Raw genomic sequence first — 62,515 nt, forward strand, 5'->3', positions numbered from 1 at the left:
CACCGTGTTGTTACTGCCACCCTGGCTGCCTGGTCCTTATTTTTAGAGAGTGAGATTTTTACAAATTGCAAAAACCAATCTGTCCTGTCACAGACGCCTAAAATGAACCTGGATCGCCATGGTAACAGCAGAGGCAGGCAGGGAGTAGGGGAGGAACACATAGTTTGTCACGGCTACAAAAAAGCAGGCGAAAAGCAAGTCAGATCCATCCCTTAGGATTCACTCCAGAATGCTCTTCGGTAAATGCCCTTGAGAATGCAAATTCTGTCTCTTCTCAACCCCCATGTCCTCCTCTATAGAGCCATATTTATAGAGCACCTAATCTGTGCATCCCAGGAAGGTAACATCTCCATTTTGCAGAAGGGTAAATTGAGGCATAAAGAGGCTAGGAACCTTTGTAAAGTCTAATAAATGTCAAAGCTGGGATTGAAACCCAGGTCCATCTAGTACCAAGGCTCATGTTCTCTCATCTCTTATCCTGTAGTAGTTAGCATTTGCAAGTGCTCATTCAGAAATTATTCATGGAAATTCTTATGTCACCACTAATAAAATAAATACAATGCACAATACAATAAAGGCAAAGGTAAACATAAAAAATAGAGTGTAAGCATTTAGAGGTCCAGAGTGTTTTAAGAACTCATATTTAATTCTCTCTCAAATTTCCACCAAATAAGAACTTAATATTAGAATATAGTTATAGGGAAGATCTCTTTTCATTATGGGAACCTGAGAAGAGACATATAAACAGGTGATGGGCCCAAAAAACAATATTCTAGGACATTAGTCTATCTGTCAATCTAGACATCATAAGGATAAATAAAAATCATACTGTTCAGCTCAAGTTTTCTCACATAACTCCTCAAATAAGCAGTACAATGTCAGTCAGTCGCATTTTTTTTTCCGTGCCTGTAATAAATCCTTTAATTTAAAATGCTTGGGTGTGGTAGAGAAATGCATATTTATCATCTCATACTGGTTTCTAAGGAAGGTGTTTTTGTTTGTTGTTATTATTTGAGGATCTTGTTTGCTTAGGCATTTTTTGTTTTGTTGAACATAAAATTGTTATCTTCAGTATAGTTGTCTTGAGTATCAGAGAAACAAAACATGTCTTTTTTTTCCTTACCAGTCAACACAGTACACAGTATACTTCACCTCTGGTTGCCAAAATGTAGAGAGATGGGGGGTGGGGGGTTGTCCCCACGCACCAAGCAACCCTTCAGCAGACACCAACTAGTGTCCTATAATTTAATTCAATTCTAACACTATCTACCTGGAGTAGAGTCGGATCCCACAAATTAAGGGCTCATTCCCACAAGACTGCACCCAACTTCAAGTGCCAGTCACAAATCTAGTTACCCACAATTTCTGCCCAATTTGGCTACAAATTCGGGACTCCAAGTTGCACCCCCTCCTCGTGCTCAATTAATTTTCTAGGATGGCTCACAGAACCCAGGGAAACACTTACTTACATTTATAGGTTTATTATATGGGATATCACGAAGGATACAGATGAACAGCCAGATGGAAGAGATGCATAGGACAGAATATATGGGAAGGGGAGCGGAGCATCCAAACCCTCTCTGGGCATGGCATCCTCTAGGCACCTCCACCTGCTTAGCTCCGAACCCAATAGTTTAGAGATTTTTATGGAAGCTTCATGACATAGGCGTGATCAATCATTAACTCAATCTCTAGCCCCTCTCTCCTTCCTGGAGGGTGAAGGAGTAGGGCTAAAAGTTCGAAGTGTCTAATCATGGCTTGGTTCTTCTGGTGACCAACCTCAACATCCAGGAGACCACCAAGAGTCACCTTACTAGAACAAAAGATGTTTCTATCACCCAGGAAATTCCAATGAACTTGGGAGCTCTATGTCAGACACTATTGTTACTCTGGAACTTAGAAAGGTTATCCAACATGAACTACCACTGTGGATACCAGGATATCCACCACGAACTACCACTGTGGATGATGTGTTTTTTTGTTGTTGTTTTGTTTTGTTTTGTTTTGTTTGAGACAGGGTCTGGCTCTGTAGCCCAGGCTGGAGTACATTGGCATAATCACAGCTCACCGCAGCCTCTACCTCCTGGGCTCAAGCAATGCTCCCGCCTCAGCCTCCCTAGTAGCTAGGACCACAGGTGTGCACTACCATGCCCACCTAATTTTTGTATTTTTTGTTTTTTAGAGACGGCATTTCACCTTGTTGCTCAGGCTGGTCTCGAACTCCTGGGCTCAAGCGATCTGCCCGCCTCAGCCTTCCAAAGTGCTGGGATTACAGGAGTAAGCCACCACGCCAGGCCTAATGAATTCTAACTATGTTTTATTCTTTGCATCATTTATTCAAGATTCAAAGTCCTGAAAAAGATCCATGCTTTACATTGTACACAAAAATTAACTAAAAATGAATAATAGCTCTAAATATAAATGCTAAAACTAGAAAACTTGCAGAAGAAAGAAACAGGAAAAAAATCATTGCAACCTTAGGTTACCAAAGGTTTGTCAGATACAACAACAAACTCATGATCGATAAGAAAAAGAAATTGAAATATTGAAATCCTTCAAAATGAACAACTTCTGCTCCTTGAAAAACATCATCAAGAAGATGAAAAGACAAGGCATAAATTGGGAGAAAATAGTTGCAAATCACATTCTGTGTTGAATCCAGAATATGTGAAGAACACTCAAAACTATATAATAAAACACAAACAACCCAGTACAAAAATGGGCAAAATAAATGGAAAAAGCACTTTATGTAGATTGTATGATGCCTCTCCATCTACAGGGATGTCCACATCTGAACTCTGGAACTTGTGAAGATGTTACCATACATGACAAAAGGGGCTTTGTAAATGTAACTAAGTTAAGGATCTTGAGGCAGGTATTATCCAGGTGGGCCTAATGTAGTCATGAGCGTTCTTATCAAAGAGAGGAAAGAGGGTCAAAGTCAGGAAAAGGCAATGTGATGATGGAAACAGAGAGAGATTGGAAGATAATATGCTGCTGACTCAGTTCATGAGCCAAGGAATGGAGATGGCCTCTGAAGAATAGAAAAAGGCAAAGAAATTGATTTTCCCCTCAAGCCTTCAGAATGAACACAGCCCTGCCAACACTTTGTTTTAGGACTTCCGACCTCCAAACCGTGTGATAATACATTTATGTTTTTTTAAGCCACTGACTTTGTGGTCATTTATTACAGCAGCAATGGGAAACTAGTAAATACTTCACCAAAGAAGATATATATGTGACAAAATAAGCACATGCAAAGATGTTCAACATCATTAGTCATTAGGGAAATGCAAATTAAAATCATGAGATGCTATTTTACATCTAAAATTTTGCATAGCTAAAATTTAAAAACTGATAATGCCAAGTACTGGTAAGGATGTGGTACAACTGGAAAACTCATATGTTGCTGGTTAAAATATGAAATGGCACAGCCAGTTTAGGAAATAATTTGGTAATTTCTTATCAAGTTAAACATATACTTATCACATTACCCAAGAATTCCACTTCTATGTATTTATCCAAATTAAATGATAAGTAAAGTTAACCTAAAATGCTATGAATAGACATGAATGTTTATAGTGTCTTTATTTATAATTGTCCAAAGCTAGAAACAATTCAAATATAATTCAACTGGTAAATGAATAAACAATGATACATCAGGGGGAGGAGCCAAGATGGCCGAATAGGAACAGCTCCGGTCTACAGCTCCCAGCGTGAGCGACGCAGAAGACCGGTGATTTCTGCATTTCCATCTGAGGTACCGTGTTCATCTCACTAGGGAGTGCCAGACAGTGGGCGCAGGTCAGTGGGTGAGTGCACCGTGCGCCAGCCGAAGCAGGGGCGAGGCATTGCCTCACTCGGGAAGCGCAAGGGGTCAGGGAGTTCCCTTTCCAGGGGTGGCAGACGGCACCTGGAAAATCGGACCACTCCCACCCGAATACTGTGCTTTTCCGATGGGCTTAGGAAACAGTGCCCCAGGAGATTATAGCCCGCACCTGGCTCAGAGGGTCCTATGCCCACGGAGTCTCACTGATTGCTAGCACAGCAGTCTGAGATCAAACAGCAAGTCGGCAGCGAGGCTGGGGGAGGGGCGCCCGCCATTGCCCAGGCTCGCTTAGGTAAACAAAGCAGCCTGGAAGCTTGAACTGGGTGGAGCCCACCACAGCTCAAGGAGGCCTGCCTGCCTCTGTAGGCTCCACCTCTGGGGGCAGGGCACAGGCAAACAAAAAGACAGCGGTAACCTCTGCAGACTTAAATGTCCCTGTCTGACAGCTTTGAGGAGAGCAGTGGTTCTCCCAGCACGCAGCTGGAGATCTGAGAACGGGCAGACTGCCTCCTCAAGTGGGTCCCTGACCCCTGACCCCCGAGCAGCCTAACTGGGAGGCACCCCCCAGCAGGGGCAGACTGACACCTCACACGGCCGGCCAGGTACTCCAACAGACCTGCAGCTGAAGGTCCTGTCTGTTAGAAGGAAAACTAACAGAAAGGACATCCACACCAAAAACCCATCTGTACATCACCATCATCAAAGACCAAAAGTAGATAAAACCACAAAGATGGGGAAAAAACAGAGCAGAAAAACTGGAAACTCTAAAAACCAGAGTACCTCTCCTCCTCCAAAGGAACGCAGTTCCTCACCAGCAACGGAACAAAGCTGGACGGAGAATGACTTTGACGAGCTGAGAGAAGAAGGCTTCAGACGATCAAATTACTCTGAGCTACGGGAGGATATTCAAACCAAAGGCAAAGAAGTTGAAAACTTTGAAAAAAATTTAGAAGAATGTATAACTAGAATAACCAATACAGAGAAGTGCTTAAAGGAGCTGATGGAGCTGAAAACCAAGGCTGGAGAACTACGTGAAGAATGCAGAAGCCTCAGGAGCTGATGCAATCAAATGGAAGAAAGGGTATCAGCCCTGGAAGATGAAATGAATGAAATGAAGCGAGAAGGGAAGTTTAGAGAAAAAAGAATAAAAAGAAACGAGCAAAGCCTCCAAGAAATGTGGGACTATGTGAAAAGACCAAATCTACGTCTGATTGGTGTACCTGAAAGTGATGGGGAGAATGGAACCAAGTTGGAAAACACTCTGCAGGATATTATCCAGGAGAACTTCCCCAATCTAGCAAGGCAGGCCAACATTCAGATTCAGGAAATACAGAGAACGCCACAAAGATACTCCTCGAGAAGAGCAACTCCAAGACACATAATTGTCAGATTCACCAAAGTTGAAATGAAGGAAAAAATGTTAAGGGCAGCCAGAGAGAAAGGTCGGGTTACCATCAAAGGGAAGCCCATCAGACTAACAGCGGATCTCTCAGCAGAAACCCTACAAGCCAGAAGAGAGTGGGGGCCAATATTCAACATTCTTAAAGAAAAGAATTTTCAACCCAGAATTTCATATCCAGCCAAACTAAGCTTCATAAGTGAAGGAGAAATAAAATACTTTTCAGACAAACAAATGCTGAGAGATTTTGTCACCACCAGGCCTGACCTAAAAGAGCTCCTGAAGGAAGCGCTAAACATGGAAAGGCACAACCGGTACCAGCCACTGCAAAATCATGCCAAAATGTAAAGACCATTGAGACTAGGAAGAGACTGCATCAACTAACGAGCAAAATAACCAGCTAACATCATAATGACAGGATCAAATTCACACATAACAATATTAACTTTAAATGTAAATGGACTAAATGCTCCAATTGAAAGACACAGACTGGCAAATTGGATAAAGACTCAAGACCCATCAGTGTGCTGTATTCAGGAAACCCATCTCACGTGCAGAGACACACATAGGCTCAAAATAAAAGGATGGAGGAAGATCTACCAAGCAAATGGAAAACAAGAAAAGGCAGGGGTTGCAATCCTAGTCTCTGATAAAACAGACTTTAAACCAACAAAGATCAAAAGAGACAAAGAAGGCCATTACATAATGGTAAAGGGATTAATTCAACAAGAAGAGCTAACTATCCTAAATATATATGCACCCAATACAGGAGCACCCAGATTCATAAAGCAAGTCCTGAGTGACCTACAAAGAGACTTAGACTCCCACACATTAATAATGGGAGACTTTAACAACCCACTGTCAACATTAGACAGATCAACGAGACAGAAAGTCAACAAGGATACCCAGGAATTGAACTCAGCTCTGCACCAAGCGGACCTAATAGACATCTACAGAACTCTCCACCCCAAATCAACAGAATATACATTTTTTTCAGCACCACACCACACCTATTCCAAAATTGACCACATACTTGGAAGTAAAGCTCTCCTCAATAAATGTAAAAGAACAGAAATTATAACAAACTATCTCTCAGATCACAGTGCAATCAAGCTAGAACTCAGGATTAAGAATCTCACTCAAAACCACTCAACTACGTGGAAACTGAACAACCTGCTCCTGAATGACTACTGGGTACATAAGGAAATGAAGGCAGAAATAAAGATGTTCTTTGAAACCAACGAGAACCAAGACACAACATACCAGAATCTCTGGGATGCATTCAAAGCAGTGTGTAGAGGGAAATTTATAGCACTAAATGCCCACAAGAGAAAGCAGGAAAGATCCAAAATTGACACCCTAACATCACAATTAAAAGAACTAGAAAAGCAAGAGCAAACACATTCAAAAGCTAGCAGAAGGCAAGAAATAACTAAAATCAGAGCAGAACTGAAGGAAATAGAGACACAAAAAACCCTTCAAAAAATTAATGAATCCAGGAGCTGGTTTTCTGAAAGGATCAACAAAATTGATAGACTGCTAGCAAGATTAATAAAGGAAAAAAGAGAGAAGAATCAAATAGATGCAATAAAAAATGATAAAGGGGATATCACCACCGATCCCACAGAAATACAAACTACCATCAGAGAATACTACAAACACCTCTACGCAAATAAACTAGAAAATCTAGAAGAAATGGATAAATTCCTCAACACATACACCCTCCCAAGACTAAACCAGGAAGAAGTTGAATCTCTGAATAGACCAATAACAGGAGCTGAAATTGTAGCAATAATCAATAGCTTACCAACCAAAAAAAGTCTAGGACCAGATGGGTTCACAGCCGAATTCTACCAGAGGTACAAGGAGGAACTGGTACCATTCCTTCTGAAATTTTCCAATCAATAGAAAAAGAAGGAATCCTCCCTAACTCATTTTATGAGGCCAGCATCATCCTGATACCAAAGCCTGGCAGAGACACAACCAAAAAAGAGAATTTTAGACCAATATCCTTGATGAACATCGATGCAAAAATCCTCAATAAAATACCGGCAAACCGAATCCAGCAGCACATCCAAAAGCTTATCCACCATGATCAAGTGGGCTTCATCCCTGGGATGCAAGGCTGGTTCAATATACGCAAATCAATAAATGTAATCCAGCATATAAACGGAACCAAAGACAAAAACTACATGATTATCTCAATAGATGCAGAAAAGGCCTTTGACAAAATTCAACAACCCTTCATGCTAAAAACTCTCAATAAATTAGGTATTCATGGGACGTATCTCAAATAATAAGACCTATCTATGACAAACCCACAGCCAATATCATACTGAATGGGCAAAAACTGGAAGCATTCCCTTTGAAAACTGGCACAAGACAGGGATGCCCTCTCTCACCACTTCTCTTCAACATAGTGTTGGAAGTTCTGGCCAGGGCAATTAGGCAGGAGAAGGAAATAAAGGGTATTCAATTAGGAAAAGAGGAAGTCAAATTGTCCGTGTTTGCAGATGACATGATTGTATATCTAGAAAACCCCATTGTCTCAGCCCAAAATCTCCTTAAGCTGATAAGCAACTTCAGCAAAGTCTCAGGATACAAAATCAATGTACAAAAATCACAAGCATTCTTATACATCAATAACAGACAAACAGAGAGCCAAATCATGAGTGAACTCCCATTCACAATTGCTTCAAAGAGAATAAAATACCTAGGAATCCAACTTACAAGGGATGTGAAGGACCTCTTCAGGGAGAACTACAAACCACTGTTCAAGGAAATAAAAGAGGATACAAACAAATGGAAGAACATTCCATGCTCATGGGTAGGAAGAATCAATATCATGAAAATGGCCATCCTTCCCAAGGTAATTTACAGATTCAATGCCATCCCCATCAAGCTACCAATGACTTTCTTCACAGAATTGGAAAAAACTACTTTAAAGTTCATATGGAACCCAAAAAGAGCCCACATCGCCAAGTCAATCCTAAGCCAAAAGAACAAAGCTGGAGGCATCACACTACCTGACTTCAAACTATACTACAAGGCTACAGTAACCAAAACAGCATGGTACTGGTACCAAAACAGAGATATAGATCAATGGAACAGAACAAAGCCATCAGAAATAATGCCACATATCTACAAGTATCTGATCTTTGACAAACTTGACAAAAACAAGAAATGGGGAAAGGATTCCCTATTTAATAAATGGTGCTGGGAAAACTGGCTAACCATATGTAGAAGGCTGAAACTGGATCCCTTCCTTACACCTTATACAAAAATCAATTCAAGATGGATTAAAGACTTAAATGTTAGACCTAAAACCATAAAAACCCTAGAAGAAAACCTAGGCATTACCATTCAGGACATAGGCATGGGCAAGGACTTCATGTCTAAAACACCAAAAGCAATGGTCACAAAAGCCAAAATTGACAAATGGGATCTAATTAAACTAAAGAGCTTCTGCACAGCAAAAGAAACTACCATCAGAGTGAACAGGCAACCTACAAAATGGGAGAAAATTGTCGCAACCTACTCATCTGACAAAGGGTAATATCCAGAATCTACAATGAACTCCAACAAATTTACAAGAAAAAAACAAACAAACCCATCAAAAAGTGGGCGAAGGACATAAACAGACACGTCTCAAAAGAAGACGTTTATGCAGCCAAAAAACACATGAAAAAATGCTCACCATCACTGGCCATCAGAGAAATGCAAATCAAAACCACAGTGAGATACCATCTCACACCAGTTAGAATGGCAATCATTAAAAAGTCAGGAAACAACAGGTGCTGGAGAGGATGTGGAGAAATAGGAACACTTTTACACTGTTGGTGGGACTGTAAACTAGTTCAACCCTTGTGGAAGTCAGTGTGGCGATTCCTCAGGGATCTAGAACTAGAAATTCCATTCGACCCAGCCATCCCATTACTGGGTATATACCCAAAGGACTATAAATCATGCTGCTATAAAGACACATGCACTCATATGTTTATTGCAGCATTATTCACAATAGCAAAGACTTGGAACCAACCCAATGTCCAACAATGATAGACTGGATTAAGAAAATGTGGCACATATACACCATGGAATACTATGCAGCCATAAAAAATGATGAGTTCATGTCCTTTGTAGGGACATGGATGAAATTGGAAATCATCATTCTCAGTAAACTATCGCAAGAACAAAAAACCAAACACCGCATATTCTCACTCATAGGTGGGAATTGAACAATGAGAACACATGGACACAGGAAGGGGAACATCACACTTCGGGGACTGTTGCGGGGTGAGGGGAGGGGGGAGGGATAGCATTGGGAGGTATACCTAATGCTAGATGACGAGTTAGTGGGTGCAGCACACCAGCATGGCACATGTATACATATGTAAATTACCTGCACATTGCGCACATGTACCATAAAACCTAAAGTATAATAATAATAATAAAAAAAAAAACAATGATACATCCACACTATGGAATACTATCCAGCAATAAAAAAGATACACACTAACATGGGTGACTCTCAATTGCATTATGCAAAGTGAAAAAGTCAGCCTCAAAGGCTCGTACAGTATGATTCCACTTATATGACATTCTGGGTGAGAAAAAATATAGACAGTAAAAATACCAATTGTTATTTGGGCCTGAGAATGGGGGAAACAGTTGGCTACAAGACACGAGGGTATTTGGGGAGATGATAGAGATGCTCTATGTCTCAATTGTGGTGGTAGTTATATAACTGCATGTGTTTGTTAAAACTCACAGAATTGAGCATCTCACAGCAGTATATTTTACTGCTTATAAATTATACCTTATTTTTTAGTGGATAAAAGTGAGATTAAAGCCAACTCCAAATATGTGTAGATCTAAATGTGAAAGGGGGAAAACAAAAGTTTTAATGAATAAACATGGGGAAAGATATTTAAGAACTTAGGTTAAGCAAAAAGAAATATAAAAAATTAAGAAATAGAATTATATTAACATTAGGAACTTCTGTTTATCAAAAGACATCATTGAGAGAATGAAAATACAAGTTACAGACTGGGAACAGGTAGTGGGAATATATTTAGCCAACAAAGGAATCATATCCAGAATATACAAAGAATTCTTACAAATGAATAAGAAAAAATAGACTTTTTTTAATTTGCAAAAGACACAAACAGGTACTTTTTACAAAAGAGAATATTTTAAAGGCCTGTTAAATTTATGAAGGAAAAACTCGATCCCATTAGTCACTATGGAAATGTAATTTAAAACCTAGACATAAATTAAAACCACAATGAGATACCATTACTCACTCACCAAAAATGGCTAACATTTCAAAGATTAGCAATCACAAATGTTGACAAGAATGTAGAGGAACTGGAAATTCTTGTACACTGATGGGGGGATGTAAATTAGCAAAACAATTTTGGAAAGCTATTTGGCGATATTCGCTAGAGCTGAACATTTGCAAATGCATCCATATGTTCACCCAAAAAAAAATGGTATAGAGTTCATCACTGTAGTGCTAGCTAAAAGGCAGAAACTGCCTACTTTCCCTCAACAGTAAATAAATATACCAAATAAATGATGGTAGTTTTATTCAATGGAAAGTCTATATAACATATGCACAGATAGCTGCCAAACATAGTAACAGGAATGAATCTAACAAATACACTTATCAAAAAAAGCCAGACAAAAGAATTCACACAAATTCCATTCACACAAAGTTCAATAGCAGGTAAAACTAATTCATGGTGTTAGACATCAGGTTGGTGGTTATCTTTGGGAAGGAATATGTGAGTAATGATTAGAGGAGTTTGGGGGACATTATTTTATTTATTGATGTTAGTGACAGTTACATAGTGAGAATTCATCAGCCTATACCCTTACAATTTTTGCACTCTTTGGATGTATTGTATATTTCTATATAAAAGCTAAAAATAATTATAAGGGAATCCTTAAGGACATAGAAATATTGAGAAATACTAAGTTTTAAAACACTGCCTTAAGGCCAGGCACAGTGTCTCACGCCTGTAATCCCAGCACTTTGGGAGGCCGAGGCAGGTGGATCACCTGAGCTCAGGAGTTCGAGACCAGCCTGGCCAACATGGTGAAACCCCATCTCTACTAAAAATACACACAAAAAAAAAATTAGCTGGGCATGGTGGCATGCTCCTGTAATCCCAGCTGCTTGGGAAGCTGAGGCAGGAGAATCACTTGAACTTGGGAGGCGAAGGTTGCAGCGAGCAGAAATCATGCCACTACACTCCAGCCTGGGCAACAGAGTGAGATGCTGTCTCAAAAAAATAAAAATAATAAAAAATAAAACACCTCCTTAAAACAATATATAGAGGATGATCTTATGTTTGTTATTTTGGATGGCTCATTATTTCCCCTTGTTTTCATGGGGAAATAACAGTCCCCTTACAATCTTACCTCCAAATATACACATACTTCTTTGGTCTGGGTGCCTGCCCTTGTCACATTCCATGTATTTAGGGGGTTTCCTAATACGGTGCTCCATGCCTGCTAATACGCACCTTTGCTGGGATTTTAGATCTGGAGTGTAACCATTCAGGAATAAAAGTTGTTTAAAGATAAAACAACCTGAGGAAGGGTCCTAGGGAAATTGCTCATGATTTTGGTTGCTGAAAGCTTGAAAGCTGAGGGCCACCAAGGTTCCTGTGTACTCTGTGGCCTGAGCATTCTGCTTGATTTGCACAAGGCTCTGTAGTACTCTTCTAATAAATAATTTTCATTGTGTGTGTCTGTATGTGTGTGTGTTTTTTTTTTTGTTTTGTTTTGTTTTTGGCAGAGTTTTGCTCCTGTTGCCCAGGCTGGAGTGCAGTAGCTCGATCTCAGCTCACCATAACCTCCGCCTCCCAGGTTCAAGCGATTCTCCTGCCTCAGCCTCCTGGGTAGCTGGGATTACAGGTACTCAACACCATGCCCGGCTAATTTTTTGCATTTTTAGTAGAGACGGGGTTTCGCCATATTGGGCAGGCTGGTCTCGAACTGCTGACCTCAGGTGATCCGCCCTCCTCGGCCTCCCGAAGAGCTGGGATTTCAGGCGAGAGCCACCACGCCCAGTCTTTTCGTCGTTTAGGTAAGTCGGAGTCAATTTTCCTTACTGGCAACCAAATAACAATAATGAAGTTAGGGCATGGCAGTAGGCTGTAGAATCAGATAATATACACTAAGATTTTAAAAGTAACAGTTGTTTTTCTTTTCATTTTCTTTGTCTATATTTCCTACAACAAATAATGAATATTATTTTTATAATATGAAAGGATAATAAAACTATTTTTACAAGCAGAATTAGAGACAGAGATGGCATCAGGCACCTAGAATGAGGTAGTTACTTACCCCAGCTGAGCTCTTAGTGTATATCTGACTTTACTAGAATTTTTATAAATATCTCCTCACACTCTATAGATTGTCTTTTCTCTCCTTTATGGTGTCTTTGATGAACAAGCATTCTTAATTGTAGTACAATCCATTCTAATAATTTTCTGTACTTTTTCATTTTTTTTTTTTTTGGTTGTTTTTTGTTTTTTTGAGAGGCAGCTCTGATATATTGCTTACTGATGGATGTGGTCAGATGAGAACAACATAATCATCCTCATTGGTGGGAGTGCGGGTCCCTGTCTGGCTTTTTTCTTTGCTTTTATCATGTGATACATATACAGAGTAGTACGTAAAATGTGTAAACACTTTAAAGAAAAATGATGAAATGAATATGTGTGTAACGACTCGTTAAGAAATAGAATAGTTTTAGCGTCCTAGAAACCCCATGTGCCTCTCTCCTTCATACATTCCTCCCTCACTCACTCGCAGTGATGACAGCTACCTTGATTGCAAGATAATCATTTATTGATTTCCTTTATCATTTATGTGCACATATAAACAGACAAATATCTCTAACTGGTATCATAATTTACTTGTTTTTAAAATATATGGGATCCTATTATTTTTATCCTTGAAGATCTTGTTTCTTTAGTTTAGTATTGACAGATGCATTCGTATTATAACATATAGCTCTAGTTGGATCGTTTTCAATAATGCACGGTATTCTATTGCCCATAATGTATTCATTCTACTGCTGGTGGATGGTTGATTCTTTCCCCAGCTCTGTAATGTTTGGAAATGGATTGCTGCTACCTGGTCTCATTGAATTTTAAATTATTTTTTATAGCTACCTTAGCATATTTTGTAGTCTCATGACCTAACTCATCTTTGTGGCTTCATCTTGTATCTCTTTGAACATTTCATCCATATTTTATAGCTGGTGCTCTAATAACTGAAGTCATTAATGGTCTAAGTGTGTTGCTTATTGTTTGTGTGTAATCTTATTCTTTTTTCTTCTATATGGTTCTGGTAATCTTTGATCATGAACTGATATTTTGCTGAAATTCATCAGTTGAAAAATGTTTGAGCTTAAATCAAGAATTCTTCCTCCAGAGATGATTTTTATTCACTTGGTCAAAGAGTTGGGGGTGTTACAAACTTGCAACCATTTTTTTTTTTTTTTTTTTTGATACGGAGTTTCGCTCTTGTTGCCCAGGCTGGAGTGCAATGGCGAGGCCTCGGCTCAGGGCAACCTCCGCCTCCCAGATTCAAGCGCTTCTCCTGCCTCAGCCTCCAGAGTAGCTGGGATTACAGGCTTGCGCCACCATACCTGGCCAATTTTTTTGTGTTTTTAGTAGAGACGGGGTTTCACCATGTTAGTCAGGCTGGTCTCGACCTCCCGACCTCAGGTGATCCGCCCACCTCGGCCTCCCAAAGTGCTGGGTTTATAGGTGTGAGCCACTGCGCCCAGCCTGCAACCGCTTTTAATCCATATTTGGAGCATCTGGGGTTTTCAACGTGTCCCTTCCCCCAACTTCCCTCATCTTACCACTGGCCATCAGCTGAGTTTCTGGATTGCAGGGCTGATCTCTTAATTTTGTTTGCTCCCTCTTTAACTCTACCTTCTCAGAGGCACTTAAGACTCACTGGGTGTCTGTTGTTGTTGTTATTGTTTTCCTTTGGAAAGTTTCCTATTTTCTGTGATACAAGCAATATTATAAAAATTAGGTTTTGTGTTGGTTCAAGTTGTTTGGTAAGAGAAGAGCTCTTTAAGACTATATGGTTCACCATCATGTCAAAAGCAGAAGTCCCAAGATAATATTTTTTGTTAGGTTGGTAAGGCATTAATGGCCTTGTTTGAGAACAATAAATGGAAAGTATTCTACTAACTAAACCATACATTTTTATTAAGTAAGGTAGGCAAAAGCTTGATTGTTCTTAGTTGAGGCCAAGAGGTGAACTTGGATCAGAGAGGATTTATAGAAATTTGGGGATGAGAAAGAGGTGAAAAGAAATAACTGGGAAGAAGACCCAACTCGACTGGATGTGTTTGATTAAATTTCTGCTGTTCAGTGAGGAATGTGCACAAACTAATCTCAAATATATCCACTTGTGAAGAATAATGTTGTGTTGGCCGGGTGCGGCAGCTCACGCCTGTAATTGCACCACTTTGGAAGGCCAAGATGGTCAGATCACGAGGTCAGGAGTTCAAGACCAGCCTGACCAACATGGTGAAATCCCATCTCTACCGATAATACAAAAATTAGCTTGGCGTGGTGACACGCGTCTGTAATCCCAGCTACTCAGGAGGCTGAGGTGGGAGAATCGCTTGAACCCTGGTGGCGAAGGTTGCAGTGAGCCGAGATGGTGCCACTGTATTCCAGCCTGGGCGATAGAGTGAGACTCCATCTCAAAAAAAAAAAAAAAGAAGAAGAAGAATGTTGTGAATTGGACATACATTGCAAGAAGTGAGGCTTTAAGGTAAGTGAAAGTAAGAGCTGGGATTTCCCTGCATTAGGTTGGTACCTGAAGAATGAAATTTATCTGACCTTATTATTTTGGTCTCTTGCATAGACATCTTCATTATGTTAAGATTTACTGTGAGTCTCTTAGTTTTTATACCATACTAATATAAAAATCCATTTGAAGAACACTCTGTCTTTTGTAAAACCACATTTCAAGATAATAGGCGTTAAGTTACTCTATGTATCTTATACAAGAACCCACACATGTACAAGATTTCTCCTTAAATTCAGTGCCAGCAAAAACCTCGCCTCTTTAGCAAAATATGTTTTCTTCTTTTTGTCAGACTAAATAACCCATATGTTTCCTGTCCCAAGTTTTCTCCTTAACTCCCAGGAACCTTAGAGCCAAATTCAAGGCTCAATTGTGGTAATCAACAAATCTCAGATGCCTGGTTTTATCTCTGTCTTCAATCCTGGTAAAAGTAGCTTTATTATCCTTTCATTTGATAGTATAAAAAAATACATATTCATTATTCATTGTAGAAAATATAGACAAGAACAATTTTAGAAAACAACTGCTACTGTTAAAATCTTAGTATATATTTTCTGATTATACTGCACCCCCCGACCCCAACTGTATACTGTAATTATTTGATTGCCAGAAAGGAAAATTGACTCTGACTTACCTCAACAATAAAAAGTATTTATTAGAAAGATACTGAGCTGGATAGAATAGCGTGTGCCTGTAGTCCCAGCTACTTGGGAGGCTGGAGGATCACTTGAGCTGGGGAGTTCGAGTCCAGTCTGTGCAACATAGTGAGACCCCATCTCCAAAAAAAAGAAAAAATAAAAAAAGGATATTGGAAAGCTGCCATTATTCAAATAGAATGCCCAGACCTCAGAATGCACAAGAACCTTGACAGCCCACAGCTCCCAGCTCCCCTCATGAAAATCACAGACAATCTCCTTATGACCCTGTCACTGGCTGACTCATCTCCATACTATTTTTTTCCCTGAGTGACAGCCAGCACAAAGCACTGTGTTCAGCATTTCCACTAAGACTGCATGAAATAGGGCAAGACCAGACAGCCAGTACAAATGAGTAAGAGACTGGTTCTGCCACTATAAAAGTGGGTTAATAAAAGGGGGTATTGCAAACTCCCTCTCTGAGCTGGGAAACATCTTGGGCTTGTCATATGCCTATTTTTTCTTCCTCTTTTCTAGTCATGACCAGGGTTAATGAATTTGTATTGCTTCAAGAAAGGACCCAGGGACTCATTGTCTTGGTGGATTTCCTGAGTGGGCCTCAGTTGCTGAGGTCTGTAGCTGTCTGTTGCTTCCATTGTTCTTCCTGCCCTCATCCCACCAAAGATGGCTGGGTCTTCAGAGGAAGGAGAAGAAGAAGGAGTTCACAATGAGCAGAGGTCATGATACCCCTAAGTTTATTACACATAATTACAGCAAGATACAGGTTGATTATGCTTATTTGAAAGATTAATAGTAGATGGTGTGCATCTGTTCTATACTCTCAACAAGTGACACATAACAGGAAATATGTATGGTATGTATCTAATGCAACATATCTCAACACTTATGGGAACAGTAGTTGGTGGAACACAAGTGCCCTCAGTGATATTAACATTAGTTTTGAGGAAAGAGTTTTGGCAGTTGAAAAACATTTAGAAAACATTGCACTGTTTTCTGTATTGTTTACTGTATCAAACTAAAAGCTCTAGAAAGTTCTAGTTGTGTGTGTGTGTACACATACATATGTATACACACATATATGTTAATATTTTTAAATTTTGGATTTCCCACAGTTACTTGACCACAGATCATTTCTCGTGGAACACCTAATAATTCTTGTGAGATCAATGTTCTGTTTAAACAGTTTATGAAACATTGGTTTAATATGTTAGAGATACTTAATATTACAAAATTTGTTCAAAATTTGACTGTGTTCCAATAAAAAATTATTTAGTGGACACTGAAATTTGAACCATGTAGTTTTCCCACGTCATCAGTATAGTTATTGTTTTGACTTTTTACCAACAATTTAAAAATATGAGGCTGGCTGCGGTGGCTCAACCAGGTGTGGCGGCTGACACCTGTAATCCCAGCACTTTGGGAGCCTGAGGCAGGTGGATTGCTTGAGCTCAGGAGTTTGAGACCAGCCTGGGCAACGTAGCAAAAATGTTGTCTCTACTAAAAATACAAAAAAATGAGCCAGACGTGGTGGCACGCTTGTGGTCCCAGCTACTTGTGGGGCTGAGGCTCGAAGCAAGAATGGCTTGAACCTGGGAGGTGGAGGTTGCAGTGAGCTGAGATCGCACCACTGCACTCCAGCCTGGGTGACAGAGTGAGACTCCATCTCAAAAAATAAATAAATAAATAAACAAATACATAAGTAAATAAAAATATGAAACCATTCGTATTTCATGGACCACACAAACATAGGCAGCCTTATTTGGCCCAACGGCTATAGTTTGCTGACCTCTGTTTTAAATATTTGTAGAGCAATGATCGCACGCACACACACACACATACAAAATATTATTTATTCAAACCAAAATATGTCTATTCTTTTGGGCTTTCTTGTTAGGAATATTTCAGATTTGACCTGGCATTTCTGAGGGAGAACAATCTTAATGGATGCTTTTGTGCCTGTAGTACCCAGGCTCCAACTTGGCCCCCAACAATCCCTGCCTCCTGGTCATCAGTGTAGTTCCTTGGGTAGTCAGTCCTCTCCCACAGTGCAACAGCATACAGTAGAAACTATAACATGTTACTTCCGAGTTGAGGTTATAAAGACTGCAGCTTCTGTCTTGAGTGCATGTTCCTCCTCTCTTTCCATCTCTGCCATGTCATGTGGTGAGGCCCATATGACAAAAAACTGAAGCCTACAGCCAACAGACACAGAGAAACTGAGACCTGCCATCACCTATGTGAGTGAATTTGGCAGCAGATGCACCAGCCCCAGTGGAGCCATCAGAAACTGCTGCCCCAGCTAACAGCTTAAATGCAACCTCATGAAAGACCTTGAGCCAAAACCACCCAACTGAATGCCCCTGGACTCTTGAACACCCAGAAAGTGTAGGATAATAGATGTTTGTTGTTTTAAGCTGCAAAGTTATGGGGTCACTTTTTATGCATCCACTGATAAGTAATAACGCTGCCTACGTTAGAACAAGACCTGTTGGATTCGTAACACTAACTCCTGGCATATTGCTGCTCTCAAGAGCCTTCTGCTCCACCTCATAACCCAGTCCCATGTCTGGACACCCAGTCTGTGAACACTGCTTTACCAGACGGTCCCTGAAACTGACACTTAACTGCCATCTTTGGAATGTCTATGTGTAACCCACGGAACTAGTAAAGGAAGAGGGGGGAATTTCCTGCACATTATTTTCCATAAAACACTGGTCAGATTTTCTGAACCCTATAACATAATAGCATCTTTTCCCCTCAAAAAAAAATGTAAGTTTATTCACTGTTTCCTAGTCTACTTATGGAACTCCCCATACTTTCCTTATTCCCACTTTTTAGGATGTTCTCAAACAGTATATTGCACTTTAAGTGACAATTTGATCTTTGGGAATTGTGCTTTGTTTTTCAATCAGTCATCTGATTTTCCTCTAGAGCACACATTCTATTCCACTGTTTGTTAGTTCTTACTTGTCAGTATTGTAAGTCTTGTGATTATTCAAGAATGATATTTTGTAAAACATAATGCAGGACAAGCAAGAAAATAACGGTCACTCTGCCAAGCCAATCACATGATCCCAACAGCAGCTGGGAGCCAGACCAGTCATCATTAGTAGGAAATCTCATTATATTTTGTAATTTAAGGGCATTGGGATTTCTTAATGTCAACAAATACCTCCTATACATTTAGGCAAGTGATGGGGATTGTGCATGCTACTTCAGTGTGGGGGATTCCCAGCACCTGAGTATGTGGCCACGCACGTGGGTGTTGGGAGGAGAGGTTGGAGGTGGGAAGTGGAAATATCTGGATACCCTAACTTCCCTTATTCAGCTTGTTTCTTAGTTAATCACAGAACTCTAGTTGTAGAAAAAACTTCAAGAGATTGTTAAAAAAAAAAAACAAAAAACTCCCATCTGGTCTTTGAACTCCATAACTATGTCTTCTATAAGATGAGACAGGATTACAGTTATTTGACTAATACAATAAGGTTTATCAGTGATGGTGGGCTTGGCAGGCACTGTGCTTGGAGTTCAGGCACTGGAGTTGGACCATCTCAGCTCAAATCCCACCTCTGTCATTTATTATTGTTTTTATTTTTTCTTTTGGCTTCCCAGAACCTTCACTGGTCCCTTCCTCGGGAAATAGTACCCCCTTTTATAGAGCAATGATTCTCCCTTCCCACTCATTTGGCTCTAAAGTTTCTAGTTCTGGTTATTCCTGAGGTCCAGCTGATCCTTTCTGTCTCTTGTGTATTGCTTCATCACCTCTTCCTTTTGTCACATAATACACCCAGGTAATCATCCCCTAAGCTGGTTAGAACTGAATTTTTATACTTACAACCACTTGCAAAAGAATCCTGACTAATTCAGCTGTGCTAGGTTTTGTGACGTATATAAAAGAAGAGGAAATTATAGTCTGATTGAAACATAAGGCATATGAAAAAGAAAAAAACAGAAAATCATATAAGATAGTATATAAATATAATTGTTATGGTAATCAATTACTAATTATTTGGTGGTATATTAATTGGTTTGCAACATAATTGCATTTAGAAAGCAATATTGCATCTGTGGAAAAATATTAAAATTGCCATAACACCTGCATATTTAAAACATCTGTTAGTTAATACCATCTGCTAAGCATTAAACCCCTCACCAATTAGATACAACCTACTGTGCCACAGCCTGACATTCTGCCACTGTTCTCTGGAAATCTGAGCTATATGCTGTTGTTAAACATCTGAAAGTTTAAGTGTAATTAAAATAACCTCAGTAATCAAAACGTCAGCATCTTAACAATGTTTGAAATATTTGAACAATTAGAAAAATGGGGGGAGGGGCACATGGTAAGCAACCTGAATGATTGTCACTTGCGTTTAACAGAGTAAAAAAAAAAAAAAAAAAAAGAAAGAAGGAAAGAAAGCGTTATGGAAAATTGTTTTTCTTGGAAGAGAAAAAGATGTAATGGATTGGATCCATCACAGGAGACTCGGAAAATGGCCCTTGTTTGGTTTGATCTGCACTAAACAAAAAATATTTGCAGCCTTAAGAATAGAAGACAACTTTGGCCGGGCACCGTGGCTCACACCTGTAATCCCAGCACTTTGGGAGGCCGAGGCGGGCAGATCACGAGGTCAGGAGATCGAGACCATCCTGGCTAACACGGTGAAACCCCGTCTGTACTAAAAATATAAAAAATTAGCTGGGCGTGGTGGCGGGCGCCTGTAATCCCAGCTACTTGGGAGGCTGAGGCAGGAGAATGGCGTGAACCCGGGAGGCGGAGCTTGCAGTGAGCCGAGATCGCGCCACTGCACTCCAGCCTGGGCGACAGAGTGAGACTCCATCTCAAAAAAAAAAAAAAGGAATAGAAGATAACTTTAATGTGTTATTTTGCTCAATAACCATATTCACACAATATCATTAGTTTTTCAGAGAACACTCTGAAGAAAATGGCAATGACCAGTGGCTTAGATCCAATGCATGGAAACCTTGTTTGCAAAGACTGAAAAATGACAGCTTTGTGAGTTAGCTCAGTGTGAAGATGGGAAATGATGGTGTTTGGAAAGCAGAGAGCAAAAATAAAATTGAGCTCAATATCTCAGACTATGGCTGGAAAATACAGAACTCTGAAAAGACAGTTTGTTCATTGATATACTCATATGTCATGGACCTCGCTGTATTATTTGAAAACCAAAGAAGACTTTGCTATTTTTTGGTTTAACAATTTATGTAACATTTTGTGTTCCTAAAAGTAGCTGTATCATTTTTACCTTTGAAAGAAATCTATACAGGGAAAATATGCCCTAAAAATTAGGTATGTTATAAATATTATATAAATTTTGTACTGGATTTTTTGCTAATTCTATTTTTATCACAAATTTGGATTATCCATGCCGCCTTGTCTTCTCCCAGCCCTCCATGACCCCCAACATTTTGATTAATTGAAAGTTGCCCATACCATGATTGCTGTAGGACTTCAAAGGAAGTGAGTGTTGGTGAGGGCTGGACAAGTTGGTTATAGCTTCAAGGAGAAGGAAGAACTTGACCTGGGCCTTGGTGAAGGAGAAGAATGACAATCTTGAATAATTAATGTATCTGTACATTCATTGAACCAATATAAGCACCCCTATACAATGGGGTCAGTTCTAAGTACTGGGAATATAGTTATAAACAGAATATAATCTCTGCCCTAAAGGTATTTATACACTGGGGTTGCAGAGGACAGTGGGGGTACAATATACAAGTAGGCAAGTTTCTTTGGTAATTACAATGAGTGACAAGTGCTCTGAAGAAAAATAAAGTGAGTGAGGACCTGGAGTATGATGCAGGCGGGGAAATATTCACAACAGACTGTAAGGGGAAAGAGTGGGAGTGGGACGGACATCAGGATGCCATGTGCAGTGTTCTGCATGGGGGTGATAGTAGCCTGTACCGCAGTGGTTAACAGTAGGAATGGTGAGAAGTGCCTGGAAACAGCTTGCTTGTGAAGAACTGATAGGACTTCCTGATAGATTTGATGCAAAGGGTTAAAAAGACAGGGATCAAGAATAAACCAATATTTTTTTTACCTGAGCAACTGAGTAAACTATGATGCCTCTTACTGAGATAAGAAACCTTTGGCGGGGTGTGGTGGCTCATACCTGTAATCCCAGCACTTTGGGAGGCCGAGGCAGGTGGATCTCTTGAGGTCAGGAGTTCAAGACTAGCCTGGCCGACATAGTGAAACCGCATCTCTACTAAAAATGCAAAAATTAGCCAGCATGGTGGCAGGCGCCCGTAATCCCAGCTACTCAGGAGGCTGAGGCAGGCAGATCACTTGAACCTGAGAGGTAGAGATTGCAGTGAGCCAAGATCACGTCACTGCACTCCAGCCTGGGTGACAGAATGAGTGAGACACTGTCTCCAGAAAAAAAAAAAAAAAAAAAAAAAAAAAAAAAGCAACCCTCGGGGAGAATGAATTTGAGGTTAAAAAAAAAATTGAGAATTCACTTTTAGCCATGTTATGCTTGGGACACCTGTTAACCTATTAGACACGCATGTAGAGATATTCTGTCAGGAGTTGGTTATGTGAATCTGGAACTTAGACAAATGTTTGAACCTGGAGACATAAAATTAGAAGTATCAGTGTGGTGGAAATAATACAGATATTTCCACCTAATGTAAGGAGGTTTGTGTTCTTTTTCAATGGAACTCTAGCCAGCCTCACAAAAGGAGTCAAGAACAGGAAAAGTAGAAAACTATCTTCATGGAATCTAGTTTTAATTGAGTATTTACTTTCATTTGTGGAGAAAAAGTGAGTGGAGCTGTCCTGGTTGTTCAGGAAAGATAACATTTATGTCGGGAAACAGCAAAAGTATTATTTGGAACATAAATTGCTATGCTAAATTGGCCCAGAACAAAATACAAAACTGACATTACGATCGCCATCACCTGACCAAGGTGTATGTGACTGTATAAGCAGGTAACCAAATCCCCTAAGAGCCTAGCAGACAAATGAGGCCTATTGCTCATTGCCATGGCTACAAAATCCTTTGGGTCTAAGGGAGGACCTAGGTTCTTCAGAATTGGTCCAGGAGGATGGCTTTGTCTTTATGTCTGTTAAATCTAGCCAGAAAGAAAGCCCTGATATAAATGTAAAGTGTACCTGGCTGGACACGGTGGCCCACACCTGCAATCCCAACACTTTGGGAGGCTGAGGCAGGTGGATCACTTGAGGTCAGGAGTTCAAGACCAGCCTGACCAATATAGTGAAACCCTGTCTCTGCTTTAAAAAATACAAAAAAATTAGCTGAGCATGGTGACACATACCTATAATCCCAGCTACTCAGAAGGCTGAGGCATAAGAATTGCTTCAACCTGGGAGGTAGAGGTTGCAGTGAGCTGTGATTGCACCACTGCTCTCCAACCTGGGTGACAGAGCTAGACTCCATCTCAAAAATAAAAGTAAAATAAAATAAAATAAAATGTAAAATGTACCAGTTAAGATCTCTAATGCTAAGACATTCTGAGGTAGGCAAAGGGAAGGAGTCAAGCACATCATAAATCATTGACACTAATTTAAAAATAAAAATAAGAAATAACTCCTGCAGATGTTAAACTGTACCTGAATACAAACATGAATAAAAAGGAAAATACATTGGTAAATGTGCTGGTATTATATTGTGTATATGTGTTTGTGCGTGTGTATAACCCAAGCCCAGGACACATTTTGACACATGACATAATTGTGTGTATACATATGTATGTGTATAACCCAGTCCCAGCACTCTTAACTACTTTTTTTAATATACGTGCACACAACTATGTACTGTGTCATAATGCTAACTGTTTTTGAACTCTATAATATGGATTCAGCGGAGACTGGAACAGCGAATATGGAACGGTTGTTAGCACAATGTCTTAGTCTGTTCAGGCTGGATAATTAATAAATACCTTAGCCTGGATAATTTATAAACAACACAAGTTTATTGCTTACAATTCTGGAGGCTTGGAAGTCTAAGGTCAAGGCACCAGCAAATTTGGTATCTGGTAAGGGCTCACTGTCTGCTTTATAGATGGCAACTTCCCGCTGCATCCATACATGGTAGAAGGGGGCAAACGAGCTCCCTGAAGCCTCTTTTACAAGGGTACTACTAATCCCATTCACGTGGGCAGAAGAGCCCTTATGACCTAATCACCTCCAAAAGAACCCACTTCTTAATACTATTGCTTTGTGGATTTGGTTTCAACATAGCCATTTTGGGGGAACACAAGCAGTTGGGAGGCTGAGGCAGGAGGATTGTTTGAACCATAGCTTGTGATTCCTCTGAATGACAACTAAGTCCATCATTCACTTGGGCTCAGTTTCACAATTTTCAAAAGAATAATAAGCATTGTCCATTAGACAGACAATGTTTAAGATCACCAATCTGAGGTAATAATCAAAGAATCTACAATAAGACTGAAAGCACTAGATACCTTAAAAATATATAGCAAGAAATGAATTAATGCAGGAAGAAAAAGCCAAATACCGCATGTTCTCGTTTTTAGTGGGTGCTAACCATTGGGTACCCATGGACGTAAAACAGTTTTTCGACCCTTACCCGTCTCCCTCCCTCCCTGGCTAGTAGTCTTCATTCCATTGGTAACAATAGACACTGAGGACTTCCAGCTGGGGAGGGAGGAAGAGGAGCAAGGGTTGAAAAACTAACTGTGGGGTACTATGCTCAGTGCTTGGGTGATGGGATCATTTCTACTCCAAACCTCAGCATCATGCAATACACTCCAGTAACAAACCTGAATCTAAACTAAAAGTTGCTATATATTCAGCAAGTATATTTTTAAATAAAAATAGTTACAATGTATTGAGTGTCTATATGGGCCTGATATTCTTGCATGTTTTACACAATTTCATTTGGTTCTATGAGCATCATCTATGTCACCATCATCACTTTACAAATGAAAAAACTGGGGCTCCAAGAGACTAAAGCAGCTTTGCTCAAGGTCACTCAGCTTGTAATCCACAGATCTGGCAACACAAACACAGATCCATCAGACTCCATATTCATATTCTGTGCACATATGTATCAGTGATGATAAATTTTCCAATTACTTTTACATTTATTAATTTCATTTTAAGACATTACATTGTATGGTCCTGAAAATGCTATTCCTAATGGATATTGCCCAGCATTAGTAACACCTCGTATTTGAAAAGTAATTTTTTTTTTCAAACAATTTCCATTTCCTCATTCAATTCTCACAATGTTGGGAAGGAGGTATTTTAACCCTCATTTTACAAAGGATGAAAATTGAAACATAAAGATGTTAAGTTATTTGCATAAAGAAACTAAAAAGCGGCAGAGTTAGGTTTTTTATTTTATTTTATTTATTTATGAGATGGCAGTCTTACTATGTTGCCCATACTGGCCTCAAACTCGTCGGCTTAACTGATCTTCCCACATTAGCCTCCCAAGTAGTGGGGACTACAAGAGTGCACTACCTAGCCAGGGTAGAACCAGAGTTTTTTGTTTTTGTTTTTGTGTGGGGTTTTTTTTTTTTTTTCAGATGGAGTCTCACTTTGTTGCCCAGGCTAGAGTGCAGTGGTGTGATCTCGGCTCACTACAAGCTCTGCTTCCCCAGCTCAAGCGATTCTCATGCCTCAGCCTCCCAAGTAGCTGGGACTACAGGTGCGCGCCACCACGCCTGGCTAACTTTTTGTATTTTTAGTAGAGACAGGTTTTGCCATTTTGGCGAGGCTGGTCTTGAACTCCTGGCCTCAAATGATCTGCCCGCCTTGGTCTCCCAAAGTGCTGGAATTCCAGGCATGAGCCACCATGCTAGCCTTAGAACCAGGTTTTAAAATGGAGTCATCATCCTCTAGGTCCAATGCTCTGTTTGATACACAGGTGGAAGTTGGCTTGAGATTGTGGGGTTGCTAAACGAAAGGTTGAGGAAAAAAGGCAAAATTTCCAAAAAGGCTTTTAAATGACCCCAAAAAGATACTCACCCTCTTTCCACTACTCATACACCACAATAACCAACATTAAGTTTACTGTGTAACTCTCTCATTCTTTTAAAAGAGCTAATACAAACATACACATTTATATTCTTTTTAAATTTTCATTGTTCTAAAACACTAGAGATGCTACTTGCAATTAGATTTCTTTTCATCATTCCAGGTAAATCACAAGGATCTAATTAATTTTAAAGATACGAAAGAATTTACATATGGACATGATTAAGACCACAACCATAAGTCAATTCAACAACGATTTCTGGAGCACCTACTATGTGTCAGGCACTATTTTGGCATGCTGGGGAAACAGCAACAAACAAAACAGACAAAATGCTCGCCCTCAGTCTTTGTTTCCCAGCCATCCCACTTTTATCATTAACAGTTTTTGCCTATGTGTTTGCCAATGCAACCTATATTTCATTATTTTGATAGTTGTGTAACGTTCTATAGTATGGGTATATAAGAATTTATTCAGCCATTTATTTACTGGTTAACATTTCATTTAGGTTTTATTTTTATTTTTGCAACCAATGTTGCAATAAACACCCATATTACATATATATTATATGTATGGCTTATTATTTCGTTTATTTATTTATTTATTTATTTATTTATTATACTTTAGGTTTTAGGGTACATGTGCACAATGCGCAGGTTAGTTACATATGTATACATGTGCCATGCTGGTGCGCTGCACCCACAGCTTATTATTTCTTAAAAAAAAAAAAAAGCAGTCTAACTTGGGTAAACAAAAACTGCCAAGCAAACGCATCCCTACCCATTTGTTCTCACTAGCCCACTTCATTTCCCAGGTGTGCTCTCTGGCTCTGGTACTATCCACCTGGGTGGTGCTGAAGCATGCTCTCTCTGCTCCGGGAAGCCATTCCCAGTACAGTCCTCACCCCCTGAGTCTCCCCTCGCTTCCAAAAGTCAGCTGTCAACCGACCTCTGCCACGAAAACTGTCTAATCACGCTTAATATGCGATTCTAAACTCTGCGGTGTCGCATAGGGCGCCCTGCCAATAATCCTTTGACCCATCCCACCTCTTGGCCATTTTGTCACCAGAATGCCTTAGGCTCATGTCAGTTGCCTTTTACAGGGTTAATAGCTCACCCTTCAAAATCTGTGTAAATATATGTGATTCATTACATATATTTATGTATGTGTCATTTTTGAGACGAGCATACGTATAATGGAAATGTACACCCACAAGAAGATGTAGCTCCTTGAATATGGTTATTTTCTTTCTCTTGCATCCACTCCTAATCCAGCGTGGCTCCATCACGTGGAATTGCGCCTTTCCTCGGCCATTTCCCCTAAGCTTTGGAAAGACTCATATTTCCTGAAATTTAAATCACCGGCTAGCGGTTTCCTGTCCCCGCTTCCCGCCTCCCTTTCCCCCCCTCAGCCTCCTCCCGTCTGGCTGGCGCCGGATCCGCGAGCAGCAGTGTCCACCTCACTTAGTTGGCCGAGGCGGTATCCAGATTCCGGGAGTCTCGCTCCTTGGCATAGTGGTCGCTTAACTCCAGCGCCTTCCCCAGTGCCTCCCAAACCTCTCGTCCTCCTGCCTGGGGCTGTTCTAGGAGGAGCCTAAATGTCCGCTTCCCCAGCTGAGGGGGATTGTGGTGCGTAAACAGGATTAACTCCCTCGCCCCCAGCTGCGCGGATCTGCGCGGCGGCCTGCGGGCCAGAGCGAGCCTTCGGGTGCATGGAGGGCGCCGCAGTGGAGCGGGGGATGGGGAAGCGCGCGGCCTTGGAGCAGTCTCTTGGGCCCGCTTCCTCGCCGAGTGGGGAGGGGGGCCACAGCCTAAGGAGCTGCTCCTCAAAAGCCCGGGCGGACGGCGGCGACGGCGCGAGTTCCTAGCGGCAGCCTCAGCTCCACCACCTCCCTCACCCTCCCCGCGCTTCCTCTCCGCCCCTCGCGCTCCAGCCACTCGGCCGCAGCCCGCGCTGTCCTCCGCCCCCCGGAGCCGCCGCGCCAGACCCTCGCCCAGACATGGGGGACCTGCCGGGCCTCGTGCGCCTCTCCATCGCGCTGCGCATCCAGCCCAATGACGGCCCGGTCTTTTACAAGGTGGACGGGCAGCGCTTCGGCCAGAACCGCACCATCAAGCTGCTCACCGGCTCCTCCTACAAGGTTGAGGTGAAGATTAAGCCCAGCACGCTGCAGGTCGAGTGAGTGCGGGGCGCCTGGTGGCAGCAGGGTCCCCCATGGGTACAGGCGGAGGACTGAGGCCCCCAGGACAGCCCGAGCTTCTCAGGGGCCTCTGGCCTCGCGCCGCTCCCAGCGGGCTCGGGGGTTGGAGGAAGAGGTCACTCCCTGTCCGCCTTCGTCCCCTTCCTTCCCTTTGGCTTGTATTCCTCCATTCTCGCTTCCCTCCACCCATCGCAGTGACCTCAGTGGGTTCTTTAAAATTAGTGACAAGAAGCCAGGGTTTTTGCTTGTTTGTTTCTTATAAATTTCTCCTGCCTTCTGTCCAGCCTTGGGCGCAGAACCGCAGGCGGTCGCGGTGGAGCAGATAGGAGAGGTCCACAGGGTTCACCCACCGCAGTCCCAGCCCTCCTGCGCGCGGTCCAGGCGGCCCACTGGGTCTACCCGCAAGGCTGAAGGAGGCAGAAAGGAGGAATGAGGTGGAAAGGCAGGGGAGGGGTGGTTACTGGGGCTCCCTGAGGGATGCTCCCCACTCCCTTCGCCATTCCGTGGCTGGGACCCTGGGGTGGAGCAACAGACACTAGTAAGAGAGCGGCCGCCCCTTCTCTGGCCTAGTTTCACGGTTTTCCATGCCGTATGCTTTTCTTTTTCTCCTGAGTTGTCTGTTCAGGCTGCACATGGTGCCTGGGATTAGCAACATCCTCACAGAAAGAGGATGTTTTTTGGTTTATCCATGGCAGGGACGATTTCTTCCCAGCGACCGCTGGATGTTGCACCCAGTAGACCTCTGGCGGGAAAGTGTGTGGGAGCATGCAGTAGCCTACAGGGAAGAACTGCGGGTGGAGCCCTTTACCTCTCGCTTCTACCTAAGCTTCTACCTACCAAAGTCTAGTCTGCAGAGAGAAATTAAACCAGCATTTATTGTATCTACTACATGGTGGGCATTATTGCGGGGGTGGAAGGACTTTGAATTCATCAGATACTACTTATAGCTTACGTTTTAATTCAATAAACTGGTATTAGCCTTCCAAGGTGCAAGGACCTAGAATCAAATCTGGATGGTTTCTGGTACTCCTGGTTCATCTATTTGTCAGCATCCCCCACACCTCCATCCGCCGTTTATTCTCACATTTCCCAGTGTTCTGTGCACCTGGATATAATCCAGGCTTTTCCTTTCCCTTCTTTCCTGCCAACCTTATCCCCGGAGTTATGTGTTAATATATTCCTTTTTTTTTTTCCAGAGTATTCCTCTAGTGTTCAAACTAATCTAAAAGTTAATTTGTTAGGAATAAAACTATTTTTTCTGGTTACATTTTAATGCTGTCAAGGATTTCTCAACTCTAACCCTGTGGTTCTCAAACCTGAGTATACATCAGAATCACCTGGAGGGCTTGTTAAAACACAGATGCTGGAGCTCTCCCTAGAGTTTCCAGTTTAGTCTATGGTAGGGCCTAAGAATTTGTTTTCTAAGGTCTGTAGGTGATGCTGATACTGCTGGTCCAGGGACTTGGCTTTGGGAACCATTATCCTAACACAAAAGAATGATGCCAGTGAGAATTTCTGATGGTGTGGAAGGCTTGAGTTACTCCAAATCATAGGACCCCTGATTGTTGAAACAGGAGAAAAAAATATTAGAGGACGAGTTCAGTGTTCTCAATCCTACCCGCATATTAAGATCACCTAGATAACCTTAAAATAAATGTACCAGTGTCCAAACTACATCCCAGGCCAACTGAATCCTAATGTCTGGGGCTGGGGATAGGTAGGTTTTTAATTCATAAATAGGAGAAGCACTGCCTCCTGAACTTGCAGAACTTTCTCCCACACCACAATGCCCCCCTTAGCGAAACCCTGTAAGTTTCCTGCCTAGAGTTTTGGTCCAAAACAGGACAGGGTGCCTAGGCTAATTTCAACCATATGTGGTCAACTCAAGTCTATTGCAGGAATATTTCCATTGGCGGTGTGCTTGTCCCACTGGAACTGAAGTCTAAAGAGCCTGATGGGGACAGAGTTGTTTATACGGGTACATATGACACAGAAGGTGTGACCCCAACCAAGAGTGGAGAACGGCAACCCATCCAGATCACCATGCCGGTAAGGCCTGCTTGGGGGTATAGGAGTGTGGTGCCATGGAAAATGGAAACCACAGAAAAGAAAACAATCACTATCTCTCTCTACGAAAAGGTGTGTTGGGAGCCAATTACTGTGGAAATTGAGTTGTGGATTTCCTTCAAGTATCTGCTGGAGAGAGAACTACTTAATTAATGCTCTTTTGCATGACAGACTGACCCTGTAGATGCTGAAAAGACATCATAAGTAGAAGCAGATGGTTCTGGAAGAAACAGTACCTATATTGCCATTTTCCCAGTTTAGTCTACATCAGAACTGGTTTAGATAATTGGCCGTGAAAAGTTTCTGATTCCAAGTAGGCCACAATTTTCTGGTTAAGAGAAAGCTGACTTGAATGACACTTTGCTACTTAAAGCTAAATGGAGGAGCCAAAAAAAGTGTCATGGGAAATAATACACCTCTTATATATAATATCCTATAATACACCTATTATATATAATATACACCTATTATATATACACCTATATAATGTAAAATATATATACACCTATATTATATATAATATATGTATTATATATAATATACCTATTATATATAATATATGTATTATATATAATATACCTATTATATATAATATATGTATTATATATAATATACCTATTATATATAATATATGTATTATATATAATATACCTATTATATATAATATATGTATTATATATAATATACCTATTATATATAATATATGTATAATATATAATATACCTATTATATATAATATATGTATAATATATACCTATTATATATAATATATGTATAATATATACCTATTATATATAATATATGTATAATATATAATATACCTATTATATATAATATATGTATAATATATAATATACCTATTATATATAATATATGTATAATATATAATATACCTATTATATATAATATATGTATTATATATAATATACCTATTATATATAATATATGTATTATATATAATATACCTATTATATATAATATCTGGTAATCCTATCAGATATCATATATAATAAAATGATATACCCTGGTAATATGGCCCCAAGTAAGAAAAAACAAATTGGTAGAAAGGATAGAGTCAAGACATAGATTTAACTATATGTGCAAACATAATAAATAGGTGAGGAAGCAAGCTTGCTAAAGCACAGGAAAAGGAAGGTTCACCTAAACTGCTGCTTGCAAACTGGGCAGCCTTTTCCCTCTGCAAGAACAACCTTCAACTGTCTGCCCTCTAGCTTTATAGGAAGTATCACAAGGGTTCTCAAATGTTGGTATGCATGAGAATCTCCTTGGGAGTTTGTTTAAAATTCCAGTCCTAGGTTCCCTCTCCAGTGATCTTAGCTCAGTAGAGCTAGGGTGGGGACAGAGAAACTCTTAGCAAGCATACCAGATCCTGAAGAGGATGGTGTGGGAATGCACTTTGAGAAATGCCTGTCTAACCTTTGGAACCTTAAAGTGTTCCCAGTCCCTAATATACTTTTAAAAACCACAACAGTCACATAAGGAAATAATCTAGCAGCTCATCCCGTTGCATCCGGTGTTTGAATTATTTTTACAAAGTGCTCTGTTCTGTCAAAGAACCTTCAACACAGAAAAATACAAAAATGAGGGAAATGTATAATTCCTGCAAGAGAGAAGTATTGTTAACACGTCAATAAATGTTCTTAGAAAGTTGTTTCTATGTCTTTGAATATATATGTGTGAGCCTGGGCAACATAGTGGGACCCTATCTCTAAAAAAATTTTTTTAATTAACCAGGTGTGGTGATACCACACCTGTAGTGCCAGCAACTTGGGAGGCTGAGGCAGGAGGATCACTTGAATCCAGGAGGTTGAGGCTACAGTGAGCTATGATCACACCACTGCACCCCAGCCTGGGTGACAAGAGTAAGACCCTGTCACTAAATATATATATTTGAGTATCATTCCATATATATACTTTTTTTCTACTTGTATACATCTTTCGATGTCAAATATATGCCCATATATATGGAATGTCATTTTAAAGTCTGTATGGGTATTGCACTTTATGAATGTATCAAATTATCCTCAGCCACTTATTGCTGATTATTTTTGGTTTTCGGTATTATAAAGAAAACCACATTACAAATCACTGAGTACTGTAAAATTGTCTAATGTTTTCTTGATTCCTAGAAGAAATGTGCATGTTAAGGCATCTTATAAGACTGTCTTACCTCCAGAAAAGCTAGGCAATTTACACTCCTATCATCTGTATTTAAGTATCCATTTCTCTCTGCACTAGGTATAGTTTGTCATGTTTACATATTTTTAATCTGATTGAAACAGTTTAATTTTTACTTACTGTTAATTTGAAATCCTGACATGTTCATTTACTATTTGTATTTGCTTCATGGGTTATATGTTCATAGTTTTCACCCATTTTTCTGCTTAAGTGTATCTTATTGATTTTTTGAAAAATCTTTATAAATTTAAAATCATCATTTTTATCACATCTTGAGTGTTCATTTAATATTTGAATTTTTACTTTGTTTACAATATAAACTATAAATTTTGTAGTCAAACATCTTAGCCTTTTTCCTTTATTATTTTGCAGTTAAGATTCAGCTTAGAAAGTCTTCTTGACTCCCAGATTAATTAATTACATATAGACATATACACAGTGGCATTTGTGTATTTTCATCTGAACTCTTATTGTCTCATTTGTTAAATTTTAGATGAATTACAGATTTAGATACTATTTCAGATCATACTTTTATATTGGAAAGTATTTGCCCACAATGTCCTAATACAATTATTTAAATAATCTATGCTTCTCCAAAGGTCAGTTTCATAGACATTTCTTATATTGCAAAAATTTTATCTCCTCCTGTACTCCCTAATCTATTCCATTGATCTGTCTATTGTTACACCAATACTCTATTGTTTTAAATACACTGTTTTCATAATATGTATTCATATACTTTGTAACTGACCACCTTACTGAACTAGCTTGCTAAAATTTTTCAGCTAATCATCTTGGGTTTTTCATATAGATGGTCAGAATCTCAATATAACTGTCTTTTTTTTTCCTGGTCATATTGCATTGTCTAATGTTTCTAGAATAATGTTGACGGCTACTAGCAGTCAATTACAGCTAGTAGCAGTAGTTGGAGATAATTTATCTTATTTGATATATTTGATGAATTACGTGAAGTAATACACTTCCAAATACTGAACTGTATTTCTTACAATAAGCCCTACTTAAACATGTATTATTAATATATTGCTAAATTCTATAGACTCTTTTATTTAGAATTTTTAGATTTTTTAAATTTGCTTGCTTTATCAGCAAATATTTGAGGATTTCCTGTATATCAGGGACTCGGGGGAAGAGTGGTGAACAAAATAGATAACCCGGGTTTCATAGAACTTCTGATCTCAAGGGTGGAAACATACTTTATACATGATTATCAATAATAAGGCAAATAATTGCTAATATGAAATGTATAGCAAAAAAGTAATGCTGTTAGAGTATATACCAAGGGTCTTATCCTAATCCAAGATTTGCGGGATGGTTTTCTTGAGGAAAAAATGAAGGATGAATAAGAGCTGGGGAAAGAAAGAGCATTTGAGGAAAGAGTAGTTGCAAAAGTCAACAGCTGGAGACAGCATATGTGTTCTAATGGATGAGAAGCCCAACATGGCTGGCAGAGAGTGAGGCAAAGACAGTACAAGATAAAACCAGAGAGGTAAGTAGGGGTTAGATGATATAGAACCTTTTTGCCACTAGATTTATCCTAATGACTATAGGAATTCATTGAAATTTTTGAAATCAACTTTGAGATATGATTAACATAAAATGCACCAACTTTACAGTTACATAGGTTTTGACAAGTAGATTCTACTATATAATCACCACCCCAATAAAGATACAGAACACTTCTATTACCCTGAAAATTATTTGCAGTTAATTCCTCCCAACCTAACCTATCCTGAGCTTGCTGTCTCAATATGTTAGTTTTAACTAAGAATTTCATGTTGGCCGGGCACAGTGGCTCACGCCTGTAATCCCAGCACTTTGGGAGGCCGAGGCGGGCGGATCACGAGGTCAGGAGATCGAGGCCATCCTGGCTAATATGGTGAAACCCGTCTCTACTAAAAATACAAAAAAATTAGCAGGCCGTGGTGGCGGGCGCCTGTGGTCGCAGCTACTCGGGAGGCTGAGGCAGGAGAATGGCATGAACCCGGGAGGCGGAGCTTGCAGTGAGCCGAGATCGCGTCACTGCACTCCAGTCCGAGCGACAGCGCGAGACTCCGTCTCAAAAAAAAAAAAAAAAAAGAATTTCATGTAAATAGAACAGTGCTGTTTGACTTCTTTCACTTAGTGTAATGTTGAGATTCACCTATGTTGCACATATCAGTAGTTGATTCATTTTATTGCTGAGTAGTACATTATATTGTGTGGATGTACCATAATTTCTCCCTTTACCAATAAATGGACATCTGGGTTGTTTTCAGCTTTTGCTATTATGAGTAAAGCTGCTGTGAACATTTGAGTATAAGTCTCAGTGTGAACACATTTTCATTTCTCTTGAGTAAATACCTAAGAGGACAATTGCTAAATCACATGGTAAGTACGTGTTTATCTATGTAAGAAATATCCAGACTGTTGTAGCATTTTGTATATCCACCAGCAGTGTATGAGAATTCTAGTTGCTTTACATACTCAGTGCATGTCTTTTTAATTTGGAAATGCCAAAGGCATAGAAGACCCAAAACAATGTTGTTTGATCTATATTGTAGTCCTTAAAACAGGTAGCATAAATCTTCCAGCTTTGTTTATTCAAAGTTATTTTGTTTATTCTAGGTCCTTTGTGTTTTATATAGATTTTAGAATGAGCTTGTCAATTCCTCCAAAAATTGGGATATAGAGTTTCCATTAAATCTGTAGGTCAACTTAAAGATATTTGACATCTTAATATAGAGTTTTCTATACCATGAACATGAAATATCTCTTAGGTCATCTTTAATTTTCTCCACAATATATTACAGTATTTCCTCTACAGACTTTATACATATTTTGTTAAATTTATTATTTCATTTTTTGAATTCTATAAATGGAATCTTTGCTGGTATATGGAAATAAAATCGATTTTTTGTATACTGGTGTTGAATCCTGAGACTTAGCTAATCTCACTAATCCTAATAGCTGTTTTTGGAGGATCCCTAGCATTTTCTAAATATGCTATCATTTCATCTGTAAATAGTTTCCAATTTGTATTCCTTTTATTTATGGCCTAATTGCAATGGCTAGGACCTTAGCAGTATGCTGCTAAATAGAAATGGTGAGAGTAGACATTCTTGTCCTTCAGTCTGAGGGAGAAAGCATTCTGTTTTTCAATACAAAGTATAGTAGCTGTAAGGTTCTTTATTGTAAATCTTTTTATCAGGTTAAGGAAGTTCTACTCCTGGTTTACTGAGTATTTTTTATCATGAACATATTATGACATGTTTTGAAATAGTTTTTCTGTATCTTTTGAAATGATCATAAGGTGTTTTATTCTGTTTATGGTAGATTACATTGCTTTTTCAATGTTAAAATAACCTCGAATTCCCAGGTTAAATACCACTGGTCATGGTTTATTCTTGGTATGTATAAGTGGATTTGATTCATTAATATTTTGTTAAGGATTTTTGACATCTTTGTTCTGGGGGGATATTGGTCTACGGTTTTCTTATAATGTTTTTGTCTAGTTTTGTGTATCAGAGTAATGCTGGCTACATAAAATAATTTGGAAAGTGTTCATTCTTTTATTTTCTGGAAGAGTTTATATAGAAATGATATTTTTCTTAATGTCAGATAGAATTCACCAATGAAGGCATAGATTATACTTTATTTGAATATTTTTTATTACAAATTCAATTTCCTTAATAGATATTGGGCTATTCAGGTTTTATTTCCTGAGTTTTTGTAATTTATCTTTGAAGTCATTTATTTCAATTAAATTGTCAACTTTATTGCCATAAAGTTGTTTATAATCTCCGCCATTCTTCAATGTCTTAGGATCTCTAATAATATCTACTCTTTTACTCTTTGATCCTTTTTTTCTTTTTTTTTTTTTTCTGGAGATGGAGTCTCACTCTGTCTCCCAGGCTGGAGTGCAGTGGCACAATCTCGGCTTACTGCAATCTCTGCCTCCCAGATTCAAGCGATTCTCCTGTCTCAGCCTTCCAAGTAGCTGGCATTACAGGTGTGCACCACCACACCCGGCTAATTTTTTGTATTTTTAGTAGAGACGGGCTTTTGCCATGTTGGCCAGGCTGGTCTCAAACTCCTGACCTCACGTGATCCACCCGCCTTGCCCTCTCAAAGGACTCAGATTACAGGCATGAGCCGCCGCGCCCGACCTACTCTTTCACTCTTGATATTCAAAATTTTTATTTTTTTCCCCTCTGATTAGTCTAGCTAGAGATTTCAGTTTTATTGGCCTTTTCAATATCCTAGCTTTTTTTTTTTTCACATGCTTCACTCTGTTTTTCTACTTCATTGTTTTCTAATCCTATATTTATTCCCTTCCCTTGTTTGCTTTGAAATATTTTAATTTTAAGTATAATACATATACAGTAAAATGATCCCTTCATAGAGTTCTGCTTGTCAGTAGTTTGGTTATGATGCATCTTAACTGGTTTTTTTCCCCGTTGGGGATCATTGAATTTCTTGAATCTAGAGGTTAATGTTTTCACCAAAATTGGAGTATTATTAACCATTGTTTTGTTAAATACTTTTTAATACTTCATTCTCTCCTTTCTTTGTAGGACCCCATCTAAACATATGTTGAAAAGCTTGGTATTATCCCATAAGTCTTTGAGGACATGTTCAATTTTCTTTCTTTTTTTAATGGATCTTCAGATTAGATCATTTCTACTGATGTATCCTTAAGTTCACTGATTCTATTTCTAGTCTTGTGCTTATCTTCTAAATTCTATAATATTTTTTAGCTCTAGAATTTTCATTTGTCTTTTTTATAGTTTCAGTTTCTCAAGATTCCTTATGTTGGCTAATTGAGACCATGTTTTCCTTAATTTATCTGAGCACATTTGTAATTGCTGGTTTGAAGTATTTAATAAACCCAACACCTGGCTCTAGTTAGAGTAAATTATTATAGCCTGACTTTTTTTTCTTGAATATGGGTCACACTTTTATGTTTCATTACATGTCTGGTAATTTTTGGCTACAAACTTAACATTGTGGATAGTTTATTACCAACTCTAGTTTCTGCTTTATTCTTTTGGGTATTACTGGTTTTTTGTATTCTAGCTGGCAGTAAACATTCCTGCACTCAAACTTCAAGTTCTATCTTCCAGCAGTATGCAGTAGCTGATCTCTTTGCTCAATTTTTATAATTTCCAGTTGCTGCTTTTCTAGCCTGGTCTCCTTTTGTGCCCATGGAGCTTAGCAGTCAGCCAAGGAACTGGACAGCTTATACTGAGATTTTTGGATATACCCACCCTGAGATTCCCCTATTTCTACAGCTGGTCTGTCAATCCAAAACTGTTTTGTCTTATTTGAGATGGAGTTTCACTTTTGTCGCCCAGGCTGGAATGCAGTGGCGCGATCTCAGCTCACTGCAGCCTCCACCTCCCAGGTTCAAGCGATTATCCTGCCTCAGCCGCCAGAGTAGCTGGGACTGCAGGCATGTGCCACCACGCCTGGCTAATTTTTGTATTTTTATTAGAGACAGGGTTTCACCATGTTGGCCACACTGGTCTCAAACTCCTGACCTGAAGTGATCCACCTGCCTTGGCCTCCCAAAGTGCTGGGATTACAGGAGTGAGCCACCGTGCCTGGCCAATCCAAAACTCTTTACTCTGACACCTACTTCTGAGGTTAGGGAATATACTCAAAATACATACATACATACACACATACATACGTAAATATAAAGCAGCTGTTAATCTTAGCACAACTTTATCTTTCAAGGATTGACTTTTTGCTGGTTTGTCTGCTTTTTCAATGGCCCCTGTAGGGTGTCCCTGTCCCACTGTCCTTCATATGCAGTTAGCTAGGGATTACAGCAGAGTTTATAGTCAGATTTGGGGTTCTATTCCTTCTGCAGATCTCTTTCTTCCAGGATTTTTCTAGGTTATTTCCAGCTTCTCTGCCAGTCCTGATGCTGTCTTCTGCTGCTTCCAACAGATAGGGCTGTCATTTTCTCCTGCTAGGCTTTCAAGGGGTTGAGTAGTACCCCTTTCTGGTAATGTGATAAGACAGGCACCTTAAAAACACTCTAGTGCCAGTGCTTAGATTAGAAGGGGAGACAGAAAAGCAAAGAACAATTAGAAGGCCTTTGCAGTCTTAAATTTTGGTATTAGGGTTAATAGCTTTGCGAAGTGAATTAGGAACATTTTTTATAGTTTATGCTCTGAAACAATTTACATACCATAGGACTTAACTGTTACTTGAAAGTCTGACAGAAATTTTCCCATAAAAGTCAGGACCAAAAATAAAGATATTTAGAAGGAATGTCTTGAACTCTCAATTTAGCCCATAACTTTTGCCTTTTGGGGGTTTTATTGAGTGACTATTATGTTTTTCTGAGGAAAACATCCATTTCTACAGAATTTTAAAATGTGTTTTCAGTAGCATATATTAAATGCTACTGATAGACCAGTTAAACCATCAAAAACAACACCCTTAAACAAGTTTAGAAGCACTTTAACTGAGTTGCACATTGACACTGGGCTTTCGAAAGTTATGAAAGTTTGCTGTAAGAAATAGCTGTGTGTAAAAACAGCTCACAGCTAAATGCCCTAAATGTTTCATGTGGAGTGTTTTCATTTTTATTTTTGTTTTGTTTTGTTACAAATTAGAGTTAGAAAGGCTTTTTAACTTTTTTTTCTTCTGGGAAACTGAGAATATTTCTCTCCGTTCTAATGATGAGATGATTTAACCCCTTCTTTTTCAGCCTGTTTTCTGAAGTCTGGGTCCACCTGAGATATTTCAGTGCTCTCACTGAAAGGGGTGGGGAGAGGGCAGGCATCTCTCTTGTTCATCTAGTCATGTGCTACCTTATTGGGTAGAAAAAAAAAGTTCTACAAAAACTTTAAAATCACTGATAATTGACAATCTGTGTTTTTTTAATTTTTGCACCAGCAACCAGACAGCCCAGCATCAAATCTAAGCTCAAACCAAGCATTATGTTTAATATGCTTATATTTCAGACCATCATTATGTGTGTTTTTTCATTTTATATAAAATGCTAAACACCTTCTTAAATTCTTTGTAAAATGATATAGGTATAAATATATAAATTAAGGTTAAATAAGGTGGGAAAATTAAATTATAAAATCTAAAATTATGGAAAAATCAAAATAGAGTAGAAAAATTAACTTGATTTTCAAATAGAAATAATAAAAATAAGAAATTATGTCTCTACACAGTATAAAGTGAGAATAAAACAATAGAAATATGACACTTCTTTAAGAGTCTGTGATATTTTAAAAATACCAATCTTCAACAGAAATATTGACAAAACATTTTCCAGAAGAAGAAACTAAATTAAAATGTAGAAATGTGCATTCTTGTAAATGGTAATGAAAAGTAAACTAGGAAATCTATTTTTTAAAAGTAATTCCCAATGACATCCTTTTTTTTTTTTTTTTTTTTTTTGAGAGACAGAGTCTCACTCTGTAACCCAGGCTAGAGTGCAGTGGCATGATCATAGCTCATTGTAACCTCAAACTCGTGGGCTCAAGAGACCTTCCTGCCTCAGACTCCTGAATAGCTGGGACTACAGCCACATGCCACCACGGCAAGCCAATTTTTAAATTTCTTGTGGAGATGGAGTCTCACTATGTTGCCCAGGCTCATCTCAAACTCCTGGGCTCAAGCAGTCCTCTCACCTCGGCCTCCTAAAGTGCTGGGATTACAGGGGTAAGCCACCACACCTGGCCCAATGATATCATTTTTCTAAACAATGCTTTATTTGCTGTTAACATTATAAAATAGTTTGTATACTTTAAAAGGACCAAAATGGCCATATGTGGGAACAGCCATAAAGATTCATTTCTTTTGAACAAATAATTCCACTCCTATTAAAGTAGACATATATACAAAATTATTTATTAAAGCACTTTTTGTTAGAGGGCAGCTGACGTATCTAATATCTGAGGAGTAGTCTAATTGTCATGATACATCATGATAGAGTCCTATGTCATCATTAAAATTGGAACAATGAGGCCAGGCACAGTGACTCACACCTATAATTCCAGCACTTTGGGAGGACAAGGCAAGAGGATCGCATGTGGGCAGGAGTTCAAGACTAGCCTGAGCAATATAGCAAAATCCTATTTCTACAAAATAAAAAATAAAAAATGAGCCAGGCGTGGTGACATATGCCTGTAGTCTCAGCTACTCTAGAGACTGAGGTGGGAGGGTTACTCTAGCCCAGGCATTCAAGGCTGCAGTAAGCTGTGATCAAACCGCTATACTCCAGTCTGGGCCACAGAGTGATCCTGCCTCAACAAACAAGGACAAAATTGTAACAATATGTAGTTAGACAATATATACAATCGTATAACATTTTGACAAAATTGCAACAATATGTAGTCAGACAATATATACAATTGTATAACATTTTGACAAAATTGTAGCAATGAATAGTTTGACAATATACACAATTGTATAACATTTTGACAAAATAGTAACAATGATATGTAGTTAGACAAGATATACAATTGTATAACATTTAATGTTAAATAATTGCAACTGTAAAATATGTATATGTGAAGGGGATCTGAAAGTCAACTGAATCAAAATGTAAGGATTACTGCCACCTTAAAAATTTGCTCAAATTTATGAATCTTATTTCACTTTTTAAAATCATGCAAATCATCTAAGATGCTGGGACACATTCCTAGCCTTCCCCTCTGTGCCCAACCAAAAGGAATTCTACAGGGACTTGAATGGCCTTCTGTCCTGTTTGGTGTGATTGTAAATGACAGTATTCGAGAATCTGACTTTCTTCAAAAAATAACTAATGCAACACCCTTAAGGGTAAGCTTGTAATCTTTTTTTTTTTTTTTTTTTTTGAGATGGAGTCTTGCTCTGTCACCCGTGCTGTGGTGCAATGGTGCAATCTCGGCTCACTGCAACCTCCTCTTCCCAGGTTCAAGCAATTCTCCTGCCTCAGCCTCCCGAGTAGCTGGGATTACAGGCACCCGCCACCACGCCCAGCTAAGTTTTGTATTTTTAGTAGAGATGGGGTTTCACCATGTTGGCCAGGCTGGTCTCAAACTCCTGACCTCAGGTGATCCTCCCACCTCAGCCTCCCAAAGTGCTGGGATTACTGGCGTGAGCCACTGTGCCCGGCTGCCATTTGTCATCTTTATACCATGTTAGAGCTAAAAGTGGCTTTAGAGATTAGATAGTGGAATACACTTTTCATTGAAAACTCAGGCCCACCAAGTTCAGATATGTCTAGGATCACACAGTTAATTAGAGGTAAATAGCATCCTGATACTCTTTTTTTTCTTTTTCTTTTGAGATAGGATCTCACTATTACCAGGCTGTTATCGCACTGTTACCCAGGTTGGAGTGCAGCAGTGTGATCATAGCTCACTGCAGCCTTGACCTCCCAGACTCAAGCGATTCTCCCACCTCAGCCTGCTGAGTAGCTGGGACTACCACTGCGTACCACCCACACCCAGCTAATTTTTTTTTTTTTTTTTTTGTAGAGGTGGGGTCTCTGCTGCCCAGGCTGCAATGAAGTGGCATGATTCTAGCTCACTACAGCCTTGACCTCTGGCAAGTGATCCTCCCACCTCAGCCTCTCAAGTAGCTGGGACCAGAGGCACGCACCACCATACCCAGCAAAACTTTTTTATATTTAGTAGAGACAAGGTCTTGCTATGTTGCTCAGTCTGCTCTTGAACTCCTGGCCTCGAGTGATTCTCCTGTCTCGGCCTCCCAAAGTGCTGGGATGGCAGGCATGAGCTACTATGCCCAGCCTTAATACCTTCTTTACTTCCAGGTGTGTGTGCGTGTTTTTTTTTTTTTTTTTTTTGACAGAGTCTTTCTCTGACGCCCAGGCTGGAGTGCAGTGGCGCGATCTCGGCTCACTGCAAGCTCCACCTTCTGGGTTCATGCCATTCTCCTGCCTCAGCCTCCCAAGGAGATGGGACTACAGGCGCTCGCCACCACGCCCAGCTAATTCTTTTGTATTTTTAGTAGAGACGGAGTTTCACCATGTTAGCCAGGATGGTCTCGATCTCCTGACCTCGTGATCCGCCTGCCTTGGCCTCCCAAAGTGCTGGGATTACAGGCGTGAGCCACTGCGCCCGGCCTACTTCCAGTTTTAATTCTGACATTTCTGACTTTTCTTAGGCACCCATACTGATGACATTTCCCTTGACGAACTCTGAATAATCCAGGGACTTGCTACTTAATTGATTGGATTTACCTGGACATGTCAAGTTTTCACAATTGTCCATGAGAATGTGGTGTCTATATATATTTAAATATATATTAAATATATATTATATATGTTTTATATATATACACACACACATATATATATATTATATATATATATTTTTTGAGATGGAGTTTCACTCTTGTTGCCCAGGCTGGAGTACAATGGCGCAATCTTGGCTCACCGCAACCTCTGCCTCCCGGATTCAAGCAATTCTCCTGCCTCAGCCTCCCAAGTAGCTGGGATTACAGGCATGCGCCACCATGCCCGGCTGATTTTGTATTTTTTAGTAGAAACAGGGTTTCTCCTTGTTTGTCAGGCTGGTCTCAAACTCCGAACCTCAGGTGACCCACCACCCTCGGCTTCCCAAAGTGGTGGGATTATAGGCATGAGCCGCCGCACCTGGCCCAGTGTCTATATTTTTTAATACATAAGTTTGAAGTGTTGGTGACTTTAAAATGTCATTGGATTGTGTTGGCTATCTGAAAGCTTCAAGACTAGAATAAAAAATTTGAACTTAATACAGGAGCTGGTGACCTTATCAGAAAACCTATATTTTCAATCATTTTCTTTATTATCAGCCTATTAGAAATAAGATACAAACACACCTGTAGTCCCAGCTACTCGGGAGGCTGAGGCAGGAGAATGGCGTGAACCCGGGAGGCAGAGCTTGCAGTGAGCCGAGATCGTGCCACTGCACTCCAGCCTGGGCGACAGAGCGAGACTCCGTCTCAAAAAAAAAAATAAAGAAAAAATAAGATACGAACAGATGACCAGTGCTCAAACCAAAACCTATGTGATCATGGTGGGGAACAATCAACTGTCAATCAGCTGCTGCTTCTAGATGTGAAAATTCACATATAGAAACCTAGCCTTTACTGCTGGATTCACGAGTTACAGTTAGGGACCGCAGACCTTTTTCTTAAAACATACCCTCAAATCATCTAGTAACTAAGCTAAGGCTCTCCAACTTTTTTTTTTTTTTTTTTTTTTTTGGGATGGAGACTCACTCTGTCACCCAGACCAGAGTGCAGTGGCATGATCTTGGCTCACTGCAAACTCCACCTCCCAGGTTCAAGCAATTCTCCCTGCCTCAGCCTCCTGAGTAGCTGGGATTACAGGCACCCACCACCACACCCATCTAATTTTTGTATTTTTTTTTTTTTAGTAGAGATGGGGTTTTCACCATGGTGGACAGGCTGGTCTTGAACTCCTGACCTCAGGTTATCTGCCCGCCTCAGCCTCCCAAAGTGCTGGGATTACAGGCATGCACCCCCTCCACCTGGCTGGCTTTTTTGTTTGTTTTGAGACAGTCTCGCTCTGTCGCCCAGTCTGGAGTGCAGTGGTGTGATCTTGGCTCACTGCAGCCTCTGCTCCCAGGTTCAAGCAATTATCATGCCTCAGCCTACAAGTAGCTGGAATTACAGGCATGCACCATCATACCCAGCTAATTTTTTGTATTTTTAGTAGAGACAGGGTTTCACCATGTTTGCCAAGCTGGTCTCGAACTCCTGACCTCAGGTGATCTACCTGCCTTGGCTTCCCAAAGTCCTGGGATTACAGGCGTGAGCAACTGCGCCTGGACTCTCCAACCTGTTAATGGATGCCTGGACAGGCAAATAAGAATTATGGTAAGTAATAATATCTTTGTTTTAATGACTAAGTCTGAATCATTTTCACATTAAAACAAAAGAAGACCCTGTGCTTCAGCTATTCAAAAAGATATAGAAATTCTCACTTTACAGATCCAAATAGGAAGAAGTTTTGAATCGAGTGTTTTTGAAACTGTTTGAATTAATCTTCTTTCCTAGTGTTCTGTTTACATCTAGAGCAAAAGAAGCGTGAATCCAACCTGCTAAGACCAGAGGCCCAGAGGGAGCAGTAGTAGCATGAGGAGGTGAACAGGAAATTACAGCTCAGGTCTCCCCAAGCCAGGTCAGCTCCAGAGAGGAGTTGGGGAGGTCTCCTCTCTGCCCTCTGAGTACTTGGAATAGAAGGAAGAGTCTCATTTATGATGACCTCCTCCACACTTACCCAGTGCTCAGGATATTTTAAGTGAAAGGCTTATTGGCCCTCTAAGACCTCATTAAAATTCTGGCAATTTTAGTATTTGCAGTTCTGCTTTAAGTTAATATTTCCTTTCAACTCTGATGACATATCCTAGCTATTATTGTCTTTTGAGTCTTGCTTAAGAGTCCAAAGTTGATATCAAGTAGTTTAAAATGTTTTTCGGCCGGGCGCGGTGGCTCACACCTGTAATCCCAGCACTTTGGGAGGCCGAGGCGGGCAGATCACGAGGTCAGGAGATCGAGACCATCCTGGCTAACACAGTGAAACCCCGTCTCTACTAAAAATACAAAAAATTAGCTGGGCGAGTAGCAGGCGCCTGTAGTCCCAGCTACTCGGGAGGCTGAGACAGGAGAATGGCGTGAACCCCGGGGGGCGGAGCCTGCGGTGAGCTGAGATCTCGCCACTGCGCTCCAGCCTGGGCAACAGCGAGACTCTGTCTCAAAAAAAAAAAAAAAAAAAAATTTCAAATCACTGAATACATGATTCTGGGATAACTGGCTATTTGGGGGAAATGTTACTGTTCTTTTCTGATATCACACTTCAAAGTGAACTGGTGAAAAAATCATTGGTAACATTTATAATCTCCTAAACTGTGTTGCTTTGATTTGCCACTGCCCATAGTGACACTGCAGCTACTGTCAATGACATTTCACAGCCCTTTACTGCCTGCTGAAGCTGTGAGTGGCCACTGAAGTCAGGAAATAGTCAAATGCCATCTGACTTAGATTAATGGCAATGATCTTCAGATAATTCTAGAGGCCCTGGTACTGGGAGCTAATAAAGTGATACCCAACTTTATGCCTCTCAAACCCCATTTCACAGAGCAGTGTGACTAATTCCCAATCAGTCCCTCCAAGGAGAAAGGCCAGATAGAGAATCTATCTGCACGAATCATCATCATAATCCCTTTTGTTGGCTCTCTTCACTGGGAGACTGGTGAGAGTTTGGAGGAAGAAGGCAGGGAGGTATATGAGGTGGTAATGAGGCTGAGTATGTGTGAGTGGAGGGAAATAGCCTTCCATATATAGAAATTGGTCCTCGTGACAGCTGTCTAGTCTAGTATTTGGTGAAAGCTGTGACTTTATACAACAAATTATTAGAAATGAGTAAGAGATAATCATAAGATGTAGGAAATTAAGAATAAGCAAAAGATATAAATAGGCAATTTATGAAAGAAATACAAGTGGCCAATAATTATATGAAAAATGGTTTTGTCTCACTATTGGTAAGTAATACAATGTCAACTTTCATGTAAAATTGGTGAAATAATAAAGATAATTGTTCAGGGCTGGTGTATTTCTTTATGAAATATGAATTTTATAAGTTAATATTATATCCTGAAGCCTTGCTAAATTCACTTATTCTACTGGCTATTTGTTAAGATTGCTTAGTATTTTTAGCGGACACAGTTGTTCACTGGATAGACCGTTTTATTCTCTCCACCACCCTTTTCTTCCTCTTGCCTTAAGGTACTGGCTAAGACCTCAAATGCAATGCTGAATAGGGGCAGTAAGAATACATATTCTTGCCTTGTTTCCCATCTGACAGGGAAACCACTCGGTCTCTTGCCATTAAGGATAAAGTTAGCTATAGGTTTTTTGTCAATGCCCCTTAATGAAGTTGAAAAACTTTCCTTTGCTGAGAACAGAATCAATGATGCACTGTAGGGTGCTCTTTCTCCATCTATGGATATGATTATATGGTTTTTCTCCTTTATTCTGTTAATATGGTAGATTTTCAAATGTTGAACCACCCATGAATTCAGAAGATAAATCCCTGTTGGTTTTGACATATTATTTTCAGTATATATTGCTAGATTTGATTTACCAATACTTCAAGGAAATAAAAATTATAAACAAATTTTACATATATGCCCGTGAGGAATCTGTCTATAATTTCTCTTGTAATATTTTTGTCAGGAATTAGGGCAATATTGGCTTCATAAAATTATTGGAGAACTGTCTGCTGTCTGAAAGAATTTATGTGGAATTGGTGGCTTTTTCCCCTTATATCTCTGAATTTATCAATGCAGCCATTTGGGCCTGAGAGATTTTTAACTACAAATTCAATTTCCTCATTAGGTAGATGTCAACTCATAGTTTGTGTCTTTCAAGGAAGAACTTGTCCATTTTGTTGAAATTATTAGTATAAGGTTTTCCTAATTTAAGGTCTATAGGATCCATGGTGATGTCCTCTTTTTCATTCCTAATATTCGTATTTTTTCTTGCTCAGTTTTGTTAGGGGTTTATCAATTTTAGAGACATTTTCAAAAAAAACTAGATTTTAGTTTCATTGTTTTCTCTGTAGTCTTTCTTTTCTAATTCATTGATTTCTGCTATTTCTTTTCTTTTTTTTTTTTTTTTTTTTTTTGAGGCAGAGTCTTGCTCTGATGCCCAGGCTGGAGTGCAATGGTGTGATCTCAGCTCACTGCAACCTCCGTCTTCCAGGTTCAAGCGATTCTCCTGCCTCAGCCTCCGGAGTAGCTGGGATTACAGGCACCCACCACCACACCCGGCTAACTTTTGTATTTTTAGTAGAGATGGGGTTTCACCATCTTGGCCAGGCTGGTCTTGAACTCCTGACCTTGTGATCCACCTGCCTCAGCCTCCCAAAATGCTGGGATTGCTGGCATAAGCCACTGCACCCAGCCTCTTTAATTCCTTTCTTTGTCTTATCACTATATAGTCACCAGACTGGCTAAAATTGAAAGGACTGGCAATGCCAAGTGTTGGAGAGGATATAGAGCAATTGAAATTCTCATTGCTAGTGAGAATATAAAATGGGCACAATCACTTAGGAAAAGTTTAACAGTTTCTTATAAAGACAAATGTACTTTATAAGACCTAGAACTTTTAGTCCTATTTAGTGAAGAGAAATGGGAAACATTTACTAATAAAACCTCAAACAATTCAGGAATAGAAAGGCTTGAAATTCAGCAGAAATTGATAGGTCACGCCACACTAAAAGTCACAGGTGCATATTTGTACTGAATTTGTTTACTAATGAAGTAACATCATGTTTCTATGAATAAGATTGTTCTGTCCTCCCAAGTCAATGGATTTCTAAGTGATCTTGATTAATTTCATGTCTGCAGTAGAAGTAGGTGGCATGGTGAATAGAAGTACAGTGGAGATTCTATGCCAATGGGTTGTAAGACCACCAAAATTGTTTAAAACAAGCTTTTCAGATTCCTCATTTGTTATTGAGGACAAGAGACGAGTCTCCTCTCCTTGGAATCAGATGTGTTCTCTTCCACATTAGTTGTGAAGTAAAAAGTGGACCAGGCTTGCAACTCGTAAGGACACTACGGCAAATAAAATGTCCAGGTAGAGTGTCTGTCTCCGCTGGGGCTGCTAAAACAAAATACCATAGATTGGATGGCTGAAACAACAAACATCTATTTCTCAGAGTTCTGGAAGCTGGGAAGTCCAAAAATCAAGGCAGTAGTCTGATAAGGACCCTCTTTTTGGTCCATAGATACTTTCTTGATGTATTCTCATATGGCAGAGAAAGAAATCATCTTTCTCATGTCCCTTAAGAGGGCACTGAACCCATTCATGTGGGCTCCACCCTCATGACCCTCATACTTCCCAAAAGCCCTACCTCCAAATACCATTACAGTTAGGATTTAGGCTTCACCATATGAATTGGGGTTGGAGGAGGGCATAAACATTCAGTCCATAGCAATGCCCTAAAGCATTCTACCTGTGACAATTCATGTAATTTCTCATTCAGGGAGAAAAAAAAAACTGTCCACTATAACCATTTATATCAGCAGTTTTGAACAGTGATATAGCTCCTAGCTAGGAATTAGGAGACCTAGGTTCTTGTTCTGCTGGCTTTGGAGTCTAGACTGGGGGCAAATCATCTAACCTCTCTGAGTCTTAGTTTCTTTGTCCGTAAAATGGAGATAATAAAACCAGGCACAAGATTAAAGTGGAATGATGTATGTGAAAGTATCACATAAAATAGAGTGCTATACAAATATACAGAATTATACCTGTGCATAAATTGTACCACCTAGGAGCCTGCCTGGGTAGATTCTCCTTAGAAGGGACAGATGCGTGGGGAGGGAGTGAAGAGCCTGTATAGTTGTTCCTGTTTTTTAAGAAGAATGTGAGCTTTCAAGACCCCATCTGTTCCTAGCCAGACAAGAAGAAATTCTGAGCTAGATAGTAAGAGGCCCAGGAAATAGAGCTCCAAAAGAAAGAATAGGAAGATGGCTAATAAGAAGTATAAATAGCTAAGGCATCGGGGAGAGGAAGACATATGCATAGTTACCAGCAGTTACATTTACTTCAATGTGACCTTAGGGCCAACATTAATAAACCAAATATGAAATTTTAATATGAACACTTAAATATATCTTTAGCTGTGACTGTTGCTATCAGCAGATTTTAACTTTGGTCTCCTTTGTTACTGAGAATTCTTAGATTGAGACTTTAAAATTTTTTTAGACATAAGCCTTACGTTTTTCTTGTCTGTGGTTGTAATCAGCTTCGTGGGCTTTTTATTTTTATAACCAACTTTTATTTCAAAAAATAAAAGCTCAGTATTGTTTCTCTCACTTACGTAGCATGATTTTAAGCTGCTTCCTTCAAAATATGAGCTGGTATTTGAAAAGTATTATAAAATATTTTTAGTATAAAGTTTATATTTCAGTGTATATTTTATTACAAAATATTTTTATAATTTGGAATTCAAATGTTAATTGAATTGTAAAATTCAGTTGCACTTAAAGTGTGCAATGCCTTGTGCTGGTCAAAAATAATCAATACTAAATCCTCTTTAAAAGTCTTGGTAAATTATAAAATGAGATTTTGGTTTATACATACCACCACTAACCTATTGTGAACAAAGTCATAATTTCATTAGAATGTACATATTTTTAATAGAATTTATAAAATCCCTTGGGCTTTCAGGTTGTATATATTATTGTAAGATGATAAATCCAGTTCACCATTTAAAAAATTTCTGATTTTAAAAGTAACACTTATTGTAGAAAAAATCTGAGTAAAGATAGAAAAATTCAATTTCTTTACTTAGAAGGTAATTTTCATTTTTTCCATACATCTTATTTTACATATTTGAGCTCATAATGTATATAAACCATTCCAATTCATTTCCTTTTAACATTGTTCTAAGTATTTCCTTGAATCATCGACAACCCTAAATTCCTAATGGCTCTGTAAGTTTATCATATAGATATGCCAGCATTTTCATATTTTCCTAATGTTGGATGCTTAGATTGTTTCTGATACTCAGAAATTGTCACTAAGTTGTTAGAGGAATAGCATCTCTTTAAAAGTGTATATTTCTTTAATTATTAATTACATTTGAATGTTTTTGCAGGTGTTAGTCATTTTTTCTTTTTTCTTTTTTTTTTTTTTTTTTTGAGACAGGGTCTTGCCCTGTTGCCCAGGCTAAAATGCAGTGGCAAGATCTCAGCTCACTGCAACCTCTGCCTCCTGAGCTCAAGCGATCCTTTCACCTCAGCCTCCTGAGCATCTGGGACTACAGACACACACTCCCATGCCCAGCTAATGTTTTTAATTTTTTGTAGCAACAGGGTTTCACCATGCTGTCTAAGCTGGTCTTAAACTCCTGGGTTCAAGTGGTACTGCCATGTTGGCCTCCCAAAGTGCTGGCATTACAAGCATGAGCCACTGTGCCCAGCCTATGGTTTTTGTTTTGTTTTGTTTTTAATGAACCATTCCATTTTTTTATTCCAATGTTCCTCGTAGTACTTACTAATAATGCATATAGTCCTTTATATTAAGGATAATGACTATTAGGAAATACAGTTTTGTTTTTTTCTGGTAAAGTAATCATTAAATTTTGAAAATACAAATAAGAATATAGAAGAAAATCTGCTGGGTGCAGTGGTTCATGCCTGTAATCCCAGCACTTTGAGAGCCCGAGGCTGGTGGATCACTTGAGGTCAGGAGTTCGAGACCAGCCTGGGAAAAATGGTTAAACCCCGTCTCTGCTAAAAAATATAGAAATCGGGCCGGGTGTGGTGACTCACGCCAGCACTTTGGGAGGCCAAGGTGGGTGGATCACGAGGTCAGGAGTTCGAGACCAGCCTGGCCAACATGGTGAAACCCCATCTCTACTAAAAATACAAAAAAAAATTAGCCAGGCGTGGTGGCAGGCGCCTGTAATCCCAGCTACTCAGGAGGCTGAGGCAGAAGAATCGCTTGAAACTGAAAGGTGGAGGTTGCAGTGAGTGCCACTGCACTCTAGCCTGGGCAACAAGAGCAAAACTCCATCTCAAAATAAAATAAAAATAAAAAATACAGAAATTAGCCAGGCGTAGTGGCACACACCTGTAATCCCAGCTACTCGGGAGGTTGAGGGAGGAGAATTGCTTGACCCCGGGCAACAGAGGTTACAGTGAGCTGAGATCATGCTGCTGCACTCCAACCCTGGGCAACAGAGCTAGACTCCATCTCAAAAATATAATAAAAATTAAAAAAAGAACATAGGAGAAAATAAAACAGTCCATCAGGATTTCTAACATTAAATACACACACAGACACACACACACACACACACACATATATGTGTGTGTGTGTGTGTGTATAGTGTATATATATATACATTTTTTTTTTTTGAGACAGGGTCTTTCTCTATTGCCCAGGCTGGAATGCAATAGCATGATTATAGCTCACTGCAGCCTCAAACTCCTGGGCTCAAGCAATCCTCCTATCTCAGTCTCACAGGGTGTGCCACCACACCCAGCTAGTTTTCAAACATGTTTTGTAGAGGCAGGGTCTCACTATGTTGCCCAGGCTAGTCTCAAACTCCTGGTCTCAAGCAATCCTCTCATCTTGGCCTTCCAAAGTGCTGGAATTACAGGTGTGAGCTGCTGCACCCAGCCAAGTATAATTTTAACTGAATTAATACTTCATGTTCTTCATGGTATTCTGCTTAGTTCATGTAACAATATAAAATAAAAACTGTATTAAATACTTTACATTTAAAAATACTACATAGTATTCCATTATATAGATATGCCACAAATAGTGCCTTAAAGATGGACCTTTAGTGTTGCATTGTTTACTACTCTAAACTTTGTGATGTTCTTAAGATAAATTACAAATGGAATTGCTGGGCCTGAATGTACTCACACCTTTAACTTCATACAAATGATCCTTCCAAAAGGCTAATTCAATTCCCATTAGCAGCATTTAGAATACCTGTTTTCTTATAGCTCACTAAAAATGGATATTTCTATTTTTCTTAACTTTGAGGTATAGTTTACATGTAATAAATGGACTCATCTTAAGCATACAGTTCAATTAGTTTTGACCAACATATATGTACAGCCATGTAACCACCATCCCAATGAAGATACAGAATGCTTCCATCACCCCTAAAAAGTTCCCTCTTGCACATTTGCATCAGTTCCCCTTCTCACCCCAGGCCCTAGATAACCAGAAATGTTTCCTGTCAGTGTAGGTTACATTCTGTCACTATGTAGATGGATTCATACAGTATGTATTTTGGGGGCCTAGATTGTTTTGCTTAGCATGTCTTTGAGATCCATCACTGTTGCTGCTTGAATCAGCATGTCTTCCTTTATTGTTCAGCAAAAGGCCATTTTATAAATATACCAAAACTTGCCTATCAACAGGTGAATAAACATTTGGGTCAATTCCAACCTGGGGCTATTGTGAATAAAGCTGCTGTATGCTTATATAGGTCTTTAAGCCATGACTCTCTAAAAAGAGGTAATTCACTTTCATACCTGGGAGGTCTGTGGACTTGAGGTATATCATCCACTATTTCAAATCAAGCAAATTTCCCAAAGGAAAGCCTAGATCTTGTTTTGGGATCAAATTAGCAGGATGAGGCAATGGTGCAAGATATAATTTTGAGAGCATCTTGGAAAGCTATCTGGGAAGCACCTGATCACCCTCCTCCTCTATCAGCAAGAAGCATAAGACTCCTAATGCTCACTGCCTTCCTCTGTTCACGTCTTCTGGCTCCAGACAAGTCTAAGAATCCTGCCAAGTCAGTCCCTGTCCCCTCCCATGACAGGGGAGGGTCAGAGGAGAAAATAACGACAGGCATCATGCGGTTTAATGCCAGATCCCCTAAATAGCTCCAGAAGGCAGTAGCAGGGTCAGGCTACCCCACAGGCCACTTGAGCATCTGCCCAGTGGCCTCCAGGGTATTCCATGTACTCTTCTCAGCTGCAAGAGAAATGTGTACTTTATACCTCAGGAGAGTTCTGTGCAGTGATTTACAGGGCCTACCTTCTGGAAGTAGAATGCAAACTTCTTAAGAGCAACAATCCTGCCTTATACAAATTTTTATACATGCAAGGTACATAGTAGATACTCAAATATGGTTCTGGATAATGTATAATCTAAGCCCAAGATGTAGGCATGGACTCCTGACTTATAAGTATTCAAAGTTTAATAGTTAAAATAGGGCCTCTAACAAACACTTCCAATGAAATATTGTTGGTTATCACTTTGAATGAAATATTTTTCTTTGGAATTGAAACTAATGATGGAAATTATATCTTATGTAGATGTATTGTAGATAGGTTGTTTTGTACCATTGTATTTTGAGAAAAGCCAGTAAACTTTATTCCTTCTCTTCCCTTCGCCATTCCCCTTCTGTAGCAGGGACCATTTGGGGGGTGAACATGGGGGTTTGTTTTAGAGACAGAATCTTGCTTTGTTGTTCAGGCTATTCTGGAACCCCTGGCTTCAAGCTAGCATCCTGCCTCAGCCTGGGACTACAGGCGTGAACCACTGCACCTGGCCAGCAGGGGCCATTTTAGAGTAAGCTTTAAAATTCTAAGTTTTCAAAAAATTAAACTTGAAAAACAAGATAAACTTTGGAGTTATTTTTATTAAAAGCAATGTGATAGTGAGTGGCACGTTTGCAATGGGAATCAGATTTTATAGAGAAGAATGGTTTACAGACAGCTTTTTAGGAAAATATCTTCCATCATAAAGGAGGGAGCTAGACCACTAAAGGAAAGGCTTCTGAGCCTTGCAGACCAAGAGAATCTGGACCGGGTCTGCTTGATTATCCAGGAGCTACATCACTGATGTTAGCTCTCATCTATTGCTCATGGCAGAATGAGGTTTTTTATCAGGCATGTTTCTCTTCCCTCAGTTCACAGACATTGGGACCTTCGAGACGGTGTGGCAAGTCAAGTTCTACAATTACCACAAGCGGGATCACTGCCAGTGGGGAAGCCCCTTCTCCGTCATTGAGTATGAATGCAAGCCCAATGAGACTCGCAGTCTGATGTGGGTGAACAAGGAGTCCTTCCTCTGAAAGTGGCTCTTTCTGATGCTGCTGGACAATCTTTTCAGAAATCTACTTTTAGATAAACCAGCGCAGGCCTTAAACAAGGCACGCCACACCATTGCTGTTCCCCATCTGGTACTAATGACCTACTAGCCCTGGTTATTTTGAAAGTGTAATTCCCCTCTGACACAATATCCCTCACATACAAGATGGTGATATACCACCCCTGAGAATATTCCCATCTGTATTTTGTGCTGATGTTCCTGCATCCAGTTGTTCTCGGTCATACTTTTGACCACTCGTGACTGGAGTTCAGTGGCACTGGCAGGCTTGTCCTGCTCTTGACCATTCCACTGACTAACTATGGTGTGTTGTTTCCAAGTTAAGTGATTCCTCCCTTTTTTTGTTCAATGTTAAATTCAAAAATAACAATGTGTATGGGTCCTCCCATGTGTAATATGGTAACATGTAACTTGCAGTGTTTGCCAGCTTTCAAAGCAGGCTTTGTGAAAATGTAATACAAATAGCAGTGAATGGGACTCAAATGTTGTGCTTCCTATAAACAGCTCCACTCTTTCAGGGAAGGATGATAACAAACTAGAAGGACAAATATGTACGTATTTATAACGTATTAAAACTCTTTTAAGTAGCTTAAGGTATTGTGCAATGGCCTAGCCTAGTAGAAATGGGGGAAAAGCATTGCTGTGGACCATTTTTAAAGTGACAGGAGTTGTAGGGTTATCCCTTTGACAAGCTTCCATAGTCTTCAGACATGCACATTGATGGCATCCCTACAGTCTTCTTCACTTGACTTTGTAAAACTGCATATGGACCTGTAATCAACTTTTGATATTTCTTAATAAAGGCGTTGAAAATCATGCCCTGACTTGCATTCTTAATTTGGGCAATAATTATCTAGCAGGTGGATCCCTGCTCGAGGCCAGCTTCACTCAGGCCTCTATGCTACAGGATGAGGGGGATGTATCCAGAGTAGAATTAGCACACCTATTGATGAATCAAACCTGACCTTTCAGCAGGATTGCTCTAGCCAAGTTTAACAGGGCTAGCACAGGCCCAGGTGCTTGGTGGGCAATCAAAAAATGCTTGTCCCTATCTCGCTCCATTACTCTTTTGGTGGTGACCCCTTCCCAGCTGGTGAGCTATGTGGCTCAGTAGCAGGAGGGCAATGGTGCTATAATAGTGTGTGTACATCATGGTTGAGGCCTCCTTGCCTACTTCCAGCACCTTGCACAAAGCCCATATACCATACAGTTTAAGGATAAATTCCATAAGAAGGAAATAAGCTTCCTCTTGACAAGTAACATGCTATTTTCCAATAATGTAATATTTCCTTGGGCAGCACAAATCCTATTGTGTTGGAAAAAGTTGGTTGGGGATTGTTTGTTTTTGCTACCTGTAAACCTTCTTATAAGAAAATGCAAGCTACTGGAAGTATTTTAAAAAGTTGGTTCATTGTAGAACTGAATTTGAAAGGCTGGCACTCAACACCTTTTCTACCTCCAAATCGCTTACCTGCAGTGATGCTCTACAGCCACCAGGGAACAGCAATGCCTTGCTTTTGGGGATCATAAATGATGTTAAAGGAGTGTAACATGTTTCTCAATAAGCTTGTTTTGTTTTGTTTTGTTTTTTTAAAAAAGTCTTCATTACAATTGCTAAAACATAAGTACTAACCCATTCCTAATCACTATTTTTTAAAACCAACACTCAATTATTTGAGCAGACATTGAGATATTTAAAACAATGGATTTACTACAGAGGCTTTTCTTCCAGAATATCCAATAGAAATGCAGAGTGAATAAAAGGTTTAAAATAAAAAGTGGGAACTACACATTTTAATTTAATATTTACTAATTTGATTAGTAAATATTTTTACTGGTGAAACAGGTTTTCAAGCCAGTGACTAGAGCTTGAGTATTTGTGTTGAGGGTGGAGATATTATCATAACTTTTGCAATACTCCACACTTTCTTTTTTCTTTTTTTTTTTTTTTGAGACAGAGTCTCACTCTGTCGCCCAGACTGGAGTGCAGTGGCATGATCTCGTCTCACTGCAACCTCCACCTCCCAGGTTCAAGCAATTCTCCTGCCTCAGCCTCCTGAGTAGCTGGGATTACGGGCGTGTGCCACCACACTCGGCTAATTTTCATATTTTTAGTAGAGATGGGGTTTCATCATGTTGGTCAAGCTGTTCTCGAACTCCTGACCTCGTGATCTACCTGCCTTGGCCTCCCAAAGGGCTGGGATTACAGGCGTCAGCCACTGCGCTGGGCCCATACTTTTTTTTTTTTTAACTAAAGGCTTTATTTAGAGTTTGAAATGAGTCAAGGCAGACTTGGAGGAAACATGTCCTGGGATAGCTGCACTGTTATCACTGTCCCACAAATGAGCCAGAAGATGAGCCCTGGCAGAGCACCTGGAGCGTGGGAGTCCTGCTCACATCCTGGATGGTTACCAAACCTTTCTCTGCCTCAGTCTGCTTATCTCTAAAACAAAGGGTTAGACTAGTAGAATTCTGAAGCCTTTTAAGAGTTATGGTTTGTTCCTCTATTTTATACTCCTTTAAAAAAAAAAAAAAGGCAAAGTGTGTGTGCATATCTATGTATGTTGTATGTATATGTGTTCCCTTAGGGCCAGAAGTAAGGTTGAATCAAGGGAGGTGGGGAGGAGATGGAGATGAAGTAACAGAAAAACTTAACAGCTAATCTGCACGTTAAGTGATCTCTCCTGGCATATACTGTTCTTCTTATGATTGGGCTCCAGCCCAGTCTCTCTGGCTACTTCTCACATAGCTCTCCTCCTACTCCAAAATTTGAGTGCTCAGCTATATCGAGCTGCTGAGTTGTAACTTTGCCCCTCAGCCATCTGGAAGGGCTATTTTTATACAAGTTGTAGCCACGTCTCTCTACCTCCAAGCATCAGATGGCTACCCAGAAGCTTGAGGAACTAGGCCATCCTTCCAATTATGATGATGACTAAAACACTTTTGAACAGGTGGAAGAATAGAAATGCCTGGAGTTTATATTTTGTGACACCTCACTTACTGAGAAGTCACTTATCCAGCCATCTAAACCATCTGGATCACAGTTAAGAACAGAAAACATGCCAAAAAATAAAGATCCCTGTCACAGATGTCACAAAGTCCATTCACTAAAGGCTTGGGTCTTCTCTCAAGGCCTCTTGACTCCTATTTTAGACACAATTCTAACATGTGGGGTGATCTGGTTTCTGACTCTTACGAAATTGGAAGTAGAACATTAGAGGGAAGAAGACAATTTGTAGAGGTAGATACACTGAAAATATTCTTTTTTTCAGAGAGGACAGAGAAAACTATAAAAAGCAGACAAAGTAAGTCAAAAGAACAGTAGATGGGGACATCTCTATCCTGTAGGTACATAATCCTGTATTAAACCACAGTAGTTTCTGTATATATCAAATAAAAATTGATAAACATAACGATATTCCTGATTCATTTAGAAAGAGGGCCCATTATCATCAGTAATGTATCATGGTTCAGTGTTTAAAAGCTCAGATTCTCCGCCAAGCACAGTGGCTCACGCCTGTAATCCCAGTACTTTGGGAAGCTGAGGCGGGTAGATCACTTGAGGTCAGGAGTTCAAGACCAGCCTGGCCAACATGGCAAAACCCCGTCTCTACTAAAAATGTAAAATTTACCCAGCATGGTGGTGCATGCCTGTAATCCCAGCTACTTGGGAGGCTGAGGAAGGAGAATCACTTGAACCCAGGAGGAGGAGGTTGCAGTGAGCCGGGATCACGCCACTGCACTCCAGCCTGGGCTTCAGAGGAGACTCCTTCTCAAAAAAAGAAAAAAAGTTCAGATTCTGGGCGAAAATACCTCAATTTAAATCCCGGCTCAGCTGTTTATTAGCTGTGTGGTCTTAGGCAAGTCACTTAATACCTCTGTGCCTCAATTTTCTCATTTGGAAAATGAAGATAATAGTATTTACCTTGCAGAATGGTTATGAGGATTAAATAAGTTAATGTACATTAAACCTTTAGAACAGTTCCTGGCACATAACATCATTATTTGGTATACTTCATTAAAAAAGAAAGGGAGCCTGGGCACAGTGGCTCATGCCTGTAATCCCAACACTTCCGGGGGCCAATGCAGGTGGCTCGCTTGAGCCCAGGAGTTTGAGACCAGCCTAGGCAACATGGCCGAACCATGTCTCTACGAAAAACACAAAAATTAGCTGGGCGTGGTGGTGTGCAACTGTGGTCCCAGCTACTCAGGAGACTGAGGTGGAAGAATCTCTTGAGCCCTGGAAGTGGAGGTTGCAGTGAGCTGAGATCCTGCCGCTACACTCCAGCCTGGGTGACACAGCAAGACTTATCTCAAAAAAAAAGAAAAAGAAAAAGAAAAAGAAAAGGAGCGATACGTTTTCAAACAAAATTATTTAAAATGCCAAGAGAAAAACTAAAGGAGTTTAAAAAATAAAACTTATTTTCCTAAAATATTCCATGAATGGATTTCAGATAATGGCCAAAGGTTATACTCTATTTTGATGCTTGGAAAGGTAACATTTTTAATTATTTAAAAATAGTTTAAAATAATATATTTTAAGATATGCTAGAAAGACTTTTTCCACAAACAGGCATCTTAAGTCTCCTATATAAAGACATAGTTTTAAAGAATATACAAACATCAAGGCAGAATCAGAAAACTTAAGATTTTCTGATTAAAAAGGTCAAGGTCAAGAATGATGTCAATTTCTTTTGTTATTTCTTTTAATCCTCTTAACAACCCTGTGAGGTAGGCAGGATGTGTCATGTCTCCATTTTACAGAGGAAAAATGTCTCAGAGATTCAAAAATAAGGCTCAAATTTAAACAGCTCATTTTATAAGAAGCTACTTTATTGGATCTTTAGTTTTCACATTTTGAAATGGTGATAATAACATTCACTTCACAACATGTGTTAGGATTAAATGATATATCACACGTAAATCTTGTTTTTCTTCTCCCCATCACTGTTCTCTTGACAAATGTATTTCATTTAAAATCACCTCATTACCTGCCCGGTCTCCTGCAGTGTTTGTTTTTATAACCTGGTAGTTTTGCCTTAATTTGTTTGCAGCCTAGTAGGTAACTTGTTTTCACAAAGAAAGTTACTGTGGATATATTAATTGTTGCCAACAATTGTTGCCAACAAACAGAAGTATTCAGTTGCTAGAAACTCATTTGCCTATAGTTCTCTTTAGAGCAAATTACTTGCATATAATCTTTTCTCTTTGAAGCCATGTTAACTACTGTTAGAGCACTAGCTAAGACTAAAATTCTTCCTTAACAAGTAGGGTATTTCATTTCCCACTTGCTAACAAATGAAAAATACAGTATTTTTGGCCCTACGCTAGTACTTTAACAGTAATCCTGACAGGCATTCTAGTCTCTGGTCACAGTGAATTTCTAATTCTCCTGCAAATCTACCAAGTCCAAAGCAGTTTCCTTGCCACTGCACAGCCTGTTCCCTCTGCTTGGAACGCCCTACTCCATTTCCTACCTTGCAAACGCCTTCAAGTGCCAGCTTAAATGTCACCATGAAGTCTTTCCTGACTCCTTTAAAATGTTGAGTCAAGAAAAATATTGAAATATTGTTTACTCAGATATTTTATTATCCTATTTCTGAAAAGCTTTACCACCCTCAACCTAACTTCTGCTTTTCTTAAGATCTCTGGACGGCTTCCACATCTTCTTACTGACTCAGGGAAAATGAGCTGACTCAACAAAAAGGTGATGAGATTCTAGAAAGAGCTGGCTGGCTGGCTGGCTGGCTGCAAACCAGCCAGCAAGAAGTTTGCAATCTGTTAGCCTTTATGGGGTTAGTTCTGCTCCCTTTAAAGGAGACTAAAAGAAGGAAAGTGGATGAGAAAAAAAAAAGTTTCTGAATTCTTTTACTGATGTTGCTTCCAGTGAATTTGCCTTGTCACGTTCGTATTATTAATGATAATCCTAAGGTATGTTATTCTTTGAAGTTTATGAAGTTGTTTATTTTCATCAGGGTAATCACTTGTGCTGCTTACCAAATGTTTCCAGCCCTCCCCCATCGAGGCACATGATAGGATCTGACCTCCATGGCCTGGGCTAAGGCCATGTGCTGGTAGCTCTGGCCAATGAGTTGTAAGCAGAAGTGACACATGTCATTTCAGGCTGAAATTATCCAACAGTCTGTGCAATGCCAACAGAACTCTCTTTCCCTTTGCCATGGCAAATAGCCACTTTCAAGATGATTGATCACCTTAGGTCCTGGAGTGAGAAGATATGGCATGGAACCCTAGCCACCTTTTGTTGGACCCATAGCATAAGTGAGAAATAAACTTTTCTCCCAATATTTTATCATGAAAAATGTTGAAATGTATAGAAAAGTTGAAAGACTTGCATAACACACATTCCCATATCTATCACCTGGATTTCACAGTTAACATTTTGCTGTATTTGCTTTATCCCTTATCTGTCCTTTATGCTGTATCAATCTGCTTTTTTGGGGTGGAGAGATGAACAAGAAACTATTCTATAAACCATCACTAAGATTCTGGGGTTGTTCATTACTTCAGCATAACCTTGCCTTTCCTGATCCACATCTGGGGAATCTAGACCACCTACTCTCCTTTTCTGCTGAAGACAGTAAAGTAAAACTCCAAAAAGAAAAAAGTAACGGTTTGAAGTTGGTTCTAAGAAATCATTTCCTGCCAGAGAAAGTTAGAAGTCACAATGTGGATTAGGAGAAGGATTAAACCATCTTTTTTTTCCTTCCATGGTCTTAAAAAATAAGATAAATTATGACTGACCTAGTTTTGATGAGGCTGTATTTGGAGGTAGAGAGATGAATTAAATGAGGAAAGGAAAGACAAAATTAGCATTCATTGACTATCTTTTGTATGGCAGACATCTTATATATATATGATCTCATTTAATTTTCAAAATCACCCTGAAAAGTACATATGATTTCCATTTTTAAAATGAGGCTATTAGCTCAGAGAGGTTAGGCTACCTGCCCAAGGTCATATAGCTAGTGTGAGTAGAGGAGACAGAATGAAAATCCAAATGGGTATGACTCCAACACACTTACCCTCATCTAGAAGTTTATAGACCCTTGGCCTCTGACAGCCAAGGGTATTTCATCCCACTGAAATGACCATCCCAAGGTGGACCGTGGCCCAAGAGGTAACAATGGTGTGAGTGGCAACCTCCCTCCATGCTTGAAGCAGAATTTGAAATGTCGAAATTATTTGACAAAAATATTTTTTGAATGTTCAGGAAAGTTCAACAAGCCCACTAAACAAAAGAGCATTGTGAATTTCCCAAAACTGAAACAGCTGATTTTTCCTTTACCTTTATCAGATAGTCACTTTCTTTGACAAAACATATATTTTAAAATACTAATGTTGCTTTTTCCAACTCAAAACCCAGTTGGAATCTTGATCTTCTCCCAGTTTATTTTTTATGCTTGTGTTTGGTGTGAAGTAGATCCATATAATGTGTATATGAGTGTGTGTGTGTGTGTGTGTGTAAGTTCCTTAATTTCCCCAAATCTAGATGGTTACACTTTGAAATGTAATTCATATGGCCACACTGAGAGTCTATTTTCAGAATTTTCATGGCTACAAGCTAATGATTTTGGATTCCTATTGTTAGTCTAAAAATAATGGGTATGGTAGACATAACTTTAAATCATCAGGCTTCCACTCAGAGAGTTTATCCTGGGCTAGATAGCTGCTGCTTGACAGGGTAGGAGGGGATAGCTAGCCAAATTTGCCTGAAAAGACAACCTAAGTACCTATATAGGTAATGGGAATTTGTCCTCACCCTATAGAAATAATCTAACCCTGAATGACAAGTTTCTTCAAATAATTGAACACAGACTATCTTTAACTTTTCTATAGCATTTCACCTTTCCCTGGAGATTTTTATAAGATTAAAGCCTTAAAATAAAGCTTGGATACACTCAAAAAGGTAACAGGAGGGAGCTTTCTGGGGTGATGGAACTGTGCTGTATCCTGATAGCGGCAGTGGTTGAATGAATCTATACATGTATTAAAACTCATATGGCTGTACACACACGTGCACATGCACACACATGCACACATACCTCTGGTGGACATCTGCTGCCTAAAGGTTCTGCCTTTCTTTCTTTTCTTTTCTTTTTTTTTTTTTTTTTTTTTTTTTTGAGACAGGGTCTTGCTCTGTAACAGCCCATGCTGGAGTGCAGTGGTGCGATGTTGGCTCACTGCAGCCTCAACCTCCCAGTCTCCAGTGATCCTCTCACCTCAGCCTCCCAAGTATTTGGGACCACAGGCGGCCACCATCACATCCAGCTAATTTTTGTAGAGATGGGTTTCACCATGTTGCCCAGGCTGGTCATGAATATTCTGCCTTCTGATCAAAAGCCACGTTTACCATTGTCTCTGCAAAATCCCTTAAGATTGATTGTATGAAGGCATTGCTTTGGCCAATGTGGTCCTTGGCAGTTCTGCATTGTGTAGAACCTGTGAATCTTTTTGGAGCTTATCTATCTTGGGAGGGAGATTGTCTGAGCAGACTTGAAGGCAGGGGTGGAAGCCACCTGCTGAAGACAATAATGAGCATTTGGGAGGGTGGGTGGGGAAGATGAGACAGCGCAGAGGGGAGGGGCCTGGAAGGGATCCCACTCCCTCGCTCCTGCCTGCATCTGGTGCCCCAGGAACTGCTCTTGAGCAATGCCT

At 39.7% G+C, this 62,515-nt stretch overlaps 1 protein-coding gene across 3 annotated transcripts; it reads left to right on the top strand.

Annotated features, from left to right (window-relative positions):
- The first annotated feature begins 27,065 nt into the window (after positions 1-27,065).
- Positions 27,066-54,655, top strand: CNRIP1 (cannabinoid receptor interacting protein 1). 3 transcript variants are annotated; one of them, XM_054548124.2, is made up of 4 exons: positions 27,132-27,359; positions 27,665-27,909; positions 29,830-29,980; positions 53,640-54,655. In XM_054548124.2, exons 2-4 carry the CDS (start codon positions 27,731-27,733, stop codon positions 53,802-53,804), a joined length of 495 nt encoding a protein of 164 aa, XP_054404099.1. In that variant the 5' UTR covers positions 27,132-27,359; positions 27,665-27,730; the 3' UTR covers positions 53,805-54,655. The 3 variants fall into 3 exon arrangements, with proteins under 3 accessions (XP_024098553.1, XP_054404099.1, XP_054404100.1); XM_024242785.3 differs by having other exon boundaries at positions 27,066-27,909; XM_054548125.2 differs by lacking the exon at positions 27,132-27,359 and having other exon boundaries at positions 27,786-27,877.
- The last annotated feature ends 7,860 nt before the right edge of the window (positions 54,656-62,515 follow it).

This window comes from Pongo abelii, chromosome 12 (assembly GCF_028885655.2).
Source record: "Pongo abelii isolate AG06213 chromosome 12, NHGRI_mPonAbe1-v2.0_pri, whole genome shotgun sequence".
NCBI lineage: Eukaryota > Metazoa > Chordata > Mammalia > Primates > Hominidae > Pongo > Pongo abelii.

What these genes read in the sequence shown, in the direction of transcription:
- CNRIP1 (XM_024242785.3), top strand. Translation starts at nt 27,731, where the DNA reads ATGGGGGACCTGCCGGGCCTCGTGCGCCTCTCCATCGCGCTGCGCATC. An exon ending in CCCAGCACGCTGCAGGTCGA is followed by an intron (nt 27,910 to 29,829) that starts GTGAGTGCGGGG and finishes AGTCTATTGCAG; the next exon opens with GAATATTTCCATTGGCGGTG. An exon ending in CCATCCAGATCACCATGCCG is followed by an intron (nt 29,981 to 53,639) that starts GTAAGGCCTGCT and finishes CTCTTCCCTCAG; the next exon opens with TTCACAGACATTGGGACCTT.